General features: G+C 34.3%; 1 long non-coding RNA gene across 1 annotated transcript; it reads right to left on the bottom strand.

The window, feature by feature from the left end:
- Positions 1-24,346: 24,346 nt before the first annotated feature.
- On the bottom strand, positions 24,347-45,204 carry LOC115830909. The gene is made up of 3 exons (XR_004026453.1): positions 45,119-45,204; positions 33,981-33,983; positions 24,347-24,361 (listed from the first exon to the last, which is right to left on the bottom strand). It is a non-coding gene; the product is annotated as an uncharacterized LOC115830909 (long non-coding RNA).
- Positions 45,205-72,089: the final 26,885 nt, after the last annotated feature.

The following is a 72,089-nucleotide window of genomic DNA, read 5'->3' as shown; positions in this document are numbered from 1 at the left end:
ACTGTAGACATTGGTTATTAATCCTAGTGATCATGTTGTTGACTGGGAGCTGAAGCTAACTGCTTCTGCCCAGCATCCCAATAGAGTATTGCATTCCATTTCATTACCCCAAGAAAAAAGATCAAGATTCAAAATGTAAATTATGGTTTCTACTGAATATCTATTACTTTTGCACTATCAAAAAGTAAAAAAAAAAATACATAAACTAAACCATTGTAAGTGGGGATCATCTGTATATGGCTAGATATATGGACAGAGAGCAAAAGAGATAGAACAAGAGAGAGAGAGAGAGATTTAAATGTCTTGTCAAAACATTTGCCCATTTTCATTTAGTGTTTGTTTTCTGTATTAAGCTGCAGTTATTCTTTAAACTTTATATTATGAATACAAATATTTTGGAAGATGAATACATTGCATATATGTTATACAAGTCAGTTGCTTCCATTTCAAAAAATTGTCCTTTCCTTAATAATGTCATTTTAATATCAAAATATATTAATATGGATAAACTCCAGTGTATCACTTTTTTAAGGTTAATTTTTTTTGTACATTCAAAAAATCCTGGCCTACCTGAAAGTTGCAAAGACTTTTTTTCCTATATTTTCTTGTAGAAATTTTGCCATTTATGTCTTAAGTTTAGACTTGTGCGTCTCAAAAATTTTACCATTGCATGTAAGTTGTTGAATTTATTGAAATAATTGCTTCTATTATCTCATTTTTATTTGTGTTCTTTTTCTATTTGTGATATTAACAAATTTTGATTTTTTTCTGAATCAATCTGTTTTAATAATTTTATTCTTTTCAAAAAACTCAATTTATACTATATTGATTTGTCTCCCTTATTTTTGTTATATTCTATTTAATTGAATTATGCTTCCAGTTTTATTATTCTTTCCTTCTATTTATTTATTTATTTTTTGTCTAGACTAAAGTAAAATCAGAGTTTTTGATGTTAGGTCTTCATTTTGTCAATATAAATGTTAAAATTATAAATTTTTCTCTAAGCACTGCTTTAGCTCCATCAAAAAAACTTGACATGTTATGACAATACCATTAAGTGAAAATATGTCTAATTCTCTTTATTCTTTCATTCATGGATTATTTATAAGTGTAGGGTTTACTTTTCAATTATTTGGGATTTTAAAAATTAATGTATCTTTCCTACAGATTTATAAATATAATCAGTTTTTATAAGACAGCATATTATGTTTATTTTAATCATTTAAACTTATTCAATTTTTAAATTTTGATTTAAGTTTTGGGATACATGTGCAAAACATACAGGTTTGTTATATAGATATACAAGTGCCATGGTGGTTTGCTGCACCTATCAACCCGTCATGTAGGTTTTAAGTCCCACATGCATTACGCATTTGTCCTAATGCTCTCCCTCCCCTTGTTCCACACACCCCAACAGGCTCCAGTGTGTGATGTTCCCCTCCCTGTGTCCATGTGTTCTCATTGTTCAACTCCCACTTATGAGTGAGAACATGCAGTGTTTGGTTCTCTCGTCCTGTGATGGTCTGCTGAGAATGATGGTTTCCAGCTTCATCCATGTCCCTGCAAAGGACATGAACTCATCCTTTTTTATGGCTGCATAGTATTCCATGGTGTATATGTGCCACATTTCCTTTATCCAGTCTATCACTGATGGGCATTTGGTTGGTTCCATGTCTTTGCTATTGTAAATAATGCTGCAACAAACATACGTGTGCATGTGTCTTTATAGAAGAATGATTTCTAATCCTTAGGGTATATACCCAGTAATGGCATTTCTGGGTAAAATGGTATTTCTGGTTCTAGATCCTTGAGGAATCACCACACTGTCTTCCACAATGGTTGAACTAATTTACACCTTCACCAGCAGTGTAAAAGCATTCCCATTTCTCCACAGGCTCACCAGCATCTGTTGTTTCCTAACTTTTTAATGATCAACATTTTAACCAATGTGAGATGTTATCTCATTGTGGTTTTTATTTGGACTTCTCTAATGGCCAGTGATGAAGAGCTTTTTTTCTTATGTTTCTTGGCTGCATAAATGTCTTCTTTTGAGAAGTGTCTGTTCATATCCTCCACCCACTTTTTGATGGGGTTGTTTTTTTCTTGTAAATCAAGTTCCTTATAGATTTGGGATATTAGACCTTTGTCAGATGGATAGATTGCAAAAATTTTCTCCCATTCTGTAGGTTGCCTGTTCACTCTGATGACAGTTTCTGTTGCTGTGCAAAAGCTCTTTAGTTTAATTGGATCCCATTTGTCAATTTTGGCTTTTGTTGCAATTGCTTTTGGTATTCTAGTCATGAAGTCTTTGCCCATGCTTATGTCCTCCATGGTATTGCCTAGGTTTTCTTCTAGAGTTTTTATGATTTTAGGTCTTACTTTTAAGTCTTTAAGCCACCTTGAGTTAATTTTTGTATAAGGTGTAAGGAAGGGGTCCAGTTTCTGTTTTCTGTATATGGTTAGCCAGTTTTCCCAGCACCCTTTATTAAACAGGGAATCCTTTTCCCATTGCTTGTTTTTGTCAGGTTTGTCAAAGATCAGATAGTTGTAGATGTGTGGTGTTTTTTTTTTTTCTGAGGCCTCTGTTCTGTTTTATTGGTCTAAATATCTGTTTAGGTACCAGTACCATGCTGTTTTGGTTACTGTAGCCTTGTAGTATAGTTTGAAGTAAAGTAGCATGATACCTTCAGCTTTGTTCTTTTTGCTTAGGATTGTCTTGGCTATATGGGTTCTTTTTTGGTTTCATATGAAATTGAAAATAGTTTTTTCTAATTATTTGAATAAAGTCAGTGGTAGCTTGATGGGAATAGCATTGAATCTACAAACTACTTTGAGCAGTATGACCATTTTCATGACATTGATTCTTCCTATCCATGAGCACGGAATTTTTTTGTGTCAAAAAAAAATCTTGAATTTGTCTGTGTCCTCTCTTATTTCCTTGAGAAGTGGTTTGTAGTTCTTGTTGAAGAGGCCCTACATGTCCCTTGGAAGTTGTATTCCTAGGTATTGCACTCTCTTTGTAGCAACTGTGAATGGGAGTTCACTCATGATTTCCCTCTCTGCTTGTCTATTATTGATGTACAGGAACGCTTGTGATTTTTGCACATTGATTTTGTATCCTGAGACCTTGATAAAGTTGCTTATCAGCTTAAGGAGTTTCTGGGCTGAGACGATGGGGTTTTCTAAGTATACAGTCATGTAATCTGCAAACAGAGACAATTTGGCTTCCTCTTTTCCTATTTGAATACCTTTATTTTTTTCTCTTGCCCAATTGCTCTGGCCAGAACTTCCAATATGTTGAATAGGAGGGGTGAGAGAGAGCATCCTTGTCTTGTTCCGGTTTTCAAAGCAAATGCTTATAGCTTTTGCCCACTCAGTATGATATTGGCTATGGGTTTGTCATTATTATTATTATTTTGAGATATATTCCATCAACACCTAGTTTATTGAGAGATTTTGGCATGAAGGAGTGTTGAATTTTATTAAAGGTCTTTTCTGAATCTGTTGAGATAATCATTTGGTTTAGTCATTAGTTCTGTTTATGTGATAGATTACATTTATTGATTTGTGTATGTTGAACCAGCCTGGAATCCCAGGAATGAAGCCAACTTGGTCGTGGTGGATAAGCTTTTTGATGTGCTGCTGGATTCGGTTTGCCAGTATTTTATTGAGGATTTTCGCATTTATGTTCATCAGGAATATAGGCCTGATATCTTTTTTTGTTGTGTCTCTGCCAGGTTTTGCTATCAGGATGATGCTGGCCTCATAAAATGAGTCAGGGAGGAGTCCCTATTTTTCTATTGTTTGGAATAGTTTCAGAAGGCATAGTACCAGCTCCGTTTTGTACCTCTGGTAGAATTTGGCGTGAATCTGTCTGGTTCTGGGCTTTTTTTGGTTGGTAGGCTATTAATTACTCCCTCAATTTCAGAACTTGTTATTGGTCTATTCAGGGATTCGATTTCCTCCTGATTTAGCCTTGGGAGGGTGTATGTGTCCAGGAATTTATCCATTTCTCCTAGATTTTCTAGTTTATTTGTGTAGCTGTGTTTATAGTATTATCTAATGGTAATTTGTTTTTCTGTGGGATCAGTGGTGATATCTCCTTTATCATTTTTTATTGTGTCTATTTGGGTCTTCTCTCTTTTCTTTTTTATTATTCTGGCTAGCAGTCTATCTATTTTGTTAATCTTTTCAAAAAACAGCTCCTGGATTCATTGATTTTTTTTTGAAGCGTTTTTCATGTCTCTATCTCCTTCAGTTCTGCTCTGATCTTAGTTATTTCTCATCTTCTGCTAGCTTTTGAATTTATTTGCTCTTACTTCTCTAGTTCTTTTAATTGTGATATTAAGATATTAATTTCAGATCTTTCCTGCTTTCTGATGTGGGCATTTAGCTATAAATTTCCATCTTAACATTGCTTTAACTCTGTTCCAGAGATTCTGGTACATTGTCTCTTTGTTCTTATCCATTTCAAAGAACTTCTTTATTTCTGCCTCAATTTTGTTATTTACCCAGTAGTCATTCAGGAGCAAGTTGTTCAGTTTCCATGTAGTTGTGTGGTTTTGAGTGAGTTTCTTAATCCTGAGTTCTGATTTGAGTGCACTGTGATCTGAGAGACTGTTATGATTTCAATTCTTTTGCATTTGCTGAAGAGGGTTTTATTTCCAATTATGTGGTTGATTTTAGAATAAGTGCTATGTGGCACTGAGAAGAATATATATTCTGTTGATTTGGGGTGGAGAGTTCTGTAGATGTCTATTATGTCCGCTTGGTCCAGAGCCGAGTTCGAGTCCTGAATATCCTTGTTAATTTTCTCTCTAGTTGATCTAACATTGACAGTGGGATGTTAAAGTCTCCCACTATTATTGTGTGGGAGTCCAAGTGTCTTTGTAGGTCTCTAAGACTTGTTTTATGAATCTGGGTACTTCTGTATTGGGTGCATACATATTTATATGAATATATAATATTCATATTTATAATTATAATATAGTTATAATATATAATATAAAATTATAATATTCATAATTATAGAATAGTTAGCTCTTCTTGTTGTATTGATCCCTTTACCATTATATAATGTCCTTTGTCTCTTTTGATCTTTCTTGGTTTAAAAACTGTTTTATCAGAGACAAGGATTGCAACTCCTGTTTTTTTTCTTTCCATTTGTTTGGTAAATATTCTTTCATCCCTTTATTTTGAGCCTATGTGTGTCTTTGAACATGAGATGGGTCTTCTGAATACAGCACACCAATGGGTCTTGACTGTTTATCCAATTTGTCATTCTGTGTCTTTTAATTGGGACATTTAGCCCTTTTACATTTAAAGTTAATATTGTTATGTGTGAATTTCATTCTGTCATCATACTAGCTGGCTCTTTTGCACATTAGTTGATGCAGTTTCTTCATAGTGTTGTTGGTCTTTGTAATTTTGTGTGTTTTTACAGTGGCTGGTACCAGTTTTTCCTTTCCATATTTAGTGCTTCCTTCAGAAGTTCTTGCAAGGCAGGCCTGGTGGTGACAAAATCCCTCAGCATCTGCTTGTCTGTAAAGAATTTTAATTCTTCTTCACTTATGAAGCTTAGTTTGACTGGATATGAAATTCTGGGTTGAAAATTCTTTTCTTTAAGAATGCTGAATATTTGCCCCCACTCTCTTCTGGCTTGTAGGGTTTTTGCAGAGAGATCCGCTGTTAGTCTGATGGGCTTCCCTTTGTAGGTAACCTGCCCTTTCTCTCTGGCTGCCTTTAACATTTTTTCCTTCATTTTAACCTTGGAGAATCTGATGATTATGTGTGTTGGGGTTGCTCTTCTCGAGGAGTATTTTAGTGACACTCTCTGTATTTCCTGAATTTGAATGTTGGCCTGTCTTGCTAGGTTAGGGATGTTCTCGTGGATAATATCCTGAAGTGTGTTTTCCAACGTGGTTCCATTCTCCCCATCACTTTAAGGTACACCAATCAATCGTAGGTTTGGTCTTTTCACATAGTCCCATATTTCTTGGAGGCTTTGTTCATTCCTTTTCATTCTTTTTTCTGTAATTTTGTCTTCACTCTTTATTTCATTAAGTTGATCTTCAATCTCTGATGTTGTTTCTTCTGTTTGATTGATTTGGCTATTGATACTTGTGTTTACTTCATGAAGTTCTTTTGCTGTGTTTTTCAGCTACATCAGGTCATTTGTGTTCTTCTCTAAACTGGCTATTCTAGTTAGCAGTTTCTGTAACCTTTTATCAGGTTTCTTCGTTTCCTTGCATTGGGTTAGAACATGCTCCTTTAGCTGGGAGGAGTTTGTTATTACCCACATTCTGAAGCCTACTTCTGTCAACTCATTAATCTCATTCTTCATTCAATTTTGTGCCCTTGCTAGAGAAGAATTGCAATCATTTGGATGAGAAGAGGTGTTCTGGTTTTTGGAAGTTTTGGCTTTTTTGCGCTGGTTTTTCCTCATCTTTGTGGATTTTTCTACCTTTTTTCTTTGAGACTGATGACCTTTGGATGGGGTTTTTGTCGGGGGGAGGGGGATCCTTTTTGTTGATGTTGATGTTGTTGCTTTCTGTTTGTTAGTTTTTCTTCTAACAGTCAGGCCCCTCTTTTGCAGGTCTGCTGCAGTTTGCTGCGGGTCCACTCTAGACCCCCAGGTGTCACCTGGGATATCACCAGTGGAGCCTGCAAACAGCAAAAATTGCTTTCTGCTCCTTCCTCTGGAAGCTTCGTCCCAGAGGGGCACCAGCCTGATGCCAGCGGGAGCTCTCCTGTATCAGGTGAGTGTCGACCCCTGCTGGGAGGTCTCTCCCAGTCGGGAGGCACAGGGCTAAGGGACCCACTTGAGGAGGCAGTCTGTCCTTTAGCAGAGCTTGAGCACTGTGCTGGGGGAATCCTCCTTGTTAGGATCCGCTGCTCTCTTTAGAGCTGGAAGGCAGGAATGTTTAAACCTGCTGAAGCTGCTCCCACAGCCACCCCTTCCCCCAGGTGCTCTGACCCAGGGAGCTAGGAGTTTTATCTATAAGCCCCTGACTGGGGCTGCTGCCTTTCAGAGATGCCCTGCCCAGTGAGGAGAAATCTAGAGAGGCAGTCTGGCCATAGCCACTTTGCTGCTCTGTGGTGAGTTCTGCCCAGTCCAAACTTCCTGGCCTCCTTAGCACTGTCAGGGGAAAACCGCCTACTCAAGCCTCAGTCATGGTGGACGCCCCTCCCCCAACCAAGCCGGAATGTCCAAGATGGACTTCAGACTGCTACGACTGCTACGCTAGCGGAGAGAATTTAAAGCCAGTGGTTCTTAGCTTGCTGGGCTCCGTGGGAGTGGGACCCGCTGAGTGAGACCACTTGGCTCCCTGGCTTCGGCGCTATTCCAGGGGAGTGAACGGTTCTGACTTGCTGGGGTTCCAGGCACTACTTGGGTACGAAAAAAAACTCCTGCAGCTAGCTTGGTGTCTGACCAAACAGCCACCCAGTTTTGTGGTTGAAACCCAGGGCCTTGGTGGTGTAGGCACACGAGGGAATCTCCTGCTCTGTGGATTGCAAAAACCACGGAAAAAGCATAGTATCTGGGCTGGATAGCACAGTCCCTCACGGCTTCCCTTGACTGTGGGAGGGAGGTCCCCGGCCCCTTGCACTTCCTAGGTGAGGTAACGTCCCACCCTGCTTCTGCTTGCCCTCTGTGGGCTGCACCCACTGCCTAACCAGTCCCAGTGAGATCAACTGGGCACCTCAGTTGGAAATGCAGAAATCACCCACCTTCCGCGTTGGTCTCATAGGGAGCTGCAGACTGGAGCTGTTCCTATTCAGCCATCTTGCCAGATATATTTACTCAATATTGTTTACCGTCATCATATAGTCCCTTTTGTGCAATGTTTTATTTATACTTTGAAAGAATATGAATTCTGCTATTATTAGTTGTGGTGCTCTATGAGACCAATTTTCATAAAAATATTCAAGTCTTCCATAATTTACTGGTTTTATAAATATGTTTTTTATTAATTACTGAGAAAGTAATTTTGAAATATTTACATATAAATATTTCCTGTGTTTTTTTCTTTTCCATTCTGTGCTCACGTTTTCTGAATCACTTTTATGTAAGTATACAAATAGTATTTTCATATCTTCTTGAAGAATTGACCCTTTTATTATTATAAAGGGTTGCTCTTTATCACTGGTAGTATTATTTCTTGTGAAGTCTTCTTTGTTTTATATTAACACAACCATTCCAGCCTTCTTTAGTATTGTTGACTGCATGGTATATTATTCTTCCATATGGCAGCCCCCCATCTGTGGTTTTACTTTCCATGATTTTAGTTATGTATGATCAACTACACTTCAAAAATAGGTAAGTACATTACCATAATAGATTTTAAAAGGGAAAGATAGAGACACCACATTTATCTAACTTTTATTATAGTATATTATTATAATTGTTCTAACTTATTAAGTATCATTGTTAATCTCTTACTGTGCCATACTTATAAATGAAAGTTTAACATAGGTATGCATAGGTAGAAAAAAAAACAGTAATATAAGCTTCGGTACTATCTGCTGTTTCACACACCCACTGAAGGTCTTGAAATATATTCCCTGCAGATTAGGGAGGACAACTGTACATTCAACCTTGGTTTAAGAGGCATCTCAAAGTGGAGACTATGTGTTTGCCTATTATGCATTTATTCATTATTACATTTAATGCTTTATGATCAGAGTGTTTAGATACTTATACTTAATGTTATTGCAAATATGATAGGCTTTACTAGTACTATATGGCTATTATTTTCTATATGTTTACATCTGTTGTTTGATTATTTAATTGGGCATATATAAATTCCATTGCTTTTTCTCTTCCATTAACATAGAACTCATAGATCTTTTTTTTATTTGTTTTATTGTGGCTATTAAAATATCACTTCATGTTTATAAGAACTTGCAATGAATCTATTTCCCTTCCCGTTCTTTGTGCTAGTATTTTCACACATCTAACTACTGCATATTTTACAAATCATCCTATTCTTTGTTATTATTTTTGTTTTGAAACAATAAAAATAAAAACAAAGAAAAAACCTTTCATGTCTATCCATGGTTCCTCACGTAAGGAACTTGGAAGTCATCACTCATAATAACAAGTACAAAGGTGAACAGACTGAAAAACCAACAATTATTCTTAAATTCATAAATGAAGTAGGAACATGGAATGAAAATATCTCCAAGACTGGAGAGACAGAGAGATGAATACAAAAAGTCACAGTATACCAGAGCAAAGACTCATTAGCAGGACCTGCCTCAGGATCCAGTACTAGAATTAGAGAAGCCTAAACTGTAATTAATAAACCGCTGGAGGGTTAGTATGGGCAAGTCTTAGAGTTTAAACCTTCAGGGGTACCCATTCATAAGCCACCTTCCCTCCACACGTACTTTTGTGAATTTTGCCTCCCAAAGCTCAACCAGGATCTCTCAGTAAATATAGGAGAAAAATCCTCTTCTGTTTCTGGGGGGCTGGAGGTGGGGGGATATAAACCCTTTTGAAATATGCCAGAATACTTTGTTCTGTTTAGCAAGCCCTGACCTCAGGAGAAGCTAGTTAATCTGAGCTTATCCTGCGGGGAAATTATCATGGTCTAACTAACCTGGGAAAAGTGAAATACCCAACTCTAGCCAGCTCTAAACTTCCATGTGACATAAGTGAGATACCTAAATCCAGACCACTCTGGCCACCCTGCCCCACTTAAGGAGGAAGAGAAAACCTGAGAAATACTTAGGAAGTTCATAGACCTGAGGCATAGGTCCACCGTAAGTCTGAGACATGAGGACTATAGAATGCTTACACTCCCCTGACATCATCATATTATTAAAGGCCTATTTACACTATTTCCTTTTACCCAGGACATCATGATCAGCTATCAAGGAAAAATACAATAAGATATAGTATAAAGCAAAAATACAACTTGAACAACAGCGTGAGCATAAGAGCCAGACTTGGCAGGGATGTTGGAATTATCTGACTAATAATTTAAAACAACTACAATTAATATGCTAAGGGCTCCAGTGGACAGACAACATGCAAGAACAGATAGACAACATGAACAGAAATGGAAATCCTAAGAAAGATCTGAAAAAAATGCTAGAGATCAAAAGCACTGTAACAGAAATGAAAATGTCTTTGATGAGTTAATTAAACTGAACAAGGCCGAGAAAAAAAATCTCTGAACTTGAGAATATATCAATAGAAACTTTTAGAACTGAAAAGCAAACAGAACAGACTGAAAAAAATAGACTATCCAAGGACTGTAGGAAAACTAAAAAAGATGTAACACATGTGTAATGGTAATACCAGAAGGAGAAGAAACAGAGAAATAAACAGAAGACATATTTGAAACAATGACAGAATTTCATCGAATTAATGCCAGACACCAAACCCCAGATTTAGGAAGCTCAAAGATCACCAAGCAAGATAAATGCCAAAATAACTACTGTTTTCAAACTGTAGAAAATTAAAAATAAAATAAAATATTGAAAGAATGCAGAGGAAACAAAATCTACCTTACCTATATATAAACACCTTTCTTTGTCTTTTTTTTTTTTTTTACTGTTGTTGGTTTCACGTCTGTTTTATCTTTTATAAGAATTACTACTGCTGCTAGTTTCTGTTTTCCATCTGTGTGATAAATCTTTTTCTATCCCTTTACTTTGAGATTGCAGGTGTCTTTAGCCGTTGTGGGAGACTCTTGCAGGTAGTAGACAGTTTTCCAGTTCATGTCTTTTAAGAAGAATATTTAGGTCATTTATGTTCAAGGTTAAATTGATATATGAGACTTTTTTCCTGTCATAGTCGTGTTAGCTAGTTGCCTTGGAGTCTCAATTGTGTTATTGCTTTGTAGGTTATATGAGCTTTCTATTCTCATGTGCTTTAATGATGGCAGGTATCATCATTTTGTTTCTATGTTTAGAAGTCCTTTGAGCAGTTCTTGCAGGGACTGTATAGCGGTCATGAATTCCCTTAGTGTTTCCTTTTCTGGGAAATACTTTATTTCTGCTCCATTTAAGAATTTTAGTTTTTCAGGATATAAAATTCTCTACTGTCATATTACTTTTTCTTTAAGAAGGCTAAAAATAGGCCTCAAATCTCTTCTGTCTTGTAAAGTTTCTGTGGAGAAGTCTGCTTAGTCTAATGGGATTCCCTTTATAGGTGATTTGACTTCTCTCTCTGGATGTCTTCGAATTTTGTTCTTTCACACTGACCTTGTATAGTCTGATCGCTGTATGTGTTGATGATATTCATCGTGTATAGTATCAACTAGATGTTCTCTGAATTTCTTGTATCTGATTGTCTGCATTTCTAGCAAAATCAAGAAAATTTTCCTGAATTATTCCCTCAAATATGTTTTCCAAATATCTAATTTTTTTCTTCTTCCTCAGGATGCCTGGAAGTCATGGGTGTGATCACTTTACATAATCCCATATTTCTCAAAGGCTTTTTTTCATTTTGTAAATTATTTTTTGTTTTTGTTTTTGTCTGTGGCTAATTAAAAAGAATATACTTCAAGCTCTGAATTTATTTCTTCTGCTTTCTAGTCTATTGTTAAAGTTTAATATTGTATTTTGAATTTCTTCATTTTTTATTTCCAGAAATTATTGTTTAAATGTATCGTTATTTCATCACCTTGATTATTTTGTACGGTTTCTTTGTGTTTTCATTCAACTTCCTCTTGCATCTCATTGAGTTTTCTTATAATCCATATCCTGACTTTTTTATCTGTCATTTCACAGTTTTCATTTTGGCTAGGATTCATTGTTATACTGTGGTCCTTTGGGGATGCCAGGTAGATTTTGCTTGTTCAGTTGTTGTCTAAATAGGGAGACAGATTCTGGGTTCTTACTACTCTATCAAATTCAAAGAATGTTTTCCTTTCATTACCTCATGTTTGAGGCATATATTTGTAAGATTATATTTGACTTTTTAAATTTAAACCTTTAAAGATGACACTTAATTTTCTTCTTGCTTGCATTGTTTTCTGGTGTAAAAAATGTCCACGGTTATTTTTTATTTTCTCATTGTAGGGAATGTGGCACCTTTTCTCTCTGCTTTTATGATTTTCAACAAGTTGATTATAGTGAGTCTTGGCATTTTAAATTTTTTTCTATATGCTTATCTTGCTTTAAGTTTGTCACATTTCTCCAACCTCTGAGTTTATGGTTTTCATTGAATTGAAAAAATATTTGTCCGTGATTTTGTCAATAATTTTGTGTCACCCTCTTATGGGACTCAATCTATTCAGTAAATTTTTTACTTCGTCAGTTTATACAGATTTTTTAGTGTTGGGTTTTTTTTTGTTGTTGTTTTTACCATTTTTGCTGTCTTTAAACTTACTTATCTTTATGCAATATCTAAATTGCTATTAATCACATCAATTGAAATATTTTCTTTCAATATTAATTTCTTAGCTGAACATTTTACATTTGTTTCTTTTCTATAGTTTCCATATTTCTCCTCATAATGTTCATGTTTTTCATTTAATTTGTGAAAACAATTGTTGTATTTTTTTGATAATGCTCTTAAATTAACCATTATTATTTCAGAATCTCCTTCTATTGACTTGTTTCTCTCCTAGTGATTAGTTACCTGTTTGTGCTGTATTCCATTTCCAGTAATTCTTATTGGATGGTAGGGCAGTTTTGATTATTATATTGTCATGTGTCTGGATTTTATTGTCTTCTTTTAAAGAGTATTGGAAAGCAAGATCTTTTAAACATGTTTTGGCAGAGAGTTGATTTATTTCCAAATCAGCTTGAAACTTTTTTTTTTTTTTTGAGACAGCGTCTCGCTCTTTCACCCAGGCCGGAGTGCTGTGGCGCCATCTCGGTTCACTGCAGGCTCCGCCTCCCGGGTTCACGCCATTCTCCTGCCTCAGCCCCCTGAGTAGCTGGGACTACAGGCGCCCGCCACCACGCCCGGCTAATTTTTTGTATTTTTAGTAGAGATGGGGTTTCACCGCGTTAGCCAGGATGGTCTCCATCTCCTGACCTCGTGATCCACCCGCCTCAGCCTCCCAAAGTAAGCTTGAAACTTTTGAAGGTTATTTTTGTTTTTCTAGGGCTAGTCTAGTGAAATATTTATTCATGTGATTGTTTAGCCCTACTATTCGTGCCAAAGCTTTTCTCTGAGGTCTCTCCATTCTGGTTGATAGGAATTCTTACATCTGCTATTTCTCTATAAGTTTTGAAAATTGTTTAGCTTGTATCTCTGAGTACATGTTCTTTGCCAGGCCTGTGGGAACCTCGCTTCATGAAGATGTCTTTTTATCATTCAGCAAAGACTCAAAGTGACGCAAATGCAGATATCTGGAGCTCTTTCTTTAGGTTGTTGCCTCATTCCTGGTATTCTGTCCCATAAATTCCATCTGTCTCACTTACTCTAACGTCTGGTCTCCATCTCCTCAACTCAGTAAGATTTTTTGCCATTTAAGGTTTCTTCTCCAGTACTGTCATTGAAAATAGTCTCTATGCAGAAAATTCAGGTGAACATAGATATTATCTAGTTTATTTTCTTTTCTCAGAGATTACAGTCCTATACTATCGGTTGTCTAATGTCTGAAAGCAATTATTTTATATAGCTAGTCAAGTTTTATAGTTGCATATTGTGGGTAGGTATGTCTTCATTCAGTTAATTTGTCAAGGCCATGAATTATGAGGAATATATATGCAGAGTAAAAATAAGTTCAGATACAACACAATAAGCTGGAGTTAGCAAGTATTTATAGGATGATATATATTATAAATATGTGTGTATATAGATGTTTGTGTCAGTCCCATAAATACCATATAAAAATATAGTTACAAGAATTTAAGAAACTAACAAGCATATATTATTTGAAATCATAAAAAAGAGAAGCCTATGAAAACAAACAGGAATAATTAAAAAAAATAGAACTTCTAGAAATTAAAACACAAAAGAAGAAAAGTATGTAAGTTGAACGGGATAAGTCAGAGATGGAAAATAATTGATAAGCTCCTAGTTAGATTTGACTAAATTATATCAACAATAATTACATCTGAATAAATTACCATCAAACTGATTGAGAATATCAAAGATTTTGGATGTGTGGCTTTAATATATTTCTAATAACAAGCCTAGAAATAGATAATAGGGGAAATAGAAAAAATAGGAATATTCATGAAGCAAAATAAAAAGTAAAATTATAGATATATAAAAATCAATAAATAAAAGCAATCATGGACATCTTTTGTGAAATGGTAGAGAAAAAAAAAAAAAAACTTTAAAACACCCAGTGAGAAGAGAAAGACAGTTTACCTACAATTTCTTTACCTGTCTTCTTTTGAGTGTTGAGTACATAGATTTGCCCTATTTCAATGGTATAAATCTGTAGTATAAATGGTATACATGCACACATGTGCACATGCATCCACACAAACACATACACACACTTCCCATTGGTAATTTCCTTCTGACTTTACTAAGGAATTTTTTTAATGCATGTATTCTTTATTTTTATATAATTTAATCTACCTATCTTTTCATTTGTGGCTTTTGTTGTTTGGACACAATAGCAAGTCCTGCTCAATGACAAGGGTATATAAAAAAATTAACTCAGGTTTCTTTCCGGTTGTTCTTTTGTTACCTTTTCACATTTAAAAATTGAGTTGATTCATAAATTATGGTATATTACATGAGACTTTTATGATTATAATCTTTTTCTGATAGGCAACTTTTAGCTCAAATATTATTTATTATAAAGTTGACCTTTCCCCCATAGATTGGATATGGTATTTTTGTCACGTCTTAAATGTCCAGGCTTATTTGGCTCTATTTCTATACTTCAGAAAACTTTGCTTCAATTCAATCAATTCATAGTGAAAGGGTGCTGTGCTGTTTTGCTTTAAATTCTTAAAACATTAATCCTATGTTTACCATTGCTGGGTGGATTATTAGCTTGCTATCATTGAATTTTCTTCAAAGTTTTACTGCTTGTACTTGTCTTTTGTTTTTAAATATAAATTTTAGAATCACTTGTTTGGCTAGTTCTAGAAAATGTGGAGCTCCAGGTACTATTTTGATACTAAAATAATTTTACAAATGTATGAACATCATAAAACATATAAATATATATTAACTAATAAAACTACAAAACAAAATCGACAAACTCACCTGATTTAGGAGTTTTCTTTAAATATATACTTCTCAATGGTTGATAAATAACACAAAACAAAAACAAAACCACAGTGTAATGATATTGAAGGTATGACAGTAAGAAATTATATTTGACCCAAGGAATGTGTATACAGTATTGCTTCCAACAAGTGTAAAAATAATTTTTTTCAAATTGATTTGGAATATTTAGATTAATGAACTACTTTTTAGGTGTTTTAAATGTTTAGCTTTCTAAAATATCACTATTTTATATAATACCTTATCTGACTAAATGAAAAGTAAACAATATTCTTAGAGATATTATACTTCGGGAAAAGATATGTGCTACATCTAAAAACTATAAAAGGATGCTATAAGTATATATAAAGGGACCCTAAAATTAGTAAGTTAAAAAAAAAAACTACCCAATACTTAAATGGGAAAACACATAAACAAGAATCTCCAAGAAAATGAAATGCATAGTGGCTTTTAAAAGATAGGAAACTACTCAGCTTCATTTCATTAAAATAAAAATGAAAACCACAGTGAAGTATAATTTTACTCTCAAAAAAATTGAAGAAATAGAGTCTAATATTACCAGATATGATGGCAATATAAAATAAGAAAAATTCAAATTCATATAAACCTGTGGTAGAGCAATCACTCTGGAAGGCAAAAATAAATTTACAAACAGTAGTTTGAAAAACTACTGAAGTTAAACATAGTATATTGTACTGTTAAAGTAGCCAGCTAAGCAAACATGACCAGGGCAGGAAAGGCTCCAAACCCAACAACGCATGTCAGGGTACCATCAGGTGACGATCAGATAGTTGTTAGTGTGTCTCTCTAGAATAATAGCTGCTTGTAGCAGGTGTCAAGGAAAGGCAGTCTCCCAACGGATAGAAGCAACAGAAGGTGGTGATTAGCAGTTCCTGATAAGATCTCAGGAATTGGGCAAGTGAGTTCAAGCATGCGCATTTAGAGGCAAAATGGCAGAGTTTAACTGATACATGACCTTCTTCTGGGAACACTTGACAGGTAAGAGAAAAAACTCCTCAAATGAGCATGTGTACAACTTCAGTAAACACACTGAACATGGGGCCCCTCCCAAGTGTTAGCAGGCCGCTGCGTATGTGGACAGCCCACCCCAAGGGAAGAATCAGGGAAGGAGAAATGCAAACCCTGGAATCATGACAATATATAAAACCCCAAGTCAAGGGTCCAGGATCTCTCAAGTTGCCTGCTTGGCCCTCTTCCGAGTGTACTTTACTTTCATTCCTGCTCTAAAGCTATTTAATAAACTCTTACTCCTACTCTAAAACTTGCTTCAGTTTCTCACTCTGCCTTATGTCCCTCAGCTGAATTGTTTCTTCTGAGAAGGCGAGAATTGAGTTTGCCACAGACCCATCCGATTCACCACTGCTAACATACTTGGGAGGTTGAATGCCTCGGGCAGAAGTCAAGACGCCAAAGCATGTTAGCAGCGGCAAATCGGACGGATCGGCAGCAAACTCAATTCTTGAACGGATGGGGCAGGTATTCTCTTTACTTGCTAGAGAATCAACGATTCCATATTCAAACATCCTGTGAACTAGCTAATCCTGGGGAGGGTAATGAGACTTACCTGACAGAGAGGAGGATATGTGCTGGTCTCTGAGGTTTTCAAGGCTATGAGACAGGAAAAGCTGGAGTGTGGCTGGAACAGAGGTGGTAGAAGAAACTGCATTGTTCTGATTGTATTGGTTTTGAGATAGACCCAGGTAGAGTCAGCAGCACGATCAGTCTCTACGTTTCCTAGAGTGGTAGTAGCAATGACAGTGGCAGCTCAGTTATCAACTTTGAGTCCTAAGGCACAAGTGAGAGTGTTACTGGCAGAACGTATTCATATCCATATGGGGTCTGCAGCAACCTAACCCTCACTTGGGAGGGGCCGCATGCACAGTGTGCTTACTGAAGTTGTGTGCATGCTCATTTAAAGCTGTTTCCCTTAGCGGTGGAGTATTACCAGAAGAAGCTCATATACTTGTTAAACTGTCATTTTGCCTCTTAGTGTGCATGCTTGAGCCCACTTTTTCAACACCTGAGATCTTATTAGAAAGCTGCTGATCAACAGCTTAAGGTGTTTTCTATGTATTAGAAGACTACCTTTCCCTGGCACCAGTTATGAGCAATTATTATTTTAGAAAGACAAACTGATAACTGCCTGACCATCATCTGATGGTTGCCTGACATTTCTTGGAGGGGACTTTCCTGTCCTGCTCATGTCTGCCTAGCTACCTACTCTAACACTATGACTGAGCCTCTTACACATGTGTGACAGAAAATGTGTACAAGAATGCTGGCCAGGCATGGTGGCTCATACCTGTAATCCCAGCACTTTGGGAGGCAAGGTGGGTGGGTCACTTGAGGCCAGTGGTTTGAAACCAGCCTGGCCAACACAGAGAAACCCTCTCTCTACTAAAAATACAAGAAAAATTAGTTGGGTGTGGTGCGACATGCCTGTACTACCAGCTACTTGGGAAGCTGAAGCATGAGAATTCTTTGAGCCTAGAAGGCAGAGATTGCAGTGAGCCAAGATCGTGCCAATTCACTCCAGCCTGGGCAACAAAGTAAGACTGTCTCAAAAAAAAAAAAAAAGGCTAATAACAGCTTTGCTCATAACGGCAGAAAAAAAGAGAGTTAACCAAAATTCATTAACTGAAAGAGCAATAAATAAATACATAAATATGCATACAGAATAATATTTATTGTAACACCATAAAAATAAATTAGTTCCCTGCTTCAAGCATTAGCATTTAAATACCTCAAAAACAAAAATGAAATAAAATAAAATAAATAGATTTATCATGGAAGAATAAAGTTCAATTTTTTATATGTGTGTACACCACACACACGCACATGTTAAAACCAAGTAATGCAATATTAAATGTGTGTGGTGTGTGTGTATGTATGTTGTAAAACTATAGAGCAAAACAAGGGAATGAGTAAAACCAAATTCAGAACAGTGGTTACTTCATTAAATAAGAGTGAGCAATGTGATCAGTTAATGCAGAGCAGGGAATTCAACTTTATTTGTAGTGCTCTATTTTTGTAAGCTGAGTCATGAGTATCTGGATTTTTGTTTTGTTCTATCTTATTATGTAACATATACAGCCTCATAAACTATACTCTTTTGCTTATGCGATACTCAAATAAGAAAGTTGATAACATAAAAACAAAGTAAGAACTCCCAAAAATTTTTCATTGTTTCAGTTTTTATTTTATACAAAATTCTATCCATAAACGTGGCAATTTTGTATCTTGAAAATGTTACAAATATACTTTAAAATATCTACTTGTTCTTTTGTTGAAAACAAAATGCTTGCCAGATCAAATAAATTTAAATATTTTTAGCTATGTTGGTACTAAACATTTCCCTTTCATACCAATATGTAAAGTTGTTCTAAATCTGCTTTCATGAACATGCTATTTGAGCTAATTACTTTAGAGTAAATGCAGCTCTCAAATAATTGCTAAACCTTAGGAAATGCTTTCAATAATTGACTTAGTTTTCATAAGCAAAACTTGTGTTACTAAATCTAAATTAAATGCACATTTGAGACACTTAAAGTGTTAACATATCAAATATTTTAATAGTGTAATAAAAATAACTTGTGGAATTAATGCCAAAAATAATTCAAACACTGCATTCACATTTTTTTACAAATTTTCTGTCATTCAAAAATGTTGTATGGTATTTTCATGTGAATTGTGTCATCTGCAGTGAATATGTTTTTCTACTAATTGATATAACCTAAATTGAAAATATTGTATTTCCTAAAGTACAAATTTCCAACTTCTGTGACTTACATGAGATAGAAAGGCTCATTTTAGAAGTGATATAAGTAGAGATAGTGAAAAATACAAAATATTGCAGAAAACTTGATATATTCATATATATATATAAATGTTAACTTATTCACAATTATAATTCTTTAGTAATTTTTTCATAATATTTTTACCCGTATTTTTACACATAATATTCAATTGGGAGGAAGAATGCACAGTTCTAGTCTTTCTAAAAAAAATTATCTAATGTTTGCCTCTCATTGACTCTACATATATACAAATATAAAATATTTCTTTATCTTTTATCTTTTTCCAAAAATAATTTAAGGGATGGATAGCTAGATTGATGGCTTAGTGGCCATAATATCTGAAGCATAATATTTTCTCCTTGACCAATCTTGGTTTCTACTAAAGATGAAAAACTCTGGACTGTGTCTCATGCTCAAACAGATTAAACTCTCTAATGTAATATCAAGAAAAAGTATATTTTACTGAAGAAATGGAGGAGTATTTATATTACCTTTCATATATCTACATTAAACAAGTTTCAAATATTGCATTTCTTTCACTGAAGTTCTCCCTTGCCCAACCACCTCACTTCTTTCTTAATCTCCAGTAGCCTCTAAGGAACTCTTTCTATTCTTCTTAATGACTAACTTAAAATTTACATTTAAATAAGTAGTTGCATGAAGAAAACTACATAGTATTTTTCAATCACATCCATCCCCTTCTATCCTACTTCAACGGCGGTTTCTTAGAGTTCTCAGAAAATACAATAATCTTGAGAGATATAATTAAGGCTTATAAAATAAGATTTCTCTCTAAATGATGAGATTTGTGAATATATATATGTAACGAATATATATAATAAATATATAATGTATTTATATGCCCCTGTAGATGTAACCATGCTACAGTGAATAATAGAGACATTCTAGAGATTTCTGTCAGTGAAGACAGACACATGATTTTGATATTGAAGGACCTTGACTTTTGAAATCAAGGCACCTAGATTCACATTCCATGTCAACCACTAGTTAATAGATTCCCATTAACTATAACTTGTCTTCCCTTATGCGTGGGAAATATTAATCTCATAGCTATGTTAAGTCAATTTCAGTACATTCGAGTTGGCAATATATGGATTTTTGAAGTAAATAGAAAATATAGGAAAAACAACCATGAGCCTCTATCTATCATTCCTTTTCAATGGTGTAACAAAAAGGAATGTAAATGATGTTTGACCCACATATATGACTAACAATACTAGAATAGATCCAAGTCTTTTCCAGGTATGGAATTGGGAAAAATTAAATAAATGGTTTCTTATTTCAACTTTACCAATCTATGACATTCTTACACTCCCCCTCAACTCAATTCTTTTTTCTCCCTACTGTGAGAAGGATTTTCTTATGAAAATTTATCTCTCCTATTTCTGTAGGGCTCCATCTTTGACTTTGTTTTAACTTGAAAAAAGATTCACAGTTTAGAATTGTACAATAGATGAGTTTCTTACTTCCTTTAATCGAGAGATGGCAATTGTGCCTAAATGGTTATATTCCAGGGCAACGTAAATGTAATGGTAGTATATGGATGAGGTAGTACATATATTAATGTGCTACATTATCAACGTGATGGTAATATGCAGGATTATTTCTCCTGACATATTAAAATATAATTTTGAAGGTACTTTCAAATCTTTAAACCCTGTTTCTCTAGTCTCTGATGTCTGTGCATTCAAGTCAAGTTAAAATCATTGTTTCATATATTTCTGTTCTAGAAAAACATATATATTTTCTATGAAAATTTGTATGTATTTCGGAGATTATTTTATAATATTTTTTCCATAGGAAATATAAGCTAGAAATACATTGGATCAGTAAAAATAATCGAAGGAGAAAAGAGGTTTGTAAGAAATCCTGATCTGTTTTGGAGCCAATAGAAGGCCTCTGGACTGTCAGGGTTTCCACCAGCAGAGTGAGCAGACAAGGCTTTGCTCTTCTGTTGTATCTCTTCTTCACCCAGAAACTTATCCTTCTGTCTAAATTGAGATATTATATAAAATTTTATTTGATGTAGGTTTCCAAACATTTTACAAATTTGAAAACGTTGAGTTAGTGTGTATAAAATAGCCTTACAAATCTTCAGATTAGAGCCTTCATCTTCCTTGATGGCCTCTGCTCCTGCCTGATGCCTAGCATTGCTCTTGGCCAAGGGCAGCAGGCATTTATGGAATGGAGGCTCAGCAACAGGACTTTGTTCTTTCTTGTTTGATCTGGTAGAGACTTGGTTCCTGAGATCCTGTTTTTATTTTCATTGCTTTTTTTTTTTTCCTGCTTCTTTTTAAAATTTAACACTCCCCTTTCAAACAGGATTGGGCCCCTAAAATAATATTTTCATCTTGTGACTCTGTTTCTTGGCCATAATGGGATGTACTATGTTAAATCTGTAAATGGGATTACATGACACTGGCTGTAGGAAGTATAGGAATACATGTACTAGAAAGCTGTCCCTCATTTATACATGCACCCTTATCAGAACTGAAGTTTACAGTTGCTTTGAACAGCTCCAGGATGCAACATTCACCTTCACAGTTTAGATTTCTAGAATTATTATGACCTTATGCCAGCAGATGGCAGTAAAATATTTTATTTTTAAGAAGGCAAACTATTCTAATTAGCACAAGTTGCACAGGGTAGATTTCTACTACCAAACACAGTATGGATTGATTTTTAAAAGTTGGTAATTGTTCATTAAATGAATGGATGCCCTGCATGCCAATTAAAAACAATCGTGGAAAATTGTCATAAATGAAATGAAGTGAATGATTCTGGATTTAATATTAAGATAAAAATGTGGCGGCCTAAATTTTTTGAAGTCTTGTTTCAGTCCATTTTCCCTTGCCTGTGAAAGTCTGAAATCATTCTATATCTATACCTTGGCAAAATATTCTGAGAAGTGAGAAACTGGCACATGTTGGCATGGATACCTAACATCCACACCGTTTCCCTCTGACAAGTTATTAACAGAAATGCTTCACTGAAACTGATGGGCTTTGCTTTACTGAGGAAGCATTTTCTGCCAAAATATTTCTTTTCTGTAACAGGGCCAACCGAAATGGTCGATTTGGGTTCTTGCTTTAATCTCCTTTACTTCTTTATTCAATTAAATGTAAATTTCACAGACTTGGCTTATAGAGATCATCAAACATTTACTAAGTACTTATATTATTATTTCCTTCCCATTTCCGCTATTCCTAACCTAATCCAGCTCTCATTCTTTTAAGTATCTTTCTGAAGCGAATTTAAACTGACCTCTCTGTCTCTAACTCTTCTTTTTTCCCTCCAGTGTGTCAAATGCTGATAAATTATTATTATTTTTTTATATATGGCCCTGTGGCTTTTGGTGATTTGTCTCACCTATTAATTTGGTGTGTGGAATGGTTCTAGAATCATCTTGAGGTCTAGTGTGCCTTAAATGCCCATAGGTTTTGTTTACTTTCTATATTCTTTTTTTCTGTGTGTGTGTGTGTTTGAATTCAGAAAGATTGAGAGTGATTCTGCCAGTGGCACCATCTTCCCAGAATCCTCTCAATTAAAGTGTTTTTAATTAAATTCAAGTGTGTAATATATGTATAATTTTGAATACAGCATACATAGTGTAGCCACTTTATATCTACTGACATTTTATACCTATCTATTGATTTTTTTGTATCAATAGCTACTTTCATTCTTGATATATGCAATCAGAATATTGGGAAATATATATACAAAATAGTAAAGTTTAGTTATGACTTCTAGTATTTTATGATTGATAGAATTGTAGGTGATTTTTTTAAACTTCTCTCTTAATTGAGTCTTTTTAATGAACAGAAAGACATATATACATACATATTTGAAAAAAATTAGTGCAAATTAGAATCAAAATTTAGATAGACTTATCCTGGAAAACTTTGGCAATTGGTTACCACATCTATGGCTAAGAAAATGAAAGACTTTCTTATGCCTAGTCTGTCACACACCAAAGGAAAAAAAAAGAGAGAAGGAATGAGGAACAAAGTAAAGTGAAAAACTTTACAAAAAAAGCATAATACTATTACAAAGCAAGTTAAAACATAATGTAATTTTATTCAATGAATACAGCTTAAGAATTCATTTGAACTTGATACTTGGCACTTTCTCTTTTGAATGATACACAATGATAAAGATTATGTTTCATTTTTTATAGGTCAAAAAGGGTTTGGTATGGCTATCAATAATAATTAAATTATCTTTATATTATAAACCTACTTTATTAATTTTTAATTATTATAATCAACTTATAAACACAGGTTATCAAAGGTTTGCCTATATTTTAGGCAATAAATAGATGCTATAATCTTGAATCCTAAAGTAATTGTAAATCCAAAAACCCACAAGAAGTGAAAGTGAATCGAATCACATGTGGAGAAGTATTTATATGGGCCAGTTTCTTAGTTGACATAGTGGTCATTACACAGGCTAAAGTGAATAGTAACAGAAATAAATAAGTATCTTCCTCACAGAGAAAAATAAGGACAAATAAGGAAACTAAATGTTTGCATGAGCAAATGAAAGGAGGTAGTACAAATATGCTCAATTCTTTAATCTGTGCTGCAATAAATCCTGCCTACATTAAATATATACAGAAATGGAGTAAAAACATGGTATTTAGAGTTTGATGACAATCTAAAGAACAAAAATGAAATAAAATGTTAATGTTAGAAAATGGGACTAATAATGGAAGAACTTTTATATTTTATTTTATAGAATTTTGTATTGTTCAGTTTTTTTACATATGCATGAGTTATTTTTATAGTGACAAAAATAAATTTTCATTGATGATTATCACGTTAGCTCTACACCAGTATATCAGGATGTTTTATTATGAAGTACTTCTTTTAAAATGTCTTTTGTCTTCTATTCTGATATAGGTCAAAGGTATTTTTTACTTAGTTTTTGCCAAACATTTAAAGGCAGAATACTATACATTTAAATGACTTGAATGTTTGCACATATTGCCAAAAATTGTTTTTTAAAAAACAACTTACAGAAAGTTGTGTGGTATCAAAACCTAAACAGAATGCATAAAAGCTAATTTGCATAACACTAACAAAGAGTAAAATAACCCTTGTTAATAAAATGCAATTTTATGATTCCAATTGATGAAAACATTTAATAACAATTGAGCAAATTAGAATTTTATGAATCTATGTATTATATAGTAATGTAATAGAGAAAATTGGATGTGCAATATGAGGGAACTTGAACTTCACAATTTTTATGTAACCCTAATATTGTTCTAAAATAAAAAGTTTATTTTATAAGCCATTCAAAATCAAATTGAGAGTAGCATAACTTTTTACAGCCACTGTATTTTTCAAAAAGTTTTCTTTCAAAAGAAATGACCTTCTCTCTACTCAGAAGACTGCATTGCAATTTTAAATAGTCAAACCGGTTCACTAGTCACATCTCTGAAATTTACTATGCTTCCCACCAATAAGCAAAGTATGGAAATATGTACAGGCACTAACCAGTTGAATCATTTCATGGTTATCCAATCAGTTTAGCCATCTTGAAATCAATGGCTCCTCATGACGCAACTGATTGGGCGACATTGATCAGTGTTGGTGGTGAAAGTGTCAGCAATGACTGAATTGGCTGTGTTGCAGGTTAGATTAGCTGCCTATACTGGAAGTATTTCAGGTGGTAAAACTACAGAGGCTTTCTTATTGGCTATTAGATTTGGGGCAGTACAACTAACATTGTCATTCCCATTAGCTACTTTAAATTATCCATTCCTTTACAACCTTAGGATGTTGTTTGTTAAATACTATATGTTCTCCTGGAAAAAAAAAAAGTTGTTTTCTGTTTAGATTGAATGGTCATTTTGATTAGAGCACTGGTGTTTACCTGTTTCAAGCAATTATAGAAAACACACATTCTATTGCAGATATTGTAGTCTTAGCAGTCAGGGAACTACTGTGACCTTCAAGAACCAAAAAAAAAAAAAGCAATAAAAAAGGAAGAAAATATATTTTACATGAGAATCCAAGAACTATTAAGGTATTGGTAATTTTTTAAAATATGAAAAACTCTATAACTTTCCTATGATTACTCAACATTAAAATTTAGCCGGTACCTGCTCCCCATGAAAGATGAACTTTCAACAAGCTTCCATGTCTGTTGTATAAACATCTCAGCTAGTTCACATGTGAGTTGAAAATGTAGTAAAAGTACTTTTTACCTTCTGTCTTGAAGGAAAGTTGACTCTATGCTGTTATAAAGCCAGAACCTGGGAGGAGAAAGTGATGGAACAAGAATTAAAGCCATTTTTATTCTCTCAAAATTTAAGATGGCAAAATCTTGAATTTTGTTAAAATAGTAAACAATTGACTTACTCTAGGAAAAAAGCATATGACACAATATAGAATAGTAGTTTACATTTTCAAATAATAACATGACACATTATAATAAATGCAGTTTATTTTCCATCTTTTATTTTATTTTCCATTACCATGACATGCAGCTCGAAGTCCTACAAAAAGGGAAGTCACATCTTCAAGTAATTTCCTCAGTTTCTACTAGATGGAGCCAAAGTATAAAAAATATGTCCATGTGGCGATACACATTATAAGGAACCCTAACTAAAGCTGTTTCATTAGTGTAATAAAGCAATGGAAAATTATAAGAAACTAAGTTTATATCTAAGACTATTTACTAGAATCATTTGAACTTGAATCATGGTCCATTCGCATACTTTTTTGTGAAAAATTCTGTATATTTAAAACATACACTCATGGAATGTTTCTAGATTCATTTGCAAATTATTGATATTTTTCTCATATGTATATATTTTAAAGTCATTAGTAATCACAACCATTATTTGAAACATATACAGCAAAATAGTTTAGTCAATTTTTTTTCTAAAATTACTTTTATTTTTGATCAGAAAAAGGAAAAGAGGGAATAGAAAATGATCAGTGAAAGAAATGATGAAGTACGCTACCAAATCAAAGAATAGTTTATAGTAACTTAAAAAGTTAAAGATAAGGAAGAAATGTTAACATAATTTGTTTGAACTATTCATTTACATGTTATCTTTTAAAAAAAATTGTTTCCTATATCACATTGCTAAATTGTCCATGTCATGACTAGCTAGCAGTGTAGAATCCCCTTACTTTTCAGACACTTTTTGGCTAGCTGAGTGGTGAACTAAATACATCAGAAAAAAAAAAAAGGAACAAAAGTTTAATGTTGTAATTTTGCTACTTTAGGTATAATCTTATTTTAATGTCTTAGAAAGTAACAAGAGTTTTTGAATATACAAATAAAACTGAATGTAAATACCTTCTTTTTGTTGGTATTTTTTTTAACTTTTTTCTAAGGATACAAGCCTACAAAGTCAATCACAAAGAAAATTAATGTATTGATTATTTTATTTAAATAATAGAATTTGTGATTTCAAAAATCATATTTGTCAGTATGTAAATTATTTGCAACTTCTGTTAAATTTATTTCATATACATGAAGGAGGTACTCTTGAGATCTTTGACAAACAATTGAATCCCAGGAAGATGATGGCAGGAGCCTTCTTTGACTAAGTTATTCACATTTATAAAATTTACTTCGTTAGTTATTCTAGCAACTCTTCTTTTTCACTGGTTATATGTTACCAATCTTCTTAGATAACGTTAAAAAACAGCAGTTTGAGTAATGAAACATTTTCCCATAAACCAATTTATTTGCCATCCTTAAAGCCAAACATATTAGATGAGTAATTCTATTCTCTGTAATTCTACTAAATCAATCATTTGAGTAGCTTAGTAATGTATAATCATGCCTTTTACAGATAAGCTAGGCCTATTGCTTCAATCCCAAGAGTCTATAACATACGGGTTCTGTTTACTACACGAAACTGCGACTTATCAATATTATCAGGCCAGTCAAATAACAGTTGAGGTCAGGTTTAAAAAAAACACAAATTTAAATATCTTTTGTGGCAATATATTGAAAAACATCTAGCTGTTTTATTGATTTTTCTACTTCTTAATTGGTTAAATCAAGGTTGTGTTGTTATAACCATAGAGACGTTTAGGTGAAATAAATAGTAAATATGGTAGTAATTAGGCACCACGTTGATAGAGCAGCAAGAGAGAGGTTGTGGTTTTTCAAAATGATTCTATATATATTAAAATTTATATTGAGATTTTAGAGGGTGAATTTGACTGTAGTAAATATTTGTAAAATATGTTAGTGAACTAATTATCAGCCAGTTTTTCATTCTCATGAGCAATTTGTGGAAAGAAACTGGCATGTAGTAAAGCAAAAAAAATGCTTTGACAAAGCCAAAAAATTCAGATTTATAAGATCTCGCAGGTTATCAGAATGATAATGTCTAATAACCTCAAATAAATAAGTTTTTTTCAAAGAAATTAAAATTCTTCACACGCATCATTTTATTATTCAAAGTCTTATGGATCTACAGCTGTTATTGTAGCTCAGGCCAAAAAACATAACAAAGTAAGAAAATTCATAAAACCAGATAATTTATCAATAAAATTATATATATTTTTTGAAATCATGTAAGAATAACAAATATAGAAAGAAAGCAATGAAAGAAAAGGAGGAGAGAGAGCACAAGCAAGAGAGAGCATGTGCAGAAAGAAAAATAAAAAGTGTAAAAAGTTGGAGGAAGAATTTAAAACATAAAATGTGTCTTGATTTTAATTATTTAATGAATATTTTCTTTAACAATATACAATTTAGTTTATAAATGTTTTCAAAGAAAATATTTATTGTGAAATGCAACAGGTATGCTCCTAACATTGTTATTGGACCACACGCATGTCTCTTTTTATCGCATTTGGTCTTTGTCTTTTAAATGGGGATAGGAGCTGTCATTTCCCAAGTTTTGCTCTCAAGTCACATTATTAGGCAGTGATTATACCTGCCTTATTTATGTTTTCATGTTGTTTGGTTTGTTACTAAAAAAAATTCCTACAACCCAGTACAGATTTATATATATGTGACAAATAATTTGGACTTGCACTGACCTATTCTTCACTAATAATCCTGAATTAGAATATGCAACTACTAAAAATAAGTAGGTAAATAATCACAATAAACTAAAAGTAATTTCATTTTATAATAGTTAAACAGAAGAAAAATGTGCTATTTATTTTAATATTGTATAGTTACTATGGTGGAGAAGATGAAAGATACAAAATAAAACTTACAGAACAAAAAATAAGTGAATAACAAATAACCCTTAGCTCTTTTAAGAAGATATAATGCTGACTTTTTAATTTATTTATCAGAAAGGGAGTCTTAGTATCCGTTTATTACTATTAAAATCGGGATATTTTAATTTTCCTACATATAAACCAAAAATATATGTAGGTTTCCATGGCATCAGGTAGCACCTTTCCTGTTTTAAAAAGCTTATATATTAGACTATTGAGAAAATTTTGTAATATCATCTGAAATTTTAGGGATTGGAATATAAAATTTGTTTTCTCCATGAAACATTAAAAAAAAAATGTACCATGTCATTACTCATTATTGAGTGAGGAGAAAGTGGGTGATGCAACATCTTTATACCATAACATTTTTTTTTTCAATTTTGGGGGTCATAAGTCTACAAAGACGATTTAGAATATAGCTGATATAAAAATTGATATGAGGCAATATTTCGAATGTTATACATTTTTATCCTGCACTGCGATATCTTCCCTTATTCTGTTCCCTGCCTATAGATGATATGCTTAAAGTGTTAAGGATAATCTATCAAACAACACATTTTGTTAAACATCTGCTGAAGAAGAGTTCAAAATCTTGGAGTGCAGCCACAAAGACCAGAAGTAGAGCAAAGTCAACTCTTCCTGTTGTTCCACTCTTTTAAAAATTTTATTTATCAGCTACTTAACGGTCCCAGAAGTTTGTAGCTGGAAACTATATTAGAGATTACTTTGTCAGATCCACACATTTTTTTTCCAGAGGAAACTGAAGCCCAAGAATCTGTCTCTGAAATTTAAGCTTATATAATTAACTAATAGTAAAGATAATCCTAAAATCTATTTCCACTGATTTCAGTTCTTATTCTTTCTTTATTTCAGTTCTTATTTTTAAATCACTTTTGCCCAAATTTCAGGCAAGCAGTTACAATTAAAATGTACCTTACTATAAATTTAGATTTCTCTCAATAAAGGTATAAGTTGTTTTCAAGTTTTAACAGGATGATGTGATAAGTAGTCATTGCCATGGAGAAACATGAATTATGATCTTGAAGAACTTTGACCTCCATTTTTTAGAAGAGCTGGTTTTATGCTGGAAGCAAAAAGTGGAGATGGGTAAAAGAAAAGAAATAGATAATGATCATTTTGTTAGCTAAAGTTTTACAAAGACTGTTTTCGAAAAGCAAAGATTAAATAAAAGATATGCTTTCAGTACAATTGATTGTAAAGATCTATTGAATGAGAAAATATCAGAGATGCTATAAACTCAGGTCACAGACTGATGGAGAATCATAGGATGTTTTACTATTGAACATGAACTTCCCACATAAAAATAAGGCTGCGTAAAAAGGCAAAAAAGGGAGTTCATTTTGTTCTTTGTATTATCTTGTATGGATAATTTATCTAACACTAAAACAGATATTGGGAGTGCTCTATTATTTCATAGAATATTAAGTTAAAGTGCTATCTAATAGCCAAACACTTGCCTTCTAACCTTAACCAGGATTTCAATTAAAAGATCAGTTTAGAATCTCATCACTAGATGGCATTGTTACACTTGAATACAATTTAAATAATACAATGACCAAATGAGCTAGTTAAATTAGTAGACAATTATCCCAGTTCTCCTCTTCCTTTTATGAGATGAAGCTGGTTACTTAGCCTACAGGATAAATCCTATAGGATGCCCCACTCAGTCAGGGCTGTTTTTTCACAAGCTCTCTCTTCCCAGCTTTCACCTCAATCTGTCATACAGATTTGACACCGCATCGTTCCAACAGTACTCAGAAATGACATGTATATAATGTGGAATATTGTGCACATTTACAGCCGGGGCTCTTTCTCTTAAACATCGCTGGCTATATCTTGGCTTCTGGATTCTGCCTAGCTCAGTGTTCTTTACTTTTCACATATAAATGGATGCCTAAACCAAACTTTTATTATTACGATTATCTTAAAGCAAAACCAGAGGACAGCATACCTGATTTCTGTCATTTTTTCTGTTAGTATTTTCAAGCTTCCACTGAGCTTCCTGTAAGCTAATGAAGGCCATGGGACATACAGGGCAATGCTAACACATGATATTTTTATGATTCAGTTCCATTAATGCTGCAAATGAAAATCAAGTTAAGTGACACTCTATTGAAAGAGATTCTTCTTTACTTCTTTATTTATTTCCTTAAGATCAACAAGACTAGTTCAATAAGCCTAGCAACCCATTTTCCTCCCCGGAATAGGCCTTAGCTTTGTTTTCTTATGTTATCATCATCTAGCACTTTTCCTGTTCTAAGTGAAAATCCACTGAAGAAGCAAAACCATTCCATTATGAGTGTTATCAAAAAGCAATACCATGCTATTTTTAAATGAATACAAATCCAAAATGCATTGTAAAGTGTACCCAGCCCACACTTAGGTGACATCAGCCACACATTCTGTGTGTGATTACTGTACATCGCATCTGCATATTTCACAAGAAGTACAATGCATTGTGGGTGGTGATTTCTATTTACAAGAAAGGATGCTGGAAATACCCACATAACAAAGTGATATTTTTGTTTTATTAACGTAATAGGGCACAGTTGTTTTGGCAGATTGCAATACAGCTGTAGTATATACTTTCTGACTAGGATTGCTACTTTATTCTTTTTTCAAATGTCCTCCTCCATCCACAAATCAGTACTTTCCTATGAATCTGAAAAATTAACTCTTTACATTCTTCTAACAGAAACCTTCTGAACACATACCTTCAATTCCTATGAAGAGAACATTGAAACCACAGGGCAGAGCGAGCAACAATATAAGCCACCTAATTAATTAATAGTTCATTATAAACAATTAATGAACTACATGTAAACATTACAGTCCTTTTACATCCAAAAAACTAAGATTACACATGATAATTTGATTTGGCATTAATATGCACTAAGCAGAAGAATTTCTGCAGGAATTTATAATATAATGCAAACTTCTGTTAGACTGCTGTCTAACAGACAAGAGGAAACTGGAAAAAAAAGGGCTGGCTAAGTTAGCCTACAATCATCACTTACCTGAAGGAAAAGGCAGATCCTAGTAGCTACAATTCTTAACACTCATAGTACTAAAATGTACAGTAATAGAATTACATACATTTAACAGATTTTAGAGAACTTTCTTGACAAAGTACCTAGGGTCAAGATTTTTAAGCTCAAATTTGAATGTCTTTTTACGTTGTAAAATAATGTGTTATTAATTAATTCAGAAATTTGTTCATATATCATACAGGCTTACAAAGATGTTAAAAGCAAAACAGTTTTCTCCAGGCCAATATTTTCAAATAATTCTTTTTGTTTACATTCTCATATGCCTTTTGATGCATTTGAAGATCAAAAAGTAAAATGTGTCCTGATTCAGAATTTGTCTGTATTCAAATTTATATTTCCTGAGAGAGCACATGTAACTACTGAAACTGTGAGTGAGAGAACCATTTTAATATTGTGTATTTGTATGGTTTTATAATTTATAATGTGGCTTAACAAATGCTGATGTTGAAAATGAAACCCAGTTGTAATTCTACTAGCCAGTGTTCTGATCAACTCCTTAATTTAAATTTTACATGAAGCAAATTAAAGATTTTTAGTACAGTATTCCAAAGTCACTTTATATAAATGCATTTCTTAATATAATTTGTGATAAGTACTCATTTTCTTTGTAGGAAAAAAGAAAGCTTATTCTTTGAAGAAAAAAATATAATCTACATAAAAGCATTAGTCTGCTGAAGGATATTTCCATTGTTATTGTTCTCCCCTGAACATCCTAAAGAACTGCTATGAGTATGATTTAAGTTCCTACAGTGTAGATAATCTACAGTGTATTTCTCAAATGGTTATCTCCCGAGCTTCCTCATTAGTGCTCTCCCTCTCTCTCACAGGCACACACACACTTAGATATGGACACTTACACTCACATACACTAGCTTTAGCTCTTTACTTCTCTATCAATTTTAAATTTATCCCTGAAGCTCGAAAGCGATATACATTGCGTTGAACCTTGTAAACAGAGCTATCTATAGATCAGCACCCTTAGGGAAAATAGAGTGCCTTCACATGGCATAGAACTTTGTCTGAAAAAGTTTGCATGTAATGTAATTTTCTTTATTTTTTAATATAATGTTTAGTATGTATGTCTATCTAACTTGGCAAAACTAATTTTGTCTATCACGCTGACACATTTTAATCTTTTAAATATATTTTAAATGAGAAGCTGAAATAAACAACCCAGACCACCACTTGCATTGTTTGATTATTAATTCCGAATTCACTTCTTACAGAGTTTTTAAAAATAAATTCCTGACAGCAAATAATTCTGTTACAATCACCATAATAACCAATGTTCATTTTATTTGCAGTCTGCCTGTTTACAACTCTGTTTTAATATTGTCTTAAAGTATGACAGTGTGCTGTAAGACAAATTCAAAAGAAATTTAGATGGCTTTATAAATGTAGTTTCTTTTAGCATGACTTTAAATTTTTTAAAATATGTGTTGTCTTATAAATTACAGGGGTTCATGTGTAAGCATTATTCAGTTTTATTTGTATGAATTGCCTTGATGATGTTTTCCCTCAGAAAAGGATTGGGTTAAGGTAGACATAATCTTTAATTATTAGGCTTATAAATTTTTTCACTAAAAAGCCTACAATGCATTAATAGTGTTATTGATTTTATAAAACGAGTTCATTTTGCATTAACACAAGGTTTTCTTGAGGGATAGCTGGTGAGAAGTAAGTAGTTGCTTTGTAGGCACAAATGTCAGAGGGTAGGATAGCACAGTGAAAGAATATTGGGACCAAAATTTGATAACCTAGTTCCTATCTCTGCCATTTTTATTAGCTATGTCACCTTTCGCTAGCTTCTAACATCACAGATCTCTATTTTGTTCATCTGTAAAATGATACTACCAAAACTTGCCTGGACTTTGCTACTGTTTAATGGAGTAATTAAGTATTTTGATAGTCAATTCTTATAAATTCAAGGTGATATTACCCTGCACATCTTTCTGATGGGATAAATACTTCTCATGAATGTAAGAAGTTAGGTTTTGTCTGCTTCAAAAATTTGGCAGTATTTAACAATCAGGTATACAATCTGGCAGTTTGCAAGGAGTACCTTCTCTTTTACACAAAAAATAATTTGACATTTTGGTAAAAATGGAAAGCATTTAGAATCTGAAGATCAAGGTGGCAATAATTCTAGGTATTTTATTCTCAAGGTATCTTACACACACAGGTCTTTACAGAAATGTTTGTTAGTATCAATATATTTCTTTATAAAGAAGTCTATTTTTAATGAAAATGTGTATCTATATATCTATAAAATATATGTATAGGTATATTTATAGATAGATATAATACACACATGCAAAATCATCCTATCTCATTGAGATGGAGAAAACTGAAAACGACTGCTCTGGGATCAGATACTTAGTCTTCATTTTATTTCATTTTAAATATCAGATTTGAAATTAATCCAAGGACCACTATGGAACAGAAAAAATGTGTGTGTCAACATCATCTTTGAAAACTAAACTTTGCCAGGCACAAGCCCTATTTTAGTCCTCAATTCAATTTTATGCAGATAATGAGATTAATTTGCAGGCTTCATTTCAATATTGTCTTTATTTTAAAAAGCCCATTGACGGTGTCAAAGATTTTGATTAGATAATTTGATCACATTTCTCAAGCCAGATACAAATTAAAGTTGGAGCTAAAACAGAAAATCTTACTGTTTACTATTCAGAACAATCTTCCTATTTCAGGAAATGGCAGAGCTCCAAAAGCCACATGTGTACAAATGAAAATTCATAACATGTTATTCAAACTCCTGTTGTATTTGTGCAATTTACTAATTAGGTATGGTAAGTATCAGCACTGAAATATCATAGTAATAGCATTAAAAAGGCAAAAAAACTACTTTTCTCAGTTCACTTCTCTTTATGAATGACATAAAATCCTGTTTTGTAGCATAATTACTCTGTATATCAAATATAAAATAAAACCTTAAAAGTGCAGTGTACATTCTAACAGCAGAGCTTGTTTCTGTATGAGAAATGGAAAGACTCTGATCAAAGAATATTTTAATTAAGATTGGTGATATCTGGAATAAATCAACATAATACCCATGTATACAAACTAATTTCCTCTTCAAATCATGTGCATTATATGATAAAAATACCAAGTCATTTGACTTCACTGATCCCAAAATGTAACCTTAAAAGATAATTATTTATTCTCAGTTTGTCTCTACTTGTTGAAAACGTCTTTTCTTATCTCATTTATAGGATTATTTGGAAATGAATTCATTATATAAATATATCAGTGATATGTAGTTATGTAGTAACAAGGAATTAAATTCCAAGTTAATGGCATTAAAATTAGAGAGGATGTGTGTGTATGTAATTTTTGATAGGTATGAAAACACTGATTCTTTTATTGCCACAATTACCTTCCTTAGGACAGAGCATTTTGCTATTAAAAAATCAAACATGTATTGAAGATTTAGTGTACCAGACATTGTAATAAGTATTTTACATAAACTTTCTAATTTAACCTCTTTCTATTATTATCTAATTAGACTATCCTGTTCTGACAATCCATTTTACAGATTTATGAAACCAAAGTTTAGAAAAGTAAAATAACTTCTTTAAGTCACATATTTTGTTAGTTCTAGAATTTGAACCCACATATGTATGATTTTAGAGCCTATCATTTTAGTCATGATGATACATATACTTCCACTATTTTTAGTCTCAGCTATTTCTCATTAACAGAAGAAATTGACTGCTGACAGGGATCATACTTGTGTAAATATTTGTTAATGACCAAGATTTGCGAGTATGGTTTTCAAGGCTGACATTGTTAGCAGCCACATGTTTCTTGCTTTTCAATGTTAAATTAAGTATCTTGAATGTGCAAATTTTAGTACTCTGGAGTCAGAACACATTTTTATGCCAGCATAAACAGAAAACGCTTAATTCATTTTTCAAAAAGGGATGAAAGGGAATAAATGTAATGGGCACCTACTGTCTCCCGCAGGTTCCCATGGCAGCATAGCAGGCTCAAGAGCCATCAGACAGTGAGAAAAAAAGAGACACAGAATGGGAGGTGCTGGATCTCTTACATGGAATCACATCAGAGAGAAAGCAGGAGCTGAGGCAGTGTGATGTCTGGGAATCAAGCAGAGGGACAGATCAGGAGAGAGTTGGGGAGGCTTCCACAGCACATTCCAGCCTCCTCATTTCTCATCTCCCTGACCTTACTTTAATGATCTCGGGACACACTTGCCCTCTGTCTTACACTTGCTACCCTCTTTCATCAATTTATTTCATTGTCTCTTTTCTGACTTTCTTCCCTACTAACTTCATACATATGGAGACACTCTTAAAAGACCCTACGCACACAAGTGCACACATTCTTCCTTTTAATCTCAGCACACCTCATTGTATTCTGTTACACAAACTGAGGAAATCCCCAGCACAGTGTTAACATATCACTATTTTAAAAAGAATAAAATATTTCAGATATTTTAGAGACCATAGATTTATAGTGATTATATGTAGACAAAGCTAAAGAAACCTCATGTTGCAAATTATTTGTATTGATAAACAATGAATATGTTTCTATACATCAGTAAGCAAATACACACACACATACACACATGGTTCTAAACAAGTCCCGTAATTGATAAACTGATCTTTTAAATGCTGATCAAAATATGTAATCTACAAACAGTTTTCAGCTTTGCTCAGTCTTTCTCTGACTACTGTGCTAGTTTATAAAGGCCAAAGCTGACTGATGAAAAGATTTTGCATCTTTCAGTTCCTAGGTCAGCTCAGAGGGCTCACCTCTGCAAAATTCCTTATTAGTCACATGCATATTTTGCTTTACTTTGCTTGATGTGTTAAATATTGCTCAAGAAATCAAGGGCTAAATGAGCTAACTACATTAACAGAAAGGTATTTATTTAATACTTGTGGAATTGTGTGCCCATCATTCATTTCTTCTTTCATTTATACAGTCTTTCATATACTCTTGATTCTCTCATTTTAAAAAATATTAAACAAATAGTAGCATAATATTGGACACTTTGTCATTTCCACTCTTGAGGAAGTTATATTCTTGTTCATTATTTTCCTGAGTAGTCTAGTTATAATAACCACGTGGGGCATTAGCTAAAGATAAAGGTTTTCTTGCCTATCCCTCAGAGAGTCTGAGATGGGACCAGAGAATCCTTATGCTTGGACATATTTGTGACACAATGTGGTATGGTGATAAATGATTTGTTGCCCAAGTTAATGGAGGTTGTGGTGTTTTAAAAATGGATGTGTGAAAGAACTCCGGTATCAAAACTCATTCGAATTACTACTTTTCTGTTTTTAATAGAATCAATCTAAAAACTATACTACAATGATGACTTAAGCATACATGGGAAATCATAATTTGTGAGTTGTGATATCTATATAATTATGATGGGAAAATAAACACTTCGGTGCAGCAAAGGGGGCTTAAGTATTAACTACTTAATTCATTGGACAGAGTGTTTGGGATAATACCTTGAATGGCAGTAGAGAAAGGATAATGTATGTATCTTCAATATATTTTTAAGCATTGGTGAACTAACATTATCAATATTGTTCTAAAGTACCCTAACATTATTAAATTTGGCATGGATCAAAATCAATATTTTTTCAAAAATATAGAATTCAAGACACTTTCCTAAGCTTACTAAATCACATTCTCTGGTGACAGAGAGTAGAAATGAGTATTTTTAAACAGAGATTTTTGATGCCCTCACCACACCCCTACTCCCACTCTTAGTTAAAAATCAATGTTCTTGTTGGGTAGTAAGGCACAGCAGTCCAGGGCAGGGAAGTGAAGTCCTCACTGACTGAACAAAACAATATTGAATTATGAGAAAATGAGAATAGCTATTACTTTCTATACCTGTCATAATTCATATTTATTTTCATAGTATTGATGGAAAGAGATAACAGATGGCCTCATCACCATGAGTAAACGTTGTATGATCCACCCTCTAGGAGGAAAGCTCTGGTCATGTAAAACAATGACTAATTAATACATTTTATAGCATATTTTTGAATGTGTTAAGATGTGTAGTCTTCAAACAGATAACTTTTCTTAGCTGAGTCATACAGTAATACTAGGTATAGTTAATGTTATAATTAGTTTGGCCTCCCCCATCCAGGATCTACCATCTGAAAACACAAAAAGCAATTATGGAGATAGCCAAATACAAGATTTTTTACAATGCTATAAACCTTTTGCCAAATTGTAGAAGAACATTTTACCTTTTTAAGAAAAAGATAAATATAACTCTAATCACATATCACTATATGACCCACAGAGGAAAGCTTCAACATACAGTCCAAGATGTTTTCTTTTTAACGGAATGTACAAATAAGATAAAATAGTATTTATTTTGATAAATTTATAAAAACCAACTGTGAAATATTTTTCTTCCACATAATTTACAATGTAGATATTTCAGTTGACATAATCATTATGTCTTAGTGTTGTTGAGACAGTTAAGTACAGTATTCTATATATTTTGTAAGTATGTGACACACAGTCTCTCTGTATGTTAGCACCCCAGAAAATGAGGAAATTAGAAAAGATGATATCAAGAACTCTTCTAGTTTGAGAAAAAGAATTTAAACAACTTCTATAGCTATATTATGAAAGGTCGAGAAATTATAGACGACAGACAGACAGGTATATGGACCTATAATCCATGGCTGTGACTGAGGTGGCTTGGCATAGTACCATTAGATAGAGCTGTTAAACAAATGAAATTTGCTTTCCATATTCTTCTTGAGTGCCAGTCAGTTGGATGTTTTTAATCATATGTGAATTTTCAGAGTCCTTCTAAAACCATTACTAGAATGTGAGAGGTTAATCCCACCTCCTGACCTCATAGAGCTGTGGGCCAGACCTTTGGAATTCTAAAAGGCAGTGAGGCTTCCTTTTTTCTGATTTAGTTTCACAGACTCCTGGGACATCAATTTTTAAAGGCCCAGTCAACAGATTACAGAAATCATTCAAGTTAAATTTTTATTAGGAAAAAAATACCTCACAAATACCCTTTTCTGTAAAAATATAAACTTAAAATATATTTAGCTGGAGAGGAATAGCAGAAGGTGTGGAGTAAAGAATTCAAAAGATTTTTGCAATGTGAATGTGCAGCCCTATGATTAAATAGTTTTTCTAGTGGTTCTGTCAAATAATTAGTATCAATTACTATTTCCAAAGGCACCAAAATACATTACAGATACTTGGCCAGAGCTCTTATAGAAAGAGTATTGGGGAGATAACTATTGACAATAAGTACAAGCACACTAAACAATGAGAAAATCTTCCATTAACTTCAATTCATAAAAAATAAGTTATGTGTTGCACTCCAGCCTGTTTATTTTTGAAGAGGTTACTAATTTATGTCAAATGTTCTTAGAATCTTTACCTTAAAATTAAACATATAAGGTTTATTTTGGACCTCAAAATTGCACTGTAGAAGTTATACCTTGATGTGAGAAAAAACTGGTTCTTGTTGTATGGGATTTCTTGTCATTTACACAGAAAATATTTCCAGCCCAGTCATTTGGGCCTCATCCCTTCATTTTCCATCCATTCCTGTGATCCCCTGGAGTCACAATGTCTAAAATCACAGTCAAATCACAATATCTGAAGGGGTTAGTTCACTGAGTGGTAGCTGCTCTTACAGTCTTGCCAGGATCAGAGTGGCAGGGTGGTGGAACAAACCACTTATGTGTGCTATTCTTGGTAAGTAAAGACATATTTCTAAGCTAGAATTTGTATGTGTTTTGGTTTTTCTCTGATGGTGGTGAAGGATGGTGCAGTGTTCTCTTTGCATTTGCAAGGCAGTTGGTTGGAGTCAGGGTTTGGTTTGTGCTTCTTGATCAAAATAAAGTAAAATAACTGCAATAAGAATCAAACACACAACCCTGGGACGTGATTGGACGCAAATGTAATTGAGCTGACCTAGGCTCAGACAAAACCAGAAGACGGCTGAACCTAAAACTCCTGACAGTTTAGCAAATTAACCCAATCCTTACTTACACATTTCATTGGTTTGGAAATCTTTCAGTGTTTATGACAATAGACTTCTCATGTCAAAAATTGAAGCTGGGAAGAGAAGTGAACCTCCTAAAATTTTACAAAAGTTATTTAATGTGTTATTGTGTAACACATTCCAGTACTAAAGCACCTCAAAAGGATCCAATTAGCCAGTTCAGGAAAATTTGTTGAATTGATAGCAGTGAGCAGCTGTTAAATCACTGAGGTAGCCTGATCAATCTAGCAAAAATAATTATGAATGAGACACATAAAATATAGGAAAACGCACATGGCAATACAGTGCAGTGACAGCAAGATTTTTGAAATATCTAGGCTTTCCAAGAGTGAGCACTAAATTTGGCCATGCCCAACTGCTACCTGTTCCTTCCCCAGTCTTCTCCACCAAATTAAGTAGCAGTGACATTCTTCCACTGAGCAAGAAGAAGGATTGAGCCATTCTTGACTCTTCTCTTTATCACACATCCAATTCTATTAGCAATTCTTTTAAATATATCTGAAATCCAATCAGTTTTAATTTTCTGTCTACCACCAATTATTCCTCTCCTAGATTATTCCACCCTTAGCACCTGGTAGTCTATACTTAACACAGGAACTAGAATAACACCATTAACATATATCCCAGGTCAAGTTACACATTTATTCAAAATTCTCCAAAAGTTTGTCATTTTTTAAAGAATAACCTCAAATATTTCTCATGACTTAAAAGAGCCTATGTAATCTTCCCTGCCACTGTCAGCCACTGATGTCTGATCTCATCCCCAGCCACTCCTTCCATCCATCACTGCTCCCCCATCTCACTGACTTCCTTGCTGTTCCTCAAGAAGCATCCTCCCACCTCAGGGCATTTCACTTACTGTCCTTTCCACCCAAAACTTCTCCAAGATATGCTATGCCTTAATATCTTACTTTCTTTATGGCTCTGATTCAATGCTACCTTTTTTTGAGAACCCTTTGCTAATCACACTATTGAAAGCAGCAAGCATCCAACTCCCTATCCTGTTATCCTGCTTTATTTTACTTTATAACACTTAGCATTATCTGGTATACTACATATTACTTGCTTATTTGCTAATTTTCTGTCTCTCACCTTTAGAATTTTATCTTGTTTACTGTTACATTGCCAATGTTTGAAAAGTGCAAGGAACATAGAAAATTGAATAGCATTCATTGAATAAATGATCAAGTAAACAAATGAATAAAAGAAATCTATGTGTAAATGACGGGATGAATTGATGGACTGCAATTCTTACTAGTATCCTAGGGTTTTTTGTATTATATTATTTAACACTCATAACAACCCATCAAAGTAGATAGTTTTAAACACATTTTACAGGTGAAGAAAAACTGGAGCTTAAAGAGATTAAATAAAATTTCCAATACCAGTTAGTTGGCGTTTGTCATACATTTTGTTCATTCAATTCTTGATGGAAAATATAGTAGTCATTTACTGTTTGCCAGCCACTGAGATGAGTACTAGCTATGTAGTCTTTGTTCTTAAGGAGTTTAAAGTCTAGTAGGGTATACAAATAATGAATTAAGTAGATAAGCACATACCTATATAATTATATATGGCAGTAAGTACCATAAAATAAATTGCATGCTGAATGCTGAGATAACATTCTCAATGAGATTTCAGGGAAGCAAAAGTTAAGCAAAAAAACTAAAGGATGACAATAAAACAGCAAACAAAAGAAGGGGAAGGACTGATGGGGCTGATAAAAGCATTCCAAAGAAAATAATAGACCCAAATCTTAAGAATCAAAAAGGGTTTTATTTGTCAGAGGAACAGAAAGAGACTAATTTTGCCAGAGCACAATTATTTAGGAGAAGCAGGACACGGGAAAGGGCTGGGGACAGATCATGTAAGCCTATGTTAAAGAACTTGGATTTTATTCCAACAACAATGAATGGTTGTAGTCAGGGGCTTGAGGGGAGATTATGAGTGCGACCTGATACTATGGCTGATTGCTTTTTGGAGAATGAATTTAAGAGGGATTAGGAGAGGTAGTAGGAAACTGTTTTAAAGAGACATTTTTGTTAAGGCATGTGCATGCTTCTGAAAGTTCTACTAATTTTACTAAATTATATAATACAATATTTGCTATCTTATAAGAATCATCTAGTATAGGGGTATTCTGGGTCTATTAAATGGTATGTATTTACTTTAAATTTTTAAATAAATTTTCGGAAATGCTATAAAAATCTTCACATACATGCAACAAGATGTTAACATGAAAGTTTCTGCCCACATACCAAGTTGCAACAAATGCTACATCCCAAAGTAGTTGTAAGAATTGCTGATGCTGCAGGTACCCCTGTTCTCCTCAATCATACAAGGGAGAGAGGTGGGGGTAACCACCTCTTCTCTCCGGTTTAGCAAGAGAGCCTCCATTGAGACCACACTGGGAGCTGACTATGCCTCCTCTGCAGTTGTGTGAATCTGCAGGAGGAGGAAGCTAGGAAGAGTGTTGTTCTCATTATCTCCAGTAGTATCTCAGTATAACAGATTGGCTGCAGAGCTATTTGGATGGCAGCATGAAAGAGAGATGTGCTGCCTTGAAGTTGATCTGGAAAGCTATATGTTGTTCAGCTAAAGCATATGCAAGAGTTTTTCATGGAAGCCTTTCACTTTACCTGATAACTGACAACATCCATAGAAGATGTTACACATATTGTCTCCAAAACCATAGAGGAAGCATACCGCCTATGTCTCAAAACTTAGGGGGATAAAATGAAGCAAATTCTTCTTTGGTTGCCTTTTATTATCCCAAATTATGGAGCCCTGCATTTTTACTGTCTTTTCTCCTATCTGCTGGCCTTATATGTCTAAATAAGGCATCTAAGAGTACGTATTAATTCTTTCTTTCCAGGTTCTGTAAACATGATCGTGAAAATAATGTAGAACAGTGTTATATTCTGTGGCTTATAAAGATGATCATGGTCCTTAAAAACCATATGAGGTACACAGAAACAGAAAAATTGATGCTACCTGAGGAAAGTAACATTATTATTGATTATAATTCTATTTTTTAATTTACTATATTGTTAGAAAAGCAAATATCTGGTGATTTTTAATTATTACTCTTAACAATAAGAGACATCACTTCATGGGTTAGGGAACCAATGTAGAAATTCTTCCATTTGCAAAGACTATATATTCCAAGTATACATAAATTTCTAAAAGAAATGAACATGAATGTGTCTGTAGACCCAACAACCTTACCATAAGTAACACTGGGCAAAACTCCATTAGCAGCTAACCACTGAAGTTTGGTTTATGGCTTTCACAGTCAATGTCTGGCTCCCCAGAAATCAGAAATAACTCAAAGCCAAAAGTCTGAGTGTTTTCCTTCTTCAATTCTAAGCTACCTAATAAAAAGCAATAGATAGATAGATACCTTTTAGGAATACTAATGGAAAGGTTTTGGAACACAACTGTGATGTTATTTTGGTGTCCGTTACCCAGCCTCTTCATTTAAGGTATTCTTGCTATTTAAGCTGATTCAGGTCTTGGAATTGATAGCACTCAATGGGGTAGACCTACGGAAATCAGGAAGCCCTTTCTAGCCTACGGAGAGCATCCAGTAAAGTGTTCAAAAACAAAACCACTAAACAAACCTCATGTGTTTTCTCTACTTAGTGTGTTTTTCAAGGACAATATATAAAAAATGTGTCTTCTGGGCCTCTTGTCATTAGTAGGGGATGATTGTATGGTTAAAATTGAGAAATTGATTCAATTATTTCAATTTCCTTAAAACTTTTATTTCTTCTACATCTTATTAAGGAATTTCTATTATTTCAATCTCATTTATTATTGATCAGTATTGAATCCAGGTTTCAATAAATTGACCAAACATTTAGAACCATTCTCAGCTATTTAAGTTAGTTTATTGAATACAGAATGCCTAGACAGTGTAATTTAATATTTATTTCATCATGTTATAAAATATTTTCTTAGCTTTTTGGTCTACCATTCATTCATACACATGGTCTTCAATGTTTTTTCTAGTTAATTAAGCAAATCTGAAATTATTTTGGTGTGTAATCCGTCTCTTCTGAATTTGACATTGTAATTTGTCCTCTATAGGTTGCTGGGATTTGGGTCTGGATATGTCTCTTAAAAATGGAGAAATGTAGCCTTTGTGATGGCACTTGCCTGTAGTCCCAGCTACTAGAGAAGATGAGGCAGGAGGACCACTTGAGTCCAAGAGTTGAAGTCCAGCCGAGAGAATATAGTGAGACCCTGTCTCTTAAAAAAAAAAAAAAGAAGAAAATACGAAAATAAAAAGAAAAAAGAAAAACGGTACAGGAATTAAACAAATAGTTTCACCTTGAACTTACTTTTCACAAGTGAAAGCATGACCAGATCTTCAAGTCAAGTATCAAATGCTGCCTCAGTCAGTAAAAGAGTGTCCAATTTGGCAGGAGGTGGAAATTCAGAGTATTATGAAAATGGTTAATCCCCAGATAAATCCCATTTCAAGTTCCAATCAAAACTCTATAGCATAAGAAATCTGGCAAGATACTAAATTCAATTAGCATTGCAATTTAGCAACACATAGACACAAACTTTGCATTTTATTATTTGCTATCACATTCCTGCCATTGAAATAAATGAGTTTTTATTTGTTTACATAGTCATAGAAATTCTGGATGTTTCAATCTGTACCATAATCTGAACATTTACATGTTTGAGCTTGCCTTTAACTTCTTTAAACTACTATTATGTGCAGTTTTTAATATTTACAAAACTTTCACATGGTTTTATGGCAATGGAAACTTAAATCATTATCAGTCCAACAAGAACTTTCCTGTCTCACATATCTCTACTTTCCAACCCTGTAGAGGTCATAAAGCACATTAACGAAATGTTTAGGAAGACTGCTCTTTCTCATGTGGCCAACTTCTAGTCTATGGGAAGCACATACAAAACTTTGTCTTTAAAATTCTGAAAATGTAGGCCACCCAAATTCAGCTACCTGTTTTTGGTTTGCCCATCAGAATCAAGTTAGATAACATTTTTTTTCGTCTTTGACACTTATTACCACTTCACTCTGCCACTTCTAATAACATAAGAGATTCTATTTAGGCTATCTGAGTAGTCTCATTGAATTGTTTCCTGAGGATTGACGTGATAACTAGGCTTATTCTTATATTCCCCTTTGAAAAAGGAGAACTCAAAACACATGTGAAGTTCTTAAAAACCTTCTTTACAAACTCTGACCCTTTAATATATTCAATAAAGTTGCATAGCTTAGGAGCATCTAACGAGTTCTCACACATAATCTTGGAAACTATCCCTTTATGTTGAGTATGTCACTTTGATGTCTTATCATTTGGGTCAAAATTTCTACTTTAACATCTGGTTATGTTAGGAAGATAATCCAGATACTGGGCAGTTAACAAGACAAATTTCAACTATGGTAACTTTCCTCTAAATGTGCTCAGTTGTCAACTTTCCTTTTAAAGACTGACACAATATGGCAGTTGTGTTTTGAGCAGAGCAGAAGATGAAAAGAAGGCAACTGGCATTTACTGAGAATATGCCATATAAAAGGTATTCTGCTAGGTGCTTTCACATAAGAGAGGTAATGGATTTAGAAAGGAAAAAGTGTGGGGAAGTGGAGGAGGAGATGATGTACTATTACTAGGAAAATATTTACTTGCTTTCATTCAGCGAGAAGATTATTAGCAGAGTGAAGAAGTCTCCCATCCTCATTAAATGTTGGCTTTTGTCACTACTCTTTTTTCCTTTTATTTTTAGTTGACATGTAATAATTGTACTTATTTATGGGGTATAGAGTGATATTTTCATGCATATATACAATGTGTAATGATCAAATCAGGGTAATTAGCATATGCATTACCTCAAACATTTATCATTTCTCTTTTGTTGTCAGTTTTGTGTTCTCTCTCCAGTTGAATTAACAGTTTCTTCATACAGATGGGCAGGCTGTAATATAGATCCTTACGATTCAACTTTCAGTTCTCTCTTTAACTGTCTTTTCTTAGCTGACCCTCAGTATACTTCCAATCTTTAATCTCTGAATTAATTGGAGAAAATTCAATGAAAACACATACAAAATTATTAGGATAATTTCACATAAGTGGACTCTTTCAAACTCTAAGAGTATGCCTCTCTTAATGCGTAAAAAAATACCAAACATTAGGTAAATTCCATTTTCACTGATGGAAAAAAGAAATTCTGATGCACATGCTCCTGTTTGAGCAGATTCTCCTGTTAATCAATGGGTCTTTCATTTTATGTACGAAATGTTGTTCCCCAAAAATATACCTCAGATAATGTCTTCAAAAAGCATGGGAACAGACTATTTTTAAGGCACTGTAATTTTCACATATTTATATCATGGATAAATTTTACTCAATAACTTAAATACTTTTACTTATGCATCACTGTCTTTGGTTAGCTCTAATTTGAAGGGATTGGTTTTTTATCTACATTTGCTTTGGACACAGTTTTCAATCAGAAAATGAGTTATGATTGGCTTCCAAGAAAGGTGTTGTCCTGTATTCTACTAATTTTAGAAAGTACACAGGACCAGTCTCAGAATGGAGTATGTGCAAACACCATATTATTTACAGCAAACTAAATATAATGCCTTGATTTGGCACTGCCTGCTTGATATTTCTCTTGAAAACTGTTACATATGTTTGTTTTGAGTTTCTGCCAAAATAGCAAGATTGTTAAATATCTTTCATGTACTTCTTGTTAAATGCAAGGAAAGAATTATAGATTACCTTAGCTTAACTTTTATACAACTGTCCAATGGGCACTAAATCTTTTGGAAGAAAAAATAAATATTCAAATTATAAAGAAAAAATTACTATTGTAATCACAAATGTATTACGATTGTTAACATGCCAATATTCAGTTTAATACCTAAACCACCTCTACCCATAATAACGTGACTCATTTCTAAATTACATGTAGAATACTGTAAGATTGTAATTATGCGGGGGCTGATTATCTAGGTTGTCAATTATTCAAGGCTTTTGCCTCCCTTCTTCTTCTTCCTGCTGTCCACCTTTTGGACAGTTATCACCTTGTTAGTATTTCTACTCCTTGCTTGTTAGTGAGATTGGCAGGGGAAGGGAAAAGGTGTGAAAACTTAAATCAGTAGATATTATTACTTGCAAGAATTTTCCATAAAAATTGGTGTGGAAGAGTTTGAAGCTAATTGCTAAAATCACACTAGGGATATGTGTATTTCACTTATTCTTGTTTATCCAGTCCTCCATGTATCTGAGAGAGTTATAAGTAAGATGTAAGCTTTCAAGGGGCAGAAAATCATTTCTGATAGAACTTTCTAAGAAAAATATTGTAAATGGAAACTATCTAAAGAACCTTATATAAAATAACCAATCTTAATAATTCAAATTTTTGTGCTTCAGGCAATTATATTACCAAATATTGTATTTGCTCCCCAATGGAACTGTTCAAACACATAATTAATTAAACATTGTACAAAATATACTTGATGTGGCTTTTTCATTGGGAAAAATACAAATCTGAAAGTGAATGTTTCATATATTTATATTTTTCAGGTATTACAGCATATAATCCATAAGTTTAAATATTATAATCTCTTGTATTTAATTTTTTATTTCTCCTTTCAGCAAATCTGGGTGTATTTGAAAGTATTTTCCAATATATATTTTTAAAAGATATAAAATTCATCTGAATTAGAACACACCCGTTTTTTTCACTTTCTCTAAATCTGAAAACTTCATGTAAACATTAACTCTTCAATTATTCACTCATAAAATATTTATTGAACAGTAACTCTATACACAACACACAGCAGACATTGGAGATAAAGTGGTAAGCAACTCAGACGTTGCTTTGCCTTCACAATGCCCCCAGTCCAGCAAAGACAGACATTAGCCAAATAATCCCACAATCTCTTCTGCACTCACTATTCAAGGTGAACCCTACCAAAGAATGATGTAGAGAGCAGAAGGAATAATCAAAGTACTCAAGTTTACTAGACTCCTGCAATTTCAGGCCAACTAACGGAGTCCTTGAGTGAGATTTTCCATCTTTCCCTCTGTCCTCTATTACCACCCTGAAGCTGATAATTGGAACGTATGAATCAATGTGGAGTTACAACAACATGATTTAGAATGATACATTTTGGAGGCAGTGAGAAAACCAATAGGCCTATAATATTCTAGGAAATCACCTATATACATGCTTGATTTTGTATATTTGTTTACAACCTGCCAGCGTTCCCTGTTTTCTCTTTTGTCTTTGGTGAGGATCCCCATTAGTACTATCCTCAGTGATCTGGTTTTTTTTTCCTGCCAGTTTCCAAAATACCACTTTTTAAAATGCCTAAATTTGACTTGAATGTTCATATTATTATATTATTATGGGAATGGTTTATTGTTTTAAGCTTCCATGTCTTGCAATGGATAGGTTTTCTGTAGTGCAGTTGATAAAAATTTATCTTAGACTTCTATCATTAAAAAAGGGTTAAAAGAAAGCATTTATGTGCACTTCGTGTTCCCTCTCCAGTTGACTTAAACCTTTTCTTTAGCTGGGCAGTCTGTAATACAGACTTACAATATAACTTTCAGTACTTTCTGAAAGTTACCTTTCTATTATATCTTATATGTCCAATTTACAGTTGATAATAAGCAAATCTTTATAAAAAATATTTACTATTATGATGGGTAGTGAGTGATCCAGATGGTGTCACTCAAGATGGTGGAGACTTTGTCATATTGGATACCTGATGAAAATCTCTGCACTGACCTTCTTTGAGTAGGTAGCGTGAATGGGAAATAACTTTTTGTGTCTTAACTGAGAACCTGCTTTGTTTATTAATGCAGCCTAGCCTGGCCTATCCCACTATTATATTTTTTAAAATACCAGTTATCCCTATGATATGTCTACTTACTTCTAAAGTAGGATTAAAAAGAAAACTAATTCCCAATTATGATAATTATCAACAGACAGGCAGCTATAAGATGCCAACAACGGGGGAAGTGGCATTTTCTCTTGTGTGTTATTCCCATCTAAATTGTTTATAGAAGGAAAATAAAATGCTATTAATAATAATTTTAATTAAACATTTTATGTAGTAAGAAGAATTTCCATGTCATGTGTGTACATGTATATTTAGAAAAAAATGAAGATTTTATTGAATAGAAGTCTTTCCTTGTAGACTACAGTAATTGAGCCCACCCATTACATTACTATGGAGGGATAAGATTTTGGTGGATACGGTAGTCAGATGCACTTTCACATAGAGTTTAATCAAAATTAGGGTCATGATTAAAGCCATTGGAGTTATTAATTGAAATATTTTTCTAAAGCATTAAATTTTTTAAAATATATTTTCAAGTGAAATAGAATGATAACATTTGTGTCCTCTTGAGGTGATGACTCAGGCATAAAATGGAGCACAAGATGAATACTTACCATCTTGATAGTCAAAAGAGGTCCCGCTCTGTGCTTCTGAGACAACGAGGGACTTGCCCATTTGAATCATGTTTATGACACATCTTTTCCTTATCTGGACATACCTATGCCAGAATATATTCAGTCTACACTTCTGGAACTTGAGCAATCTCTTCCTTACATTCGTCAGGAACTCTCTAATTGCTGATTAGGAACATGCAAAATTTCTATTATGTACACTGACAATATTCTGTTTAATTAGCAAGGTCCTCTGGGAGTCTATTTCCTCTAGTTAAGACACTGAGTATGCTGACACCCTAAGCCCAAATGACAAAAAGCAGCAGCCTCTAGCTTGTCTCCTGCCAAAGCAAGTAGTCACCGCACCCGGCAAGTTGACATATCTATGGTTCTTACTATCCATATGGATTTACGCTATAGCAAGGACCAATTTTTCATCAGGGATTAATTCCATTGATGTTAAATTACATGATTATGCTTTTAAAAATGACACATCAGCCAGGCGCGGTGGCTCACATCTGTATCCCAGCACTTTGGGAGGCCAAGACGGGTGGATCGTGAGGTCAGGAGTTCGAGACCAGCCTGGAAAACGTAGTGAAACCACGTCTCTACTAAAAATACAAAAAAATTAGCCGATGTGGTGGCAGGCCCCTGTAATCCCAGCTACTTGGGAGGCTGAGGCAGGATAATCACTTGAACCTGGGAGGCAGAGGTTGCAGTAAGCCAAGATCTCACCACCGTACTCAAGCCCGGGTGACAGAGTGAGACTCCGTCTCAAGAAAAAAAAAAAACAAAAACAAAGACACACCACATTTCAAAAGATTGATACATACTGTGAACACTTTTGCCAACTACAAAGTTAAAGAGAACAGCGTTCACAGAGTGCACACTCACTTTTGACACTAACTATGAGAGTGCTGGCTACTGTATAGTTAGAGAAAAAAATCCATGCAAGATCCTTCTGTCTTCCAGCATCAACTGGAGGATTGGAAATTTCCCAAACCACCCTGTTTTGGTCAGTCACTAGAAGGACTCTCCAAACTCATTGAAAGCTATTATACTAATAGCTGTGGTTTATTACATGAAAAGATACTGATTAAATCAGCCAAGAGAAGAGGTGCATAGCGTGGAGTATAGAAAATACTAAATACTTACATTGTCCTCTCCCCATCAAGTCAAAATACATTACTTTCTGAGCAACAGTATATGACAGTGCACACAAAGTACTGTCAAGAAGGAAGCTCACCTGCACCTCAGTGCATGGAGTTTTTATTGGAAGTCCATTATACAAGCATGATTCATTAATTGATTGCCCATATGGTTGATCTCAGTTCTCGGGTCAACTGATCCTATGTGGCACAAAGATTCTATCTGAAATCATACTGTTATTTTTTGGCTAGCTTGAGGCCCTCAAGCAAACCAAGATTACTGATCAGGAACTGAGGGCAAAGGCCAGATCTCATTTGGTGAAAGATTAAATTCTTTCCTACACATATGTACAGTTCATGATTTTGCAACTAATCTTTAAAGGATGATTCTGTGTCTTTTATTTGTTTTTATCTCATATTTATACATTTTTGTCTTAAAAAGGAAGATGTTTCTAAGATATTTCTAAAAATTCTTAATCCATCTTTAAAATCTGTATTATAAAGATATTAATGCTTTTTCCTGCATAATTCCCATTATGACTATTTCTAAAACTAAATACTGACCAACTGTTGCTGTCACTAGCAACTTGGCAGTAATTCTGACTTAAACTGCCATGTGAGTTGTGTGTGTGTGTCTGTGTGTGTGTGTGTGTGTATGTGTTTGTCTTTATGTTGTCAACGTAAGATATCTTCTGGTAATTCTATCAGGTTATGGAAGTCAGTTGATCAAATAATGGGAACTGTAAGCAAGTTATTGAATTGGGTCACATTAATTTAATTGCAGGCATACTAATTGGTATGAAGAATCTTAATTTTGTTTTTATTAAACATAATCAAATTATATTTAAGTAGATAAGTATAGGTCATCTATTTAGCAAACAAGTCTATTTATTGATAGTATGCATACCCTTTAACCCATAACTTTTTAAAACTAAATTTCTTATGAGGCCTAGTAGTATGCACTTAATAAACAGCTGTGTTTTGAACATATATTTAAAGGCCATAATAATTACACTGTGAAAAAAAATTGGCTATTCACATTTGTATATACATCATACTATTTCTTGAATTAATCCAAAGTCTTTATGTAAAGGACACCAAATGAGAACTTTTGCAAAATGACTGTATGCATATACAGTTAAGATTCAGAAGATAGCAGACATGTAAGGGAATCATGTTTCCATATCCTTCAAACACTGAGCTTCTTAATCTAAGCTAAAGAATTGGACACACAAGTCAGAAAAATCAAGAGAGTTATTTTAGCTTAACTAAAAAAAAAAATCCCAGAATAGCTATGCTATTTACAAGGTCCATTCTCCTAGTATCTGGGCATAATTCAGAGAAATAGCTGGGTATATTTATTAGTCTTACCAGAAAGGTAAGAAGTAAGCTTTGAATTTCGAGTGAAATTTTAAGAAAATATATGGTTTTTCACATTCATTATTTAGCAGGATAAATAAGGATACTTCCTTATTATGCTAGGATGCTGACACAGAAAACAGACCAGAATGGAACTCTTTTTTTTTTGAAGCAAGTGAGAAATTGTAGCATTACTTTTCCTTTCTTTCTTTTTCTAACTATCTTGTTTTTTCCTTTGTAATATAACAATGTGTCACTCATATGTCCTGAAGTCTTTCAATGTAAAAGATGCATGTCCCTCCTTCTGCTCCTGATCATTATCCCCATCCCATTACATTTCATTCATTTAAATTTTATTTAGCTCCTCTATTTCTGAGTATATTATTATGCTTTTCTTTGCATTTTATAATTGGAAAACTATATGACTGCTGATATCTATATCTATATTGATATATATCAATATATATTGAGACGAGGTCTGATTCTGTCACTCAGGCTGGAGTGCAGTGGCATGATCAAGGCTCACTGTAGCCTCCACTAAGTTCAACCAATCTTTCCACTTCAGCCTCCCTACTACCTGGGCCCACAGGCATGTGTCACCATGCCCAGCTAACTTTTTTATTATTTCTAGAGATCGGGTCTTGATATAATGCCCAGGTGAGTCTTGAACTCCTGGCCCAAAACAGTACTCCTGCCTTGGTCTCTCAAAGTACAGGGATTACAGGCCTGAGCCACCGGGACTGTCTGGGAAATATCTTTTTTTGTTGAAAGAATAATGGAAAAACATTTCATGTTTTAAAAGCACTAGGGTTGTTAGTGAATGTAAAGTTACTAATTTTATATCAGCAAAGATAGAAAATTGTGCTTAAGTTCAATTTAACTATACATTTGTAATGGAATTGGTATACTACATTGTAATTGATGCCAAGCATCAAAATATAAGATATTATTAGAACACTGCCGTAAAAATTAAAACTATTATAGAGTATTAATTTGTATTGGGCATTTGTAACACATTAGAAATCTCCAGAGCAGCCGCGCTATATTTTCGCATTCTATACTTTCCCAATATAGAGCCATAGAGGTAGTTATAAAAGAGTGAAAAATTAGATTTTAAAAGTACTACTACATTTTTCAGAGTTTTTGATTATGCTAATGTACTTTGAAATGGAGAGGATGCTTCAGGGAGTTAGGATATAGTGGTTTCCTTAGCTTATTTGACTATGAAACCTATGTTCCTGGGAAACCTAAAAGTTACTTTGTGGACCAACCAAGTAATTTACCATTGTCTAATTCTAATGGCCTAGAAAGCATTTTATCATTTCATCTGTTAAACAGAATGATTTTAGGGCCTCCCTTCTGGATCTAAATGACTTAACTCCTACAAAAACAATTCCCTAGTAGTGAAGAAAATGTTAATATCATGGGAAATCAAGTATCATTTTATTTATATGTCAATGGTGATGTATTTATGTTCTATGAGTAACATTAATTGAAGATATGGGTATAACTGAACTCATGAAAGAAAAAGGATCTTTTCAGAAGGCAGCAGAATAAAAAAATAACTTGAGTACTAACATCTACAGAATTGTTGAAATTAGCAGTGAAGGAAAGAGACCACGAGATATGCAAAACTGAACTAATTTTCAGAAGAGCAATAAATATCCTTATATCCTTATATCTTATCTGAATTGTACTTGAAGTATAAGAAAAAGCAACCAGCCTTTCTCAGGTTAGTCAACATTATGAAGATAAGATAGGAATTATAAAGAACACAGGAAGTGTAAACAATAAACTGTTGTGTCATGATTTAAAAGCAAATGTATAGTATTTAACTTATTACCTTACTGAAGTTATATATACTTTTACATATTCAGTTTAAATTTAGAAAACTGCTTCATGCTAAATTGTTAGGCAATTTATAGCTGATAAAATATGTTTTTAAGTGTTAAAATTTGGACCTCAGCTCCTAGTATTATTTATTTGTAATATAAATCAACATGATTTTTATCACTTTGGCTTATATTATTTTTTTCAAGCATTATAACCCACCATTAGGTATGAGAGCTATAGTCAACCTGTGAAAAACTAACTGATGAAATGAAAAGAAAAATAATAGACATAGAAAAAATTTGTTTTAATTTCAGCAGGGCCTCTTTCCAATGTTTATTCAGGAAAACATTAGGAAAAAAAACAATGATTGAAATGTCTTAAACACAAGAAGATTAGGCTTTCAGTGGCAATTCTTATCTGCATGTGGGCTGCAACAATTAGGCATTGATTTCTGCTATTTCTGAAATTGCATTGCAGCTATCTCCTTCTCTTTTTTTTTATTTCAAAAGGCAGATGTTAACTTAGCTTTAAAGAAATCACCCTATTTCCAATTGCTGTACACTGCCTTTGTTACTAAGCATTCCCAAGTGACCATAAATAATTTTGTTATATTTTAGTGTATTGAGGCTCTGGGACTAAAAAGTCAAATTAGAAAGAGAAATACAGGCCAAGTATCTTCCCTTGTGTCTTCTCCAATAAAGTACCCTAAAATTGGGGATCCTCAAATGTTTGAGTCAGAATCCAAAAAGCTTGAGCAAAGACACTGAAATTTTATCAATGCTGATTGACATTTTTCACATATTGAAGACAGTATCAAGATATCCCATGAAGAAAATAAGTATATAATCTTGTACATGCAAAATACCAACATAAGCATTCAAGTAACTTTATTATTGCAATAGGTGATTGACACAGTTGGTATAAATAGTGAGTGAGTATGTAGGCAAAGGAAGAGTTGATTTGATTGACAACCTCCAGGCTTGAAGCATTTTACAACTATGCATCTGTTGTTGCAATAACTTTGTGAAAGGAAAGACACACAGGAAATCACTTCTCTCAGGTTAAGTTTATAGCCTTAACATTTTGAGTTTTATTAAATACTTTATGCCATGGTTTAATATCTGTTCCCTCCAAAACTCACGTGAAATTTAACCCCCATTGTGGCAGTATTGAGAAGTGAGGCCTTTAAGATGTGATTGAGTCATGAGGGTTCTGCCCTCAAGAATGAATTAATTCATTCATAGATTAATAGATTGATGGATTAATTGGTTAATGGATTAGTGAGTTATCATGGGATTGGGACTGGCAGCTTTATAAGAAGAGGAACAGAGACCTGAGCTTCTATGCTTAAGCCTCTCGTCATGTGATACTCTGTGCTACCTGGCTATTCTGCAGAGTCCCGACCAGCAAGAAGACTTTCACCAGATGTGACCTCCTGACGTTGAACTTCTCAGTCTCCATAACTGTAAGAAATAAATGGCTTTTATGCATAAATAATCCTTTTCCAGGTATTCTGTTATAAGCAACAGAAAATGACTAAGACACTTTAAAAATATAATTTTAAAAAAATATATAAATCCACTTTGTGTACTTCCAATTTATGGAAGTTTGGCCATTGAAGTATATAGGTATTAAATATATAAATATTATGTGTGTGTGTGTCTGTATGTCTATATTCATATGTAGGTACATATGCATGTATTCATCACCATCTAACTAGCTTCTATCTACATTTTCTTGCTTCTCTTCTAGTTAGTTCTGATCTTCTCACTATATTTAGTCAATACAAGTGTGGTAGAAATGTTTGTTGTACTTCTGTTTCTTCAAAAGAAAGATGTTACAGTCTTCTGTCCCCTTTCTCCATGGTTGTACTTGGAACACAGCATGAATTTAGGACTTCTTTCAGTAGTCATTCTGTGCCATGTGGATATAAGCCAATGACTTAGAGGTAAGGTCCTCAGAATGCCTTCAGGCTGGGAGCCATATAGGAAGCAGTCAGTTTTTACAGGAATTGTGTGAATCTCTACAGTGGGCTGAAAGGACAGGCCAGGACACTGACAGGGACCTAGGTCTCTGATGTTTTGTGAATTACCAAATGTGGCCTGGACTGTCTACCTGTAGATTTAATTTACATTAAAGAGAAACAAATTCTGATCTTTTTAAAGGAATTATCTTAATGTTTCAAACACTAAATTGTTGGATCTTTAGACTTCTTTTTACACCTTCTTTACAGAAAAAAAGGAAGAAAGAGTCCTTTTATTTTAGAGATGCATATTAATTCATGAAATGATATAAAGTTGAGGATTTTCTCAAGGAGAATTTAGTGTGAATGGTGAGTATGTAGTAGTGAAGGAGATATGGAAGGATGAAGTAAGATTGGTGTATATTGATTCTTGGAGCTGGGGGATATGTATGTAAGGGATAAGAAGGTCCTTCATACTGTTTTTTCTATATGTTTGAAAGTTTCAATAATAAAAACTGAGAGGATGTACTGAAAACATCCAGAAATGGAGCATGTGTGGGGAGAAAGGAAGGGGAAGATAAAAAGAGAAGGTGACAAACACACACACAGAGAGAGAGAGAGAATGAGTGCCAGAAGACACAAGCAGAAGAGAAGCAGAAATAAAAATGGAATACAAATTGCATCAGACTTTTCAAAAGTAACCTTATTGATAGTTTACTGTGAAGAAATCCCTTTGAAATTATGAAAGAAATTTAACTCAGAATTTTATATTCGGTTATCAAACAAGTGTAAGGATAGAATTGAGGCTTACTTTTTTTAAAAAACAAAACAAAAAACAAAAAAAAACAAGGTCCTCTCTTTTTCTTGGCAAGTATTGGAGAATCTTCTTTTGAAAATGAAAAGTAAACCAACGGAAAGACATCAGATTCAAGAAACAGAGGAGCCAACATAGAGCAAAGAAAAAGGCAGTATGAAGATGAAAGCTATGGTCTGCATCTAAAATTCAACCAGGCCAGATTAGATGACATAGCAAGTGAGAGACTATGAAGTGAGAAAAACATAACTGATAGATTAGCTAATATCAATATCAATATCAATATCAAATTGAGCTTTCGAAAAGTATTTGTGGTCATTGAAAATATCTGCTGGAGCGTTTTTTAAAAATAGTGAAATATGTAGAACATTAAGTAAAATTGAGGCAGAAAATTAGGGTCTGGACGCAGGGAACATAAGGCCAATTCATACTTCAGCTATAACAGGAAATATCCTCTCTATAGGGTGTTTGCAATAAATGACTTTATAACTTTACTTCATCCTCTCCATTTACATAAGGCATACCCAAAAAACAAATGGAATCCTCTAGGGGGTATTTAAACTCCCAAAAAGTCTGAAACAGGGCCTTTGAGGGCATGAGAGTGCTCATGCCCACTCTCAAATTGTGGAGTGTACTTCCATTTTCAATAAAACCCTTTATTCTTTCCTTGTTTTGTTTGTGCATTTTGTCCAGTTCTTCAAGATGCCAAGAACATGGACACCTTCTACCAGTGACATATTTTGGTGAGCCAGCCAGGAGGAAGATGTAAGCCCAAAATTTGGGATTTATTTTTCTCCCTTTCTGCTCCATACAGTGGCTCTCTCTCTCTCTTTACCTTTCCAACTTGGGACTTGTTAAATACAGTAAGAAGTTCTTCCTCAAAGGTTTAGCTTGTTTAGTTTCCTTGTTCTTTTTTCTCTACTTTCAAGGCCAAACTTCCTTGCTCTCTGTGCCAACAGGACCCTTGGTGGGCAGCGCCTAAACATGGAAGCAACTGCAGGTTTCTGGCCATGGCCAGTGAAACTGAGGGGTTTCCATGTGGACAAGCCTGACCACCACCACCCAGTTCACTTAAGTGACCAGGGTCTTTTTCATTTTTTTTCTTCTATTTTTTTTCAGTCTTTCAGCAGCCATTTACTAGTAGCTCCTTGGAAACTGAGGGCAATTGGCTGGGGTCACTTCCTGGTACTGCCTGAAGGTTCAGGAATGAAATGGAATAACTGCCCTGCCCCAAAGGGGGAAGGGCCTTTTTTTTTCAGTCTTTTCCACTTGCACAAGATCTCTGATCCCTAAGTGTGGTGCAGCTCAGAGCAAACTCGCACATGTTTCAGGCAACTTAAACCTTCTTTTCATATGCTAAATTCTTCCCTTACTGTACTCAACTGGCTAAAGAATAAAAGGCCAACCTGGCATCCACTTCACATTACAGTTCATGGCTATTCTTATAAAGCTCATAGTATGTTCTGGAGGGGAAACTCCGCATGTGGTGCCCCCCTAAGGCCGGAGACGTCTGGAACGCTAAGATTGAACCCCACAAGAGGATGCTCCGTGGGTTCTGTGGACCCCAACCACTCTAAAGAGGATGCTTTTATCAGAGGTTCTGAGGTGTAGTATTAAGCCCTCCTTAGAATTTTATATTGCAGTTGCAATGCTGCTTGGCCCCAACATTGTTTGAAATCTGGAGTTCACTGTTGAATGGGAAAGTGGACCTGCTTTGCACGTATCCAGGATTTCATGCTGCAGTTCTAAGCAGGGGTGCTGGCTGACATGTGATGTCCTCCTTTGGTACTGTTTGGCCCCAGGTCTCTTTAGAGTCTGGGGAGGTTTGGCCTTTAAAAATCAAACTGCCATGGAGACTGCTTTACCAGAAATTTTGGTTCTCAGCTTTCACTGGATTGTCTACCGGGGCAAAGCAAAGCCGGCAAGCTTGTATTGCTATCTCATGGCTAAAGTTCCAAGCCATTGGATCTTCATTTATGTGTGAGTGTACATGTCTAGATGTGTTTATTTGTATGTACACTTATTGTTACATGTTGTGTCTACCAAATTGGCTTGTAAGTAAAAGAACTCATAAATTAAGTAAATAAGTCTAAGCAATTTTCAAGTTCACGTGACTTAAAGTATAGCTTTACTAAACAAGCTAGCTTTAAAATTATTGGTAGATTAAAAATAGAAATGCCTTCAGAATTGGAAGCATGAATTTTTTCTAAATTTTATGTTTGTTTTTGCTAGATATTTTAAAATGTCAGTGTTAATTCAAGCTGGGAGCTGCTTGGGGCTAGCCTGCCCCCCATTCTATTCAAAGTCTCACTGAGATATATGCGTATCTGATTGCTTCCTTTAGAAAGGCTAATCAGAAACTCAAAAGAAGGCAAACTCAAAAGAAGGTGTCCCACCTGTGATCTGAAAGCCCCCAAGCCTCCTGGCCTGGAGTTTTCCCTTGTTTCTGGACCAAACCAATGTTCATTTTACATATGTTGATTGATGTCTCAAGTTTCCCTTGTTAAAAAATTGTCCGGGCACAGTGGCTGACGCCTTAATCCCAGCACTTTGGGAGGCTGAGGCGGGCAGATCACTTGAGTTCAGGAGTTTGTGACCAGCCAACAAGGTGAAACACTGTCTCTACTAAAAATACAAAAAACAAATTAGCTGAACATGGTGTTGGGCGCTTATAAGTAATCCCAGCTACTTGGGAGGCTGAGGCAGGAGAATCACTTGAACCCAGGAGGCGGATGTTGCAGTGAGCTGAGATCGCGCCACTGCACTCCATCCTGAACAACAGAGTGAGACTCTGTCTCAAAAAAAAAAAAAAGTAAAAAATTAAGTACAATGAATAGGACAATTGTTCTGGGTAAACTTTTTGTGTAAGTTGTCATTTCCAATTAAGAAAGGGTTGTAATACAGGGAAATATGTTTCTAAAATTGTGAAATTCTTCTTATCTATAAATGCCCATATCTGATAGTTCAGTATTTCTTGCTTTTTAGGGTTTTACTAAAGTTCTAGGTTTCTAGGTAACATGTAATTCTGTATACAAAATGTTCCAGAAAGGGTTATGTTATTAGTGAAAAAAAAAGAAAAATTTTGTCTAATTCAGAAGTTGTCTAAAAGTTAGTTCAAATTACAGATTTGAAAAGGTTATTTATGCAACAATGTAGTAAGGAACCATTAAGTAGGGGAGAAAGACGTGGAGAAGTTTAATAACAAAATATTCTTTAAAACCTGATAGAGAATTGAAAACATTTGGCTAATTAGCATTTTCATAGTTAAACCTCTTAGTCTTGAGTAAAGCAAAAAGTATTGTAAAACTGCTTTGGGAGTTTGGCAATTCTTTTTAAAATATAGTTAAGCATGAAGCTGAATTTAGTGTGGAACCAAATTTCACATACAATGCTTGCATTGTTTCACATGGTGTTTACTGTTATGCATGGATAGTGCTGGAGTACTTATTGGTCATGTGTCTAAAGTGGATTTCTTGATTGCACAGAATGTATAATGATATTGGTGAACTTAAGGATATTGAATTGTGTATCAGGAATAAAATATTCAGTATGTGGGTTTTCTAGGGCCCTAGGTAACGCTGTAGCCTCCAGGGTAAATTGAGTAGGAAAATTTAGGGTTGGTTTTTTGTTTATTTGTTCTTGCTTCTAATTTTCATTTGTTTGCTGTTTATTCTCCTCTAGCTTTGCTTGTTTATCCATATATTTGAAACCATGATGCTTTTTAGTTTCTAGTGGAAGGCTTTTATTTGGTTCTGTGAATAGTTATTTTGTTTCCTATGCATTTCTAGCAAGTCATCATTCATTCTGTTTATCTGGAATTCCTAAGCTACCCTTGTCAGGCTGCAGAATTAATGGAACACGCTAGTTTTTTATCCTTAAACTAACTTTTTGGATTTTAGGCTTCCAGATACTTTAAGTGTGTTGAGTATACTCTTACAAATAAAATTCGAGTCATATTTGTCTCTCTGCCTAGTTTTCTCCAAAATTTGTAAACCTTCTATGAATATTCTGAATTAATGGCAAAGTGTCTGTTAGCATACAGTCAAGTAGAGTCACCATGGCTGCTCAGGGAGAGAGAACCCAGAAACCTGACATGCCGGCAAAAGGGTAAAAATTTCTTACCAGTCAGTCTCTGGCCTCTTTCTCTCTGTGCAAACTGTTAATCTCCTCTGTAAAGTTTTAAAGTAATTGCTTTAATAATAATAAGAGTTTAAATCAAATATTTTGTCAGAAAAGTGAAAAACTTAATGCTTTTTATTTAGTTCATGTGACTTGAGTAATCTTTGGGAAATAAAGATGGTTTAAAATATTATTGATAAAATACAATTGTCTTCAAAACGTAAACGTGATCTAAGTTATGTTCAAATATTAGGTTTGCTAAATGCTTTACGGTCATAAACTGCTTCTTTGGCTTCAGAAAATTGTTTAACTTGCCTGCTTTTCAGCTAGGTAAGGGCTGGGGACATGTGGAGTTAGCCACACCTCTAGCTGTGCTGGAAATAGTCAAACCTTATCAGAACATAACTTACCAGGTTTTAAATTAAAGTTAAATTGCTAAGAGTCACACTGTATGATGCAATTAAGACTCCTAGAAACAGTTTTACAAGCAAAGTGTGTAAAAACAGTAGAATGTGTTTTTTTTTTGTTTTGTTTTTTGTTTTTTTGTAAAAGGTTATAAAAGGTTTTTATTTCTTTAAAATTTCTCAGTCACCATTTTGGCAAAGTAATTAATGTGGTAATCTGGAATTCCAAAACCAAACTTCAGTTTCAAAATTATTTTTCCTAATGTCTGGCTTTCTGGATGGGTCAGAGGGCCCCTGAAAACATCCAGAAAAGAGTTAAACAATTATTTTACCTGTTTAGTTAAATGGGATTGCCAAAATAATGTTCAGTCTTCTTTAGGTTATATTTTTGTAAGTAATACTAATACATGTTCCAAAATCGTATAGGATTTCTAAAATTCTAATGTCTGAGTAATGCACTATCAATTATTTTTAACATTTAACATGGTTATCATGCTAACCATTTTAACCATTTAACATGGTTATCATGTTAAGTTATTCTAAACCACAGAATTAACCAAATTTTCTTGTATAAAGCTACTAACCCAAGTAAAACAAAAGTTAATTAAATGTCAAGAAAACACTTTCATGTTAAACCAGGTAATACTGAAATTGTTTAAAATAGTTTATAAGCAATGCTTTCTCTCATATTCCTGGGAAAACAATTAAAGCTTCAGACATATTTGGTCAATAGCTCAGCCATTTAAACGTTTTATAAAATGATTTCATTCAATTGTCACTTTCAATGCATGTTTTCTGGTTGTATAAAAGCTTTCCCATGCAAGAGGGCTGATGTCGTAAGAGTAGATTATTATGCTACAGTGTATTTTCACCAGGTTAAAAAAAAAAAAAGCTTTTTATGGTTTGAATCTTCTGGAAACATCAGAGAAAGACTCTCCTTGCCATCCACACTACAACAAAACTTCAGGACCTTGAAATTTTAGTTCATAATCTCACAACTGAGAAAGGTCCCTCCATGCTCTTGGAGCTGTGCACCCATTGCAAACCTTAAGGTAAAACTAACCAGGGAAATTTCTCCCAAGAAGAGAATGGCATCCTTGAAATGAACAGTGTTTCCCAAGTTCACAAATTAAGATTTCTATTTTCATGAAACTCTTACCTTTGAATATTGTTTCTTGCTTATGCCTCTAAGAACATTAGAAGTGGAAAAGGGGTCTGTTATGTGCACTAATGGGGTATACTTTTATTTGTTAAGGAGTTTGCAGCCAGCCTTATGTATAGATAACCTTATACTTTGATATAAAAGATGAAGGTCCAATGCAGTTAAGAAACTTTAATGGGACACATGTTGCCTCATAATCAGTCAAAAACAAAGCATTGGTTTACTTCCCTTAATCCACATCATTGATTAAAGAGAACATTGCCAAAAGGCCTTCACTCTTCTAAAAGGGCGTCATTTATTAGGTCCATTTTCCGTGGTTTAAAATTAAAGAAGCAATGATTAGAAATAGAGCCCTTATGATAGGTTCTATAGCAAGTTAGATTGCAAAGTTACAATATAATTACACAACAGACTTTAAATTCTCTTGTGAAAGTTATGATAAATAATAGAATTGGCTGAACAGAGAAGTAACTGTGCAGCTGCCGGCACTTGTGGCCTATGGAGAAATACATCAAATGAAGATTATAGAAATTCCATTGTAGGGGATTAACAAGGAGACTGCTTAGTTAAATGAGTACTCTATCTGGCTCATTCTTTGTTCTATTTGATTCTAGGAGGTTTAGTTTATGGGGTGTAGGGAGCATACTCTAAACTCTTGGTATTATTCTCCCAACAGTCAAAACAATAGTCTACCTGGTGCACTGTATTATCTCAAAGGTTTTAAATGCTTGCATGCAGCCATCTCTAGAATGTCGTAGGTCTCTCTTCAACTGGAAGAACAGGAGCTGAAAGAAATGTGCAACCATGAGGACTCTGTAACCTATACATGAGGCGCTGAGGCCAGATACCCAAAACGATGGTAACTGTTAGTGGCGCTAAGGCCCTAAGTTTTGGTCACACTCTCACCTAAGTGAGAGAACCTGACCAAAAAGCCGGATTTTTTAAACAAAATTCTGGGAGGCCATTGTTTTGGACTAAGCTCATGCACTAGGCCCTAACAAACCAAGCCAAACCAAAATAGAGTCACTTGTGCTAAGACTTTAAGGAAACACATAGATTCTAGAACAAATCAGGTTTTGTTTTTTCTCTTGCAAATCTCTGTAACAAACATTTCTGATAGCATAGGTATCCACCCACTGAAGTCCCCATCAAATCTTTTAACCAAATTCACTTCCTTTCGCCTAGAGACCATCAAGCTTCAGATGATCGTGCAACAAAGGTTCCAGCCAGTTCCAGGTGAAGACACCACCCCTGGCAGTAAAGAAGCTACCCCACCTCCACTAGACAAAGCAGGGTGAGTTCTGTGATCCCCAGTAGGTAGGGACTATGCCCCAAGCTAGCATGAAGCAGTTACAGAAAAAAGAACATCAGTCCGTCTGTCTCCCAGAAAGATTTATGGGGATCACATCTCTCAGCGGGGGAGATGAGACAGGAAAATAGGGTCTGGAAGCAGGGAACATAAGGCCAATTCACACTTCAGTTATTACAGAAAATATCCTCTCCATAGGGTGTACGCCATAAATGAATTTGTAACTTTACTTCATCCTCTCCATTTACATAGGATGTACCCAAAGTAATGAATGGAATCCTCTAGGGGGTATTTAAACTCCCCAAAATTCTTGAATGGTGCCTTTGAGCCCATTTGCTCAGGCCTGCTCCCACACTGTGGAGTCTACTTTCATTTTCATTAAAACCCTTCATTCCTTCCTTGCTTTGTTTGTGCATTTTGTCCAATTCTTTGTTCAGGACGCCAAGAACCTGGACACTTTCTACCAATAACAAAATCAAAAACAATGCCATTATTAATCAAACAAAAACAAAGTAATTCTGAAAGACTATTATTCTCCACTTAGGAATGTACAACATACATTGCCAGAAAATGCAAACGTTGACTTGCTTTAACCCCAAGTTGTGTTAATTCAATTGAAAAAATAATAAAGGAAAATAGTGCAACTATCAAAAGGTAAATTTGATTAGTTATTTTTAATTTGACAAGTTGTACATTTATTATTTAATAATATAGAAGTGAAGTTTATAATTAAGAGCCAAATGAGCAGAGCTGAAAATTAGAGAGAGGTGGGGCAAAATAATGTTCTTTTTTCAACATAAACTTTTAAGTACTATTTGAGTTACTTGATAAATTGGTTATATATATATGTGTATATATATATATTTAAAGTGATTAATGTCAAATATATATATCTGTATCCAAATATAACTATATGTAATTTTGTACATATATATGTGGACACATATGCACAGGTTCATACACACACATAAACACATACACAGAAACACACATGTTTACAAACATACACCAATGCTGAAAGGTATACTTTTCACTATTGGAATTGTTATGATGGTTTTGTTTCTGTAACACCCAGCCAGGCTGGCAGCTGCTGTTTGAATTTGCAGAAGTGAAAGTTCATCATGATGTGGATCTTCTTTGTTCTGCCCTGAGTCATTTGTGTGGCCCTTTTAGTTATGCAAGTATGGGGCAAGTAAAAACTCATTGTCCTCAGATTAGGATATAACAAAACTTTCTTTTTTCTCATGTGATTTAGCAAGAAACACCCCTATGCAGAGCTCAGAGTTAGATAGAGACTGAATCTATTTGCATAGTAACTCTCGAGACATTCTTGTCCAGGGACCAAGCGAGAAATTGCAAGTCTCAAATAAAAGTTTTGTTGATGAGAAGAAAAATCTAAACAAGTTATTTACCCTTAATATCCTAAGAGTTTGTTGGTTGGAACTGATTTTGGCCCTGTTTATGGCTAATGCTAGAAACTCTTCCAGATACTGGCCCATGGGTAACAATGTTAGAACCACGGGTAAGAATGTTAGAACTTAAAAAAAAAGAGTTAGCTAAAATGAACTATTAGTATAACCTTGGTGCTCAGCTTGAAATCATAACTGGGAGTTCCAAATTGTGAAACAATGTTATGCCAGCAGTGTTAACAAATGCCACCCACTGATGTGTGCAGAATGAATCTCCAAAAGCTCCCTTGTGTGGCTGCAAGAAATAACAGCAGTTGTGAGCCAATTAAGATGCTACTTCTTGGGCTAGGAACAGTGGCTCACACCTGTAATCCCAGCACTTTGGGAGGCAAAGGCAGGAAGATCACTTGAGGCCAGGAGTTCGAGACCAGCCCGGCAAACATGGAGAAAACCTGTCTCTACTAAAAATACAAAAAAATTAGCTGAGTGTGGTGGCAGGCACCTGTAATCCCAGTTATTGAGGAGGCTAAGGCACAAGATTCACTTGAACCTGGGAGGCAGATGTTGCGGCGAGGCAAGATAGCACCAATGCAATCCAGCCTGGGCAACAGAGTGAGACTGTCTCAAAAAAGAAAAAAAAAGGAAGAAGAAAGATTCTACTTCTCTCAGTCTGGCAATCAGAAAAGGGAAAAAAATTCTTTCCCTCTACCGTGAATAACTGATAGGGTCTTTGCTCAACTTGAGGTGGTAGAGAGGCCTCAAGTAAATAATTGAAATTTCTGCTAACAGGCATTGTGGGAATAGAAGTTAACAGAAAAAAATGAAAATTAATTGAAAAAATAAATGATATGAGTGCATGTGTAATTTGATAAGGTAGGTTCCATTACTTACATAGGTGAAAACATATAGTCATTCATTCCTTTGTTCTTTATGTCAATTTATCTTATATAGCTACCACTTTAGCAACTCAAGTATATAGACATTCCATGGATATTGTTCTTGTTCCAAGTCATAAATTTCTGAAATGTCTTCCTTAATACCACTGACTCTCCTTTCTTCTAATCACAATAGCCAATCTTGGAGCCTCTTTCTAACTCAGAGTCAGCAATTTCTTTCTATAAAGGGTCAAATAGTAAACATTTTATGCTTTTTATCTATAAGGTGTCTGTTGCAACCACTCAACCTTCCATTTTAGCAGAAAAACAGCCATAGATAATTGTAAATAACTAGGCATAGCTGTGTTCCAAGGAAATTTTAATTAAAAAACAGATGTCTGGTCACATCAGATTTGGCCTGTGAACCACTGTTTGTAAGACGTAAAAGGCTCATAGGAAATTTTCTTTCAAGCCTGGAAGGAGCATATCTTACTTTCATCCGTATACCACTGGCCAGAAATCACAACTGCAGGAGAAACTGAGAAATGTACTCTTCTTGTGTGTCCCAAAGTAGGAAACAGGATTAGAGGGCATCCAGCCAGTCTTTGCCACTAAATTTAGTTGAAACTGCTTATCTACAGTGTCATCATTTCTAAAGATAATTTGGGGACCTATAACTATTTGAAATTTTTAATAACCTCTGGTGTTTGTGGACATAATTTTTTTTTAATTCAACAGAAATTAAACTTGATATCTTCCTAAGATACAAGCATGATATAAAGCACCTTTTTTTTTTTTTTTTTTTTTGAGATAGGGTTTCACTCTGTCACCCAGGTTGGAGTGCAGTGGAACAATTTCAGCTCACTGCAGCCTCTGCCTCGCAGGTTCAAGAAATCTGAGTCAACATAAAATAATTTAAACTCAAGACTTCAAAAATATTACAAAAACAAAACAAATCTATAAGAAAGTTGGAAGTTTCAAAACCAGATTAGCAAAAAATAGGAAGATTCTTTATGACTAAGATTTTCTCAGGGAAGATGGGCAGCAACGGTGCTGATTAACACTTCTATTACCAACACCAAAGATTCCAAGGTCAAACAAATAATAAAGAAAAGAAAAAAACAACAACAGATAAGAAAATTAAATCTCTGCCTTCTTGGGACCATTATTTTAATAATTACTAGAGTATTAATTAAGCTCTTCTATCTGGGGACCACATTACATAGATTGATAGAAAAGCTTGCATATCATGGAAAAAAAGTTCTAATCCTTAGTTCACCTTAAACTCTCCTGTATACATCTGGATCCTGCATGTGCTCATTTGGATCAAAAGATGTCGCAGCTTAAAAGAGTGTGTGTTACATCCTGAATAGCAGCTGTAGATGTCTGAGATCTATTCTAGTTAGGCAGCTTTCCTCAAAAATAAAACATGGGATGAGAGCTTCTCACCACGCACTCATTAAAAGGTAAACTTTCTTGGGCTGAGAGTCACGTCAATCATCGTTTTCATGCGAACCCAAAGCTGCCTTTTTCTCTGTTAGAAGCTGTTATCATCTTCAAAGCCATATCAAAACAGTGTTTGTTCTGTGCTTTGATTTCACCCACATGGTGAATTCAAAGAAGAACTTGAGAGTGTAAAGAGACTATTTCAGATGTTTGAGCATTTGTCTTTCCATGTTTGTAAACGTGATTTAAGTGCCTGATGTCTAATAAAACCCTTTAAATGTAGTGGAATTTTTTTTTCATCAAAACATTCCACCTTCTGTGTTTCAAATGTGTGTATTCCTGAGATCTTATAATCTTAAATATAAAACCCCTTAAGGTTTGTATAATGGTAATATAATGGTAATTCACCTCAGAGTTAATTTTCCTTTTTACCCTGACACAGTCCAACAAAAACAAACAAAAAAGCTCTTTTTGAATGACAATTTCTAAATATCTGGCACAAATAACCAATTTTTCTGTGGGAAAAGAAAAGTCATTAGGAAGATAATGTTATAAGGTGCATTTTGCATTGAGGATATTTGACACCATTCACCGGAGATAAACAGATGTATGTGATTTACATATGAAAACCTATCAGATAATGCAAAAATTTGTATGTGAAATGCTTCATTCACTGAATTAGCCTATGGTAATCTCTCATTATATGAAAAAGAAAATGATTACTAAAAATGTCTAAATAAATATTAATGTGGTTATATTGTTTTTAAATACATAAAATATTTAAAGAGAACAACATGCAGGGAGAATCATTTAAAGGTGCAGTTGCTATTTTTACTTTAAAGAGCAAATAAAGAAGACACAAAATTAAATTTGGTGATGAGCTGAAAAACATGATTTCAAAACGTTGTCTCTTGTTGGATCATTTTAAATGATGGGAAAGAAGAAAAAACTGATAAATGAATATGCTAAACATAAGAAACATTTTATTTCTTGACTGAGTTAAAGCAATTGTGAATATGCTCAAATTTTGATAACAATGTTCCTTCTCTGCTGAGGTCAGAATGGTACCAAGTTTTTGGTAGATAGTGATTCTGTCTTTTAAATACATTTTTCCCTTTTCCAGTAGCTAGCAACATTTTTAAGTGTTTAAAAGATCAGATAGCCCAAAAACTGAAATAGTTTTGAAAAAAGCATTTCATTCACAACAAATTCCTCAAAAGAAAAGTACAATTTGCCAATATGATATCATTTATTATGTCCTAAATGAAGTCATTGCCCTCTAGCTATTTACTAACCACTTAAGTGGTAGAGCAAAGATGACACAGGATTTTTCTCAGTAACGTTGCCAGCTGGAGACCTCTGACCTGTGACGCCCCTACCCAGGCAGATGGTGGAACATTAACAACTCTGTCAACCCCATTGCCCCACTCCAGCCCACGACTCTGGGGCTGTCTTGACCCTGCTGCTGTTTCCTGTCATGTGGGGCAGCTTCCTTCCACTGGCAGACAGCAGAGGACCACAGTGTTACTGCCCTCTTTGTACCCACATTTGGTGGGTCCCAAATTCTTGTCCCACATCCAAGAAGAATGAGGAAATGCTGACAGTTGAAGGGTGGGGAGGGTGGAGAAGAATTTTATTGAGCAACAAAATAGCTCTTAGTGGAGAGGGCATATGAGGGTAGTCCCCACCTGAAGTTGGGTGGATTCTCTCCCAGTGTGGCTGGATCCAAGGTTTTTATGGGCTCAGAATGGGGGTGGGGGGGTGCATGCTGATTGGTTTGTGAGTATGCAAAAAAAAAAAAAGCTAAAACAAAAGCACCACTCAAAGGTGGGTACAACAGTGTAGCAAACCAATTAGGGAAGGATAGGTGTATGTAAAATAGGTGAAGGGTGGGGATCAATCAGAGGAAAGCATGCCAAACAGGAAGAGAGGTTCTCAATCTGGTCCATGAACTTACCCAAGATTTGTAGCTTGGCTTCCAACTGTCTTCGACTTGAAGGTGGGGTTTCACTGGGGACCCTCCCATCTCTGCCTAGGATTTGTCTGCCTCCTGTGGTTATCAAAGACACATAGGAAGCAAATTAGAATGGTAAATGTATTATAAAAAAGTAACAATTATTATTGATAAATTGTCCATATTTTTAAGAGATGCACAGCAAAAGATGTCAGGTGAGAGATAATCTCTGGGATTTGTTTTATGTAACTCACTCAAAACGAACACGGCAGAAATCAAGAGAGAGAAAGTAGTAGTGAGAGAGCCACAACTGTAGGAGTTAGAGAATAATGGCAGCAAAATTTTAATTAAAGGCTGAATCTGGTAACAGGTAAAGAGATCGTCACTTACCCCCCTCTCTACTTTGGTGCTCTTTGAAACTTTCATGTAACAAAATGTTTTTTAAAAGTTGTACTATCGTCTGTCAGATGTACTAAAGTATATAGTTAGTATATCCCTTCAATTATTGGAAAGAGAAGTGTTGTTCAGCCTGATTCATAAACATCTCTTTAGAAGTAAAGTCTATAAACTTTACTGTGCCATGTTTTATTTGTTTATTTATTTTTTTGAGATGGAGTTTCACTCTTGTTGCCCAGGCTGGAGTGCAGTGGCATGATCTTGGCTCACCACAACCTCTGCCTCCCATGTTCAAGCGATTCTCCTGCCTCAGCCTACTGATGAGCTGGGACTACAGGCGTGCGCCACCATGCCCCGCTAATTTTGTATTTTTATTAGAGACAAGGTTCCTCCATGTGCTCAGGCTGATCTCAAACTCCTGACCTCAGGTGATCCACCCACCTCAGCCTCCCAAAGTGCTGGGATTACAGGCTTGAGCCACCACCCCCGGCCAGTGTACCACATATTTTTATGATGGACAATAAACTAGTAATGCTGATGAAAGCACTGTGGGGTTTCTTAAATTTGCTCTACACTGCCCTGCCCCTCCCCCACTTCCCTCCTCCCTCAGTAAAAATAGGCTATAATGATGTGTAAATTAGCCAAGTCTCCGCCTTACCCTTGTTTTAATGCTGTTTTATTAATGTATGCGAGTAAGAGAGGAGGAAGGCCTATACTTATGTATACGGATGTGGGAGCAGAGACTCATTATTTCCTTAGATAATCTCTTTATATATAAAAAGTTGCCTTCTCTCAACATTGGCTAGCAAAGATATTCATTCTCCTTTATTTGCTAGGCATATATATATATATATATATATATATATATTTAAAAATCATTAATGATTTTATTTTGGATTATATCCAAATTTGTCATATCTGTTACTTTATTGTGTTTGGAAATACTATTTCAATTGTAAGATAGTATTAAGTATCAACTCTAGGATTGCTTTTCCCAAACTTAAAGCTCTTTTATGACCATAAATAGGTTATAGAAGAATCAGTAATACCTCTTGGTTCTTAAATATTGACTCCTGTAAGATGTCATTAATCTGTACTAATTGGAGGAAGCTTAATCTCAATTAAGAAAAAAAGTGTGAAGGTATATTATTTTAAAAAGGAACAGAGTTCTATTATTTCAAGTACGTACATTAACTCACATTAAACTAACAAAGTGTTATCCAATACACATCCTTGACTTGATTTAATGGTTTGTAATTAGCATATCAATTGTGTGGAAATGGATCCTTGTAAAGTGCTTGAGGGTGCTTAGAAAGTTTGTTCTACTAAGTATTTTCAAGGATCCTCTTGCAACCTTATTTACATTATTAATTTACTCTCTTTAAAAAGAAAGAAATGTATCCAGGCAAAAATAACATTCCTGGCAGCTTATGGTCAATTAATGAATTCTGTATTAGTGAAATACAAATTGTTAGAATTTTGTCTATTATTTATACCCTAATTATCATCTCAAAGTTTTGCTCCAGTTTGGTGTATTTTTCTCCATCTGTAAAGGTGATTTACTAATGGTAGCGAAGATATCTCATACTGAATCTGTTATTTTCCTAGTAGAATGGCTTTATGTGGTTTCCTTGCAAGCAGCGCATATTATTTGAGAGATGGTTAGTCATTAGAGGAGATATCATTATATAAAATACCAGAGATACTGAAAAACAGGGAACTGTATTTGAATTCTGCCCTTCCAAAGAATTTATATTAATGCCTGTAACCTCGTCTGGTGTATTAAGTTAATACATATATATTGGAAAACTAATACACTTTTAGTTTCCAGACCAGAAAAAACTCACGAATCGTTTTCTATCATGCTTGTATTTGCTAATCTGTCATTCAATGTAGTATACGTTCTTTTTAATTTTATTTTGTACTTCATTCTACTTAAAAAAAAAAAAAAATTCAGCCGGGCGCGGTGGCTCATGCCTATAATCCCAGCACTTTGGGAGGCCGACACGGGCAGATCACGAGGTCAGGAGCTTGAGACCAGCCTGACCAACAGGTGAAACACCAACTCTACTAAAAATACCAAAAAAAAAAAAAAAAAAAAAAAAAAAAAAAAAAAAAAAAAATTAGCTGGGGGTGGTGGCAGGTGCCTGTAATCCCAGCTACTCAGGAGGCTGAGGCAGGAGAATCACTTGAACCTGGGAGGCGGAGGTTGCAGTGAGCCAAGCTCACACCACTGTACTCCAGCCTGGGCAACAAAGCGAGACTCAGACTCGAAAAATACATAAAGAAATAAATAATTCAAGTAGTTTTAAATATAAACTAGAAGGTTAAAGTCAGCTAATTCTCAGTAAGTGAGAGAAAGAAGTAAAATTGGATTTCAACATTGGAAGGAAGATTTTTGTTTACATCTATTAACTTCTTTGAGGTAAGGCAGGGTTAACTTAATTATTTATGAGCCTTTCTTAATAAGCATCTAACATCAATCTTGGCTTCTGAATAATGACAGATACTATAGCCATAGAATTGCCTGTTCTTTGGATTTACAGCCTTTGTTTAGAGTTTTTCTTAAGTTTTGCATGATTTCCCTCTTTCAAACTGTCTATTCTTATTCTCTCCTCATCGTCTAATGAGAACAATTGATGGTTGTCTTCTATCACCTCTTTATGTATTTGTAGATAAATATCATATATTATCCCTTTAGTATACTCATTTGACAGACGTGCCCTGTTCTTTTAACCTTTCCTCATAGTTCTTATTTTCCAAACATTTCCTCAACTCTTTCTTCTGAACTCTTCAGTTTGTCCATGTTTTTTCCCAAATGTGTCACTACTGTATATATATTTATGTGCATGTGTGTGATAATGATTAAGTACCGTTTAATCTGTGCTTTCTTTCCAGTAAATATGATTATGTGTATTCACATACTTGTTATTCCTTTTAGTTTCTTTTATGCTGATTTGTTTTCCTGTTTGAAACATTTATACTCAGGTTAACAAATTTAGTTATGGAAATATTGAGCAATAAATAAGTATGAAGTGTGGTAGATCCAAACTTTATGTCTTTTTTGTTTGTATGACCTACTTACAAGTAGAAAACATTAATTT

The sequence above is a fragment of the Nomascus leucogenys genome, chromosome 17, assembly GCF_006542625.1.
Source record: "Nomascus leucogenys isolate Asia chromosome 17, Asia_NLE_v1, whole genome shotgun sequence".
In the NCBI taxonomy this organism is placed as follows: Eukaryota; Metazoa; Chordata; class Mammalia; order Primates; family Hylobatidae; genus Nomascus; species Nomascus leucogenys.
Note: the sequence above shows the minus strand (reverse complement) of the source record. Positions and strands in the feature narration are given on the sequence as shown.